General features: G+C 44.7%; 1 protein-coding gene across 1 annotated transcript; it reads left to right on the top strand.

Annotated features, from left to right (window-relative positions):
* Nucleotides 1-17,114: 17,114 nt before the first annotated feature.
* Nucleotides 17,115-60,056, top strand: FAM117A (family with sequence similarity 117 member A). The gene is made up of 8 exons (XM_063112763.1): nucleotides 17,115-17,310; nucleotides 42,047-42,216; nucleotides 50,665-50,760; nucleotides 52,457-52,567; nucleotides 53,000-53,134; nucleotides 54,285-54,486; nucleotides 55,849-55,996; nucleotides 58,904-60,056. The coding sequence occupies exons 1-8, from the start codon at nucleotides 17,115-17,117 to the stop codon at nucleotides 59,202-59,204; spliced, it is 1,359 nt and encodes a 452-aa protein (XP_062968833.1). The 3' UTR covers nucleotides 59,205-60,056.
* The last annotated feature ends 225 nt before the right edge of the window (nucleotides 60,057-60,281 follow it).

Here is a 60,281-nt window from a genome sequence, read left to right as displayed (position 1 = left end):
CGCTGGAGGCGGCAAAACCAATCTCCAGAGCTGTAGCTCCAAAGAATTCCCAGTTTAGCTCTGTGGTGAGCGCCCACCTCCTTCCCCGACTATGTTTGGGTTTGAGAGCACTAGGTGGCCAGGGGTGAAAGATGTGCCTTGAATATGGGGGGTACCGTACCAGAATCGGAGAAGCGCTGAACCCATTTAGCCCAAATGACCTCTGGAATCCAGATGCATAAGCCAAGAGTTGGGGGAGGGAGGAAGAGGAAGGAATATTTTTAGTGAAGCTGGAGTCAAAAAAAAAAAAAAAAGGATATTTAAGTAATAATGAGAGGGCCTAGGAAGAAGTTGAACAAGGATATTAGGCTAGAAGAAAAGGCTGGACAGTGGAGGACAGGCTTTGAAAATTTAACCTTCCTTGAGGAAGTCTTGAGAGGGCCAATTACTTGGCAAAGAGCGACTGGGCGGAATCCTGGCAAATTTGGTCATTAAGTTAGGATCCTGGACCCCAGTTTCAAGGAGAGGCAGCTAAGATGGAGATTTCCCCCAGGAGCAGGGCTAAAGAACAAAGCAGCAGAAGGCAAACTTTTGATTGATATGCTAAATAGAGGACTCTAGAGTTAAAAGTTCCAGACCCTTAGCCAGCAGCCAGCATTCTCCTTGGGGATATCCTGGGACAGTGTTAACATAGGCAGTTTTTGGTATTTGGTATTTAGGTTTTAGTGGTTAGTAGAAATACCTTTGAATAACCTACTTAGGTGAACTGCACATAAGAACTTATAGAAAATGGCTCACATTTCTTCTTGCTTTGTATCCCCTCAGCACTTAAGCGTTTAATTTCACACTATTTTATTTTGTACATACTGGTGTGTTCCTGAGGTCACTCTTGGATATTCTGGCTATCCGACTAATGGTAAGGACCTCTTATACTCGCATTAAGAGCATATCTCAATTCTTTCATACCATCCTTTCTAATAGTTCCCAGACCAAGTTCTGCCCATAGTAAATGCTTGTTAGTCAACCAGGATATCATTAAGATTTTACAGTCTTTGAATGTACAGCAGTCAGAGATCATAAAATATCTCTCTCTGGAAATTAGTATTTTAGAATAAGATCTTAACCTGATTTAACCACACATCGTGCAAATACTTACCAGCAATACAGATGTCCAATTTAGGTAATTTCTTACACTGGATTCTCTAACACTGCAGCTGATACTGAAGAGTTTTACATTTTCATTAAGATATGGTTCTTGTCCTTGGAAAGTGTATGTACATTCTGGCAGAAAGATGAAAAAACTAATGCCAGGATAGAAATATCATAAGGAAAAAAATGTGTTCTTGAGTGTAGACCAGCTAGGTATATTTAGAACAGGGAAGAGGAAATCTTAAAAACTTTTTGTTATTATTCCTTTCTTTTCTTTAACCAAATATAATCTTTACTTTGAGGGTCATTTTCATCATGACACAATTAGTAAATTTATCTGTGCCTCAGTTTTCTCATCTATGAAATGGGGACACTAATGGCCACCTCTCAAGGTGTTGTAAGGTATAAAGGAAATAAGCACTTAGAGCAGTTCCTGACATTAAGTCCTCAATAAATGGCTGTTGTTTATATTTCCAGTCACCCTAGTCATGGCTATAACCTCCTAATGTTTGTGTATATATTTTCACATGGTCTCAATGGTTGTTTGCTTTTGTCTGTTCAACCTCACTTTAGGTCAAGGAGTGATTACCCTGGCATTATATACAAGGCATTAAGTCACAACAAGGTGGACAAAACATCATCTTTCCCCTAAAGGAGCTTAGAGTACAGTGGAGAAGACAGGCCAGTAAGCTTTTAAGTCTCAAAACACCATAGAGTATTACATGGGAAAGAAGAAGGATGAGCAAGGTTCAGAAGTGGTTCAGAGGAGGAAGTGGAGTGTTTTATCCAGAAGGTTTAGGAAAGGATTCATAGAAGAGGTGAAAAAAAATTGGAGTTTCATAGGATCAATCTTTGCCAGTGGGCAAGGAAATATCAGGGCTTTCCATGCAAAGGGAGCAGCATGTGCAGAAGTACAGAGGTACAGAGCAGCATTGTCTGTGGGCAGTGGAATATGTCCTTGTGTATTTTCTTACTTGTATCTGTGTCTTGTCTCCTCAGTTACATTTGTTAGCTCTCTAAAAGATCTCTCAATTTCCTTTAAAATGTTCCCTTGCCAATAAAATAAGTACCATATTTCAAATACAAAGTGTAGTTGTTCATTGGTTCAAAGGCCTGAGAGCTCCTAGAGGTTGGGAGCCCTGCCTGGCTGGTCATCTGTCTCCAGCTTCTCTCTGGCTACCTGACACGTAAAAGGGCTCAGTAAATGGGGTGGCACTGAATTGAATGTTCCTAACCCCACTGTCAGGTGTTGATTCAGGAAATACTTGCACAGAACCAGCTATCCTCTCTCTTCTAAGTCTCTTTCTGACCAGTGATGTGCCCAAGAGGACTTAGGGACAGGCATTCCCTCTGTGTGCAGACAGATAACTGTCTTGTAAGGTGGGGGAAGCATGCCTTGACCTTTTAAAGACAATGCTAGTGTAGCCAAGCCAATCTCATAACTTCTGAGTAGAAGTTTTGGCCTGGTCTCAGTCCCTTTGGGAGAATCCCAAAGGTTGCTGGTGTGACCATAATTCATATTAAAATCTTTTCATTTACAGCAGGTTTAAAAATAGTCAGCATGGTCACTAATGGACCCCTCTTCCTTACTCTTGCTGGAAATGGCCTGGAGCTTCTATTACCTTCTTGCCACTTGTTAATTTGGTTCTTATATCACCCTTGGCCCCCACCCCCAAGCCCCACCCTGGGGAAGTTTTTGGACATATCCCAGCAGGCTCAAGCACAACTCCCCGCCTCTGCAGCTGGGGTTATAAATAACCACCAAAGCTAAACAGTCAAATAACCACATTTTGAAAGTTGCTAAAAAAAAAAAAAATCACTCTGATCCTGATTCAGTAGCTGTTCTCCCATCCCTGCCCTTCATCTCCCTCCTCCCTCCACTTATCTATCTCCCTTTCCTGATCCAAGCTCCGTGGGGAAGTTAATGCAAGCACAAAGCTGGCTTATGATGAAGACATCGTTTTCCGTATTTGACGGGCCAAAGCCCTCCAGGGCTGTAGTTATAGTTACATGATGTTGTTATGGCAGCAGAGGCCTCAGGGCAGCATATGTTCCTCAATGATAATTGGGTTTTCTTTGAAAGACTGTCTCTCCCTGGGTCCTCCATGCCCAAATTCACTTACCAAGAAGACCAGGGAATTGCCGTTATGGATGGGCCTTCATTTTTTATTCCAGAAAAACTAAATTTCTCTTTATTCTCCAGGATAGAAAGTACCCAGTAACCATGGGTTTAAACTTTTTAGACTGCAGGCATTTTCATTTATTCATTCAACAAATATTTATTGAGCATCTGATACATGCTAGGTATTGGGCTGGGAGCTAGGTGTACAACTGAATAAACAGACATGGTCCTTCCCCTCTGTCAATGAAGGACAAGTGTTTATAGGAGGAGGCTGGAGGAGCATGACTTTCACCTGCCCTCAACCCCCTCCACCTTTTTAAAATGATGAACCCAGTGTAATAACACAATATAAATTTTTGAGGAAAATAAAAGACATACTTAATCACTGCTGCCACAAAGCTGTTTTTTATTTTTGTATAGTGCCTTCCAATTTTTTTCCACATGCATACATTTTATTATATGTGCACATTTTTATATAAATGCACTCATTATTTACATGAGGTTTTATATTTTTTACATAGTTTCAACATTTCTATGTTTCTCTGTAGTCTTCCAATTGTAACTATAATTGCTGTGTGATTTTGCACTGTGGTATTGTGACATAATGTGCTGTCATTCCCCTCTTGGGTTATTGAAGGTCTTTTATGTCAGATAATGCTGCAGTGAGTGTCTGCATGCATCTATAACTCTCTCCTATTCTTATTTCTGCCTCTAATATATTACTTTATTTCTTTCACCCAAAGACTTAAGCAAATTTACAGTGCCACCATCAGTGCAAGGGTGCCAATTTAAGACGTTGTTCCCAGAACTAAGTGTTACTACTTTTTTACATCTTGCAATTTTAATAAAAATGAAAATTGTACTACAAATGTGCTTTTGATTTTATTTCTACTGGGCATATACTTCAGTCTTCCATGTGTTTATTTACTAGTTCTGTTTCCTCTTCTGTGAAATCCTATTCATTACTAATTTCTCTACTGGGTCTCGGTGATCTTCTTTTAAGTTTGAATGAGATAGATAGATAGATACTTTGAGCCACATTCAGTTATGCAGTCGGTGTTATTAAGAAGGCAGAACATTTGCTTCATAATTATTTTTCTAGTATTTTCTTTTCTTTCTTTTTTTTTTTTTTTTTTTTTTTTTTGTGACCGGCACTCAGCCAGTGAGTGCACCGGTCATTCCTATATAGGATCCGAACCCGCAGCGGGAGCGTTGCTGCGCTCCCAGCGCCGCACTCTCCCGAGTGCGCCACAGGCTCAGCCCTCTAGTATTTTCTTTTCATTCTTTCCTTCTGGTATCCCAGTTACAGCTCTGTCAAGTACATATGCTATTGAGAAAGTGAGACTGGGAACAGAATGGGGAGGTGACATGGATGGAGTCAGTGAGGAAGCAGGTTATGTCTTACCCCAGCAGTGTTAAGGGGCCACTTTAAAAGGTGCAGTCACTCTTGCCCACTATAAGAACCATGAAGATGGTTCTATAGACACTATTTTCCTGGTGACATGGGAGGAATTAAAAAGTTTCCCAACCAATCAGCCTCAGGAAGATGAAAAGTGACCCTGCATTCTGCCATTTGAAAAACGTGGGTCTTTTTATTTGTTAGGAGACGCTTTCCCAGGAATGGGGGCTAGGAGTGGGTCCCTCTGAGTCATTTGCACATTCTTACCCAATGTCCCGTATAACTAACTGTACCCAAATGTGAATCAACTGTCCAATGTGAAGGATGCAAGCTACAACTAGGAGAAACATTTTCTCTATTTAAGGCAGATCAGCCCATACTTGGTTCAAACCCACAACCTTGGACTTCTTAGCCTTGCTCTAACCAGCTGAGGTTACTGACCCCAACCCAATCTCAGGAGTTGAGGATGATTTTATTGGTAGCCTGGAAATTACATGAAGATAAGTGGGCATCTGGTCATTTTATTACCTGCCTAGCCTTGCCAGCAGATGTCACTACACCAAACCACATTCTCCAAAGACACGAAGGAGAGGCTGAGTCTGACCATTACAACCCTCCTCTCCCATGGCTTCCACTAATGCCTCTGGAAAACTATCAAGGATATGTATATATGCATGGTTTCCAACAGTACTGAGACCTAAACTAAGCAGGTCAAGACCTAAGGCTCTGGGCAGAGTCAGTTCTTATCCAGGGACTTTCACCAGGTTGGGTGGGGAGCACAGCTGCTATAGGAAGGGTGGCAGGGCAAGTGGACCATTTAAATGGGGGGTGCACAAGATATAGTTATCTAGGAACAAGAGCCATACTCCTGGGGCTGTTCCAAATGTCACTGTGGAGCTGATACCTCAGGCAAAGCACTCCACCCACCCTCACCCTGCCTCTCTGTCCACGCTAGCAGGGGCTATCCTTTGCCTGAGAACTATAGCCTGGGGCTTGTCTATGAGTTTTGGGGGCCTCCCCAGTGCCTGCCAGGCATAGCCACACCATTCCTGGACACTGGGAGAGTCCCTAGTAGTTTAGACCATCATTACTGTTCTTCTTCAAGACAAGTATAAACAGCATTAGTAATCTAAGGAAAAGAGCCATTTTTGGCCCTTTTGTAAAGACTTTCATTCTGTGTGCCTATCCATGGTGGGATAAAGACTGAAATTTTCACCTGGCCTGCATTCTCCTGCATGGTCTATCCTCTGTCTAACTGTCCAGGCCCATCCCACACAACTCTCTGCCTCATTCTCTGTGCTGCAGCCTCATTGACCTTCCTGCAATTCCTTACGAGTGCCCTGGTTCCTTCTACCTCAGGGCCTTTGCACATACTCTTTGCTCTGCCTGGAATGTTCTTCCCCCATACTCTTATTTCTAGTAATCCTTCAGAGCTCAGCTCAAATGTCATTTCCTCAGGAGACCCTTCCCTGAGGCTTCTGGACTAGATGAGGTCCCACTTCCACACTCTTATAGCACTCTGTACTTTTCTTCATAGCACTTGTCTCAGTTATACAGGTGTTTGTGATTATTTGTGATTATCTGGAATCTTTAAGTTTTATCTCCCCAACATATACCCCTGATTATAGGTTCCATGAAGGTAATAGCCACGTACTTACCATTGCATTCTCAGTACCTAGCAGAATGCATGACACTTAGCAGGCATTCAGTAACTATTGGATGTATGAATCAATGGCAAGGGATAAATTAAGAAAGTCAAAAAGTATAGTGTTAGTCTTGTACACACATTCATACAGTATCCACGTATGAAATATAGTGCCTAATTCTGTTCATTCTACCCACTAAAGACGAGATATCAGAGTCCAGAGGAATTCATCTAAATTGATCTAAGTGGAGATTACCATAAGAGGCAAAATTTAAAAGACTGTGGAAAGATGGAGGCTGAGATTATGATCCATGCATATGAAAATATAAAGGGGATAAATGCAGATTTGTTTATCAAATCCCAAAGGTCTCACTAAGAAAAATTTTTTGAAAATTAGACTATGGACCCCCAGAGAAGAGACTGTGTGTTATTGATGTGTATATCCCCAAGAACTAGCATGAGGCCCGGCACATAGTAGGGGCTCAAGAAATGTGTGTTGAACTATTTTGTTTTTGAAGCGTAAAGGAGATAGACGGGTCTAGAGGGAAAAGGTAGTATGCAATTATTCACTTGGGAAACCACAGAGGCAAAAAAAGAGAAAAGTATGAATAGGGTCAAGAAGGGTTCCTTTACATGTATAGACAATAGCTACACAATGGACTGTTTCAGGGACATTAGGGCTATTCAAGGCCCATCCCTTGACCTTTTGAGATCATCCTTAATGAAGGGCAATTACCATGCGCTCTCACAAAATGCATCTTCTTTCCACCAGCCGGGACCAAATACTAAACTGTATAAATCACTGGTCTCGCCCTACCCCAGTGCCTCAGTGTTATCTCCTTCAGTGCCCTCCAGACTCCTGGGCACGGGCCCTCTTGGTCCCCTGGGTATATTCTACTCTGTTTCCCACCAGAGAAGAGAAAATCCCAGAAGGTGGTGCCCTTCAATCAGAAGTAAAAATGGCTGCATCTCTCAGGGCAACCAGTTCCTGGGCCTGGTATTCCTGAGTCCACAGCAGGGAGGCCATTAGCCCCAGTCCCAAGAATCCCTGCAACCAGTATCCCTGGCATTTAGCCTTCCATCCCTGGCACTTAACCCCCTGGCCCCATAAGAAGGAACATTTCAAACAGTTGGGTTTTTTTCTTAAGCCATGGAGGATTCAAAAGAATTCTTGAACATTAAAAAAATAAATCCTCCAAAAACAGCTTTTGAGCTGCTCAACCTCACTTACTCCTTCCCTCCCCCAGCAGTGTGGAGCTTAAAGAAAAGGTCGAGGATTTGGAAATATGTCCATTAGCCTATTCCAGCCAGCTCCACTGATTGCATACAAGATGGTACTAGAGTTTTAGGCTCCAGGAGGGGAGAAGTCTGCATTTTGTCCTCAAAGCTGGGTCTGAAGACACATACATCAAGAAAATAGATATCTTGATTCTTTTCCGTGGTATGCTGATGCTTCGTGGAAACCAATCTCGGGGCTTCCCCTCTTTGGCTTCCCACCCCTCCCCTTCCAGTAGCCTATAAATCACTGAGTATTAAATATTGTCTGGAGGACCTTGCTCCGCCACCCCTATTCTGAGGCTCCCTGCCAGGCAGAAGCCTCAAGCTAAGCAGGGAGAAAAGATAGAATGGGCAGCAAGCCGGGGTGCCCATCATTTATCAACCAAATGCAGCGGTCAGTCCCTCTTTCTAGCAGCATTCTGGCAGTCTGAGTAGGCGATGCAACCAGTGTCTTCTGGCAAAGGAACGCAGTCCAGCAAGAGTTCCCCTTATGTGGCTGCCCCACCCCAGAGGTGGGGAGACAGAGTCAAGAGGAGAGTCCTTTTCTCTTTGGATTTTTGGTGGTCTCAGAATTAAAACACACTTCTGGTCCTGGATAGATTCTTACCTTTTTCCTACACTCTTCTGCCAAGTCTCCCCTAGGGCCTCCGCTTTAGCTTTTCTTTTGACCCCACAAAGAGCTTTCTCACTTTCCCTGGCACACTGCTGAAGTTTCTTAGGAATCTCGACTCCCTGGCTGGGGCAGGCTTACTGAAAGGGCAACACCACCCTTTTCCACTTTAATCTTTCTCTGGTTTCTTCTTCATGGAAATCCCCCAGATTCCTCCAGCTTTCTCTCCTCCCCCAAGGTAGGAAGCTTGGAGAAAGGGAATGGATTTGGTCCTAGGCTAGTCCACTGAAGGCAGAGATGTAATAGTAATGCTTTCATGGAGGTGAATTTCAACTCCGACACCAGGAGTAGCTAGAAACTGCCAGACTTATCTGCATAATTTCTGAGCAATATAAACAAAATCAGAGGTCTAGAGAGTTTAGGGCTGGGGGAGGTAACAAGGAGGCAGGTGAATAGGTTATGGCATGACTGGTTTGGCCTGTATTCTAAACTCAGACCTTCAGTCTATGGGTCAGGAGTGGACCTCTAGGTCTGGGTCCCTCTGACCTAGTCCATCCAGACTGGTTATACACACAGCCTTTGAAAGCAGGTGAGGAAAAAGAAGGAAAGAAAGCAGGTGGACCTGTCACTTGTAGCTATATAAACTTCAACATCTTTCCTAACCTGAGACTCAGTTTCCTTCCCTGTAAAGTGTGGATAATTATACCTACTGGATGGGATAGTCAGGATTAAATGAGATGATGTATGCAAGTTGCTAAGCCTATAGTAAGTGCCCAACAAGTGGAAGCTTTCTTCTGTGCTGTGTAGCAGGGGCACATGGCCTGTAGCATCCTGATTGCATTACTTCCTCCTGGAGCCCTGATGTTACTGTCTCCACTGGTGGTGGGGATTTCTTGAGCATTCTGAGGAATGCAGAGCCACCACTGGTTCAGGAATCCCAAGGTTTCTAATCCATTTAGGGAAGAATTCAGAATTGGGTGTTTAGGGACAAGAAATTGACAGGATTGGTATCTATGCCCTGACTGACATTCTGGGAAAATACCCAGAAGTTCAGAATATTGGATGAGTTTTGGGTGGGACTTCCAGGGAAGGTGCCAACTTGTGTATATCATCAGAGTGGCATGGAAGACACAAGGCCAAGCTGTTTCCTACCCCAGCAGAATCCAGGCTACTTTGTAGACTACCAGGCCCTTGCTAAAGTTGAATGGAAGCAGGGTCACAGAGGCCACTGGTGGAATGCACTGGGACATTCCAGGCCTTTCCAGTGCACAAAACTCCTGGAGGCATTGAACTTCCAGAATTGGGTACAAGGTCCTCACCCTCCACCATGCACAGCAGGAGAAACCACCTGCTCTGAGAGGAGCACTGTTCTAAGTGCCACCAAGTTACTAAGTGAAAGGAGTGTCAATACAGCCCTTTGGGAGTTTTTCATTAGATGGAGAAACTTGGCTGCCAAGGCCACATCGTTGAGCCAGATCCATCTTGTGGAATAGTGTTGGGTATGGGAAATCCACAAGAAAAATCAGGAACAGACACCTAATTCAGTCAGGGCCAAAGAGTTGGACAGGATGTAACCGGGCTTACTCTTTCAGTCAGAAACAGATTCACAGTGACACTAATTAACTTCAAGAGTAAGAGCTGCTCACTTGCACAGACCCCTTCCAAGGCCCTATACCTAATTCTATGTTTATAATTTTTTTACTCTTTTACTTAAGAGAAACCACAAAATGACTTTAAGAAAAAAGAAGCATTGAGCATCACACAACCAGGAGTCTTCTCTACTTTGTCTGCAGGGCTTTTAGCCTTAACTTTCAGGAGTGATCAGAAATATTAGTTGGAGAAACAATCAAATACTTAAATAACCAACATGGACAAAACACTGCTGAATGCAGTGGCTTGCACCAGTTGCTCACAGGAAATACTAACTAATGGGTCCCTTTGCTCAGAGTTGGGGAGAAAGGACAAATATATATAAAATGACTTAGGAGAAGTTATAAAGCTACCTTTAAGCTAGTACAAAATAATGGGCTACAAGCTGAACACCTAAGTCCTGAGGGACTCATTAGTGCCTGACAAGGTCAGTTGAGGAAGAGCTGGAGGAAGCAAGGTCTAATTGGAAGCTGAAGCAAATGGTGAAAAAGATGGAGTTGCAGGGAGGGAAGATATCTCATCTACCAAGGCACAAAAAATAAAATGGAATAAGAATCTGCGGTGATATTTTGCAGTTATCTATTACAAAAGCCCTTTATATATAATATTTCTGGCTATGAAAATAAGCTCTGGAGGTTACGAATCTATAGGAAATCAGACTACAAACCAAATTTCAAATCACTCATCCTTTCTGTTATATTTATAATATCTTTGAACTGGGTTTTCACGATACTTGATGCCTGATTTGGTGCATCGTATGAGAAGAAGGGAGAGGGACTGGATGTGGAATCAGATGGAGAATGTCAAAGGTATTGTAGCTTATTTGCCCCAGAGGCAATTGTAGTTTTGAGGCAGACTTGAAGAAGGTAAGTGGGAACAACAGTGGAGAAGAGAGAAATTTAAAGGGGGTATGAAACAAATAGGTCTTTTGGTTAATACATAGTCTACTGGGAATGTATTTAGCCAACATCTCCTCTCCAAAGATTTTCATCTCTGGGGGTGGGGACTGGGAGAGTCCAGTGTAGGGGAAGCAAAGGCGCTGCTCTAGAAAACAGCTGGTTCCCTAAGGTTCCCATCATCACATGACACAGTGGAACTAGAATGTATTTGAATTCATTTTCTGTGAAGCATGCTGGTCACAGTGATAAGTGCTGTTGAGTAATGTGCCAAAGACACCTATTTTCCTTAGGAAGTTCATATATTTTAGTGTGGGAGGACATTCTTAGACAGTAAGAAATGCCAGCCTGGGTATTTATCAGTCTGAAGAGCCACATCTTCTGTCTCTCACAGTGACGATTTAGGGATATCATTGGGACAGGTATGTTTGTTTCCTGTGACATTTCCCTAAAAAGATAAGCACAGTCTCCCACACATCACAGATCTCTCATCCATAAGCTATATCTTTTTTTTTTTTAGAAACAGCTTGATTGAGGTATAATTTACATACCATAAAATTGATCCTTTATACAAATATGAGTATAATTCTTTTAGTTTTTCATAAATTTATAGAATTGTGCAACCAGTTTAGGAACATTTCCATCTCCCCAAAAAGTTCCATTGCGCCTGTTTGCAGGTAATTCCTGCTCCCACCCCCAGTCCTAGGCAACCACTGATCTGCTTTCTGTCTCTATAAATTTGCCTTTTCTGCACTTTTCATATGCATGGAATAGTACAATATGTGGTCTTTTGCTCTGGCTTCTTTCACTGAGTATAATGTTTTCAAGGTCTATCCACATTGCAGCGTGTATCAGTAGTTTGTTTCTATTTATTGCTGAATAGTATTCCATCTACATTCTTTTAGAAGTTATTTATATTTTGAGGTAACACTGAACCAGATGCAGAAGGCCAGGTACCTGCCCTGTCTCTGATTTACTGAGTGGCCTCTGGCCAATCTTTCCCTTGTCTAGGTATCATTTCTCCATCTGTAAAATGAGGGGGCTGAATCATACATAGTGTATTGTTTCTTCCAATTCCTTTTTTTTAATCTACTTTGAATTTTTCATGGAGTGCCACTAGGTCCAATATTCTAGAATTTCAATGTCTCTGATCCCACATTTACCCTTCACCTGTTTGAAAACTTCCCCATATCCTTTATTGTTAAGGATAAGGAATCTTCACTTTTAAAAGGCTGCAGTTTAGCAAGGAAATTAGATTCCCACTGATAGCAAAAGGAGAGTTAAGGAGCAAATGTCATCCAGTCTGAATGAAGAAGGAGAAAAAAGTGAGAAAACTAAGAAATGACAGAATGTGGTGGGCCACAGGAAGAGACAAAATGTGTCAGAGAACGTACCCAAGGTCAAAATCCAGGTCATTGGTTACCCTGGGAGTAAGAAGGAAGGGATACAGGAAGAGGGGAGGCTACCAGAGTGGGAAGAAGTGCTAAGGAATAGGACCCCTCCTCCCTACTCTGTTCCCATAACCTCATTCATTCCCTCAACCCTCCTTCCCAGTCCCTCTCAGCCTGCTCTGCTCCTTCAGTTCTGACCCCATTTCCTCAGGATCTCATTCCCGGAGGAGCCAGGCCTGACATTTCAGACAGAGGCTGAGTAAAGGAGGTAGGTCAGAAAAAGACACTGTTTGCGTCATCTAATTTTCTGTTTTATTATTTTGGAACTTGGGAGCCAAAGACATAAGCACTTAGACATTTACCAGGAAGTTCAGAGATAGTCCCCCAGGTACCAAGGAATATCAAAACTTCTCTAGTTTCCTCAATAATTGCCACTGGGTGTTATATTTTGGGGGGTAAAAACAGTGATTTGGAACTCCCATTCTTGTTGGTTATTGTGGCATAAATGCACAGGGTTGGTTATATGTGGCACTTTGGCCCTGGATGTAGGGCCAAAGAGTGCCTTCAGAACTGGAAAGTTCCTCTTGGCCATGACAACTCCAGCCTTCTCTTGATTCAGCAGCAAAAGGCCTCTCTGCTGATCCTCTGATCTGCCAGAATTCCCCACAGTCTTTTGTCTTTGGTAGTCCACAGTCTCCTGCAGCTTTTAAGACCCTGAGGCTTATAGGGACTGTTAGGGGAGTGGCTGGTTATACCTCTGACTCATACTGGTAGGAAAAATAACTCCAATTCCTTCAGTCCTCATTAATTTGTGACAGGTATGGACATCCCAAGAGCAGGGTGGAATCAAGGGCTTAAGGATGTGCTCTTGGAACCCTGTAAAGCAAATAAATCCCCTGTAGATGAAAAACTATTGATATACTCGATGTATGTAATCCTCCATTTTTGATGGTTTTGAGTGCCTTACTCTGCCCCAAAGTCCCCAAAAGCAAGAACCAGGTCATGTCTCTCAATCAGAATACTATCTAGCCTGGTGCCACTTCTGCATGTAGGCTTCAAAGCCTGCCAGGTTGTGTACTTCAGGGTAGAGACCATGTCTCTGAACATTATTGTCATTCCATAGTGCCTTGCTCCATGTCTGGCACAGTGTTCATTTCAATAAATTTGTGATGAGTGCATTAATTAGTAGCAATTATGCTGGCCTCGAGCACACTCCACCCCTCCTTCCTCTTCTTCCCACCCTATTTCCCTCCCCATTTCCTTCTCTCCCTACTCCTACCTGCTCCACAACATCTTAGAATTAAAAAAAGAATATTCCTTAACAACCACAATTACTTGAAGTTGATACGACAGGCAAACAGAGAGGACATTGGTGGGGGGGAGGGAGGAGGGAGGGGGGTTTTGGTGAGGGGCAACAATAATCAGCCACAATGTATATCGACAAAATAAAATTTAAAAAATAAATAAATAAATAAATTTTTTTAAAAAAAAGAATATTCCTAATAAGTAAATAAAATTTTAAAAATAGCAATGATGTTGATAAGGAGGGCAGTGAGGACAGTGACAAAGGTTTTCTTTCAAGCTAGAAGATCCTTCGTAATGCAAAGCATCTCTCCTTGGCAGCACACAGCTTCCCCAAAGCCATGGCTTCTTCCATTGGAGGAAACAGACAGGGGTTGAACTTCAGTTGAGGTCCCTATCCTCCCATCAGGCCCATGCCAGGAGAAGCTATCAGTGATAGAGAAGGGAATAAGAGACAGCTGGTTGGACTTGATACCTAGTAAGGAAATGACCAAGTTCTCATATGCACACCTGCCTTCTCACTCCTCCAGCTAGAGTCAACTTTAGTGTCTTTTGCCAGCAACTTATCAGAGAAGACCATGACTTTCTGGACTCAGAAGAGCCAATTCGTCAGCTGTGGCACCTCCACTGACTCTTTTCCCACTGTCCAGGTCCTCAATTTCTGGTACCTTGGCTTTGGAATAAAGTTTAAACCCCATGTCCTTGGAACGAGTCGCATTATTCCTCTCTGCAAAAGAAGAGTGCATCTGTACAATAAGGAGTCATTTTATCTTTAGAACAAGTCTATGAGGTTAATGGAGCAGGGGTGATTTGGGCACAGAGAGAGAAAGCCACTTGCCCAAAGTGTTTCAAGATGCCTCATCCCAGGGCTTTTACCTCTAACACACACTATGTGGCTCAACCAATAAAAACCACTCATCATCTCCTAAGACTGTCTGAGAATTTACATGTTCAGCGTCCTAAAATGGTATAAGTTGCCAGGTAAGAACAGATTTCAAGAGACCGACTAGTTTACCCTTTTGCTTTTAGGCAGGGACAATGATCTAGAAGTTGAGTGTTGGCTGGGAAAATACTTGAATCTGGAGTAAAAAGACTTAAGATGTAAGTCCTGGGTCTGCCATTTATTAACTGGATGGTCATGGGAAAGTCATCTAGCTACTGTGACTTAACCTTCTGTAAAATGAGGACAATACTACCCACATTTTTATACCTTGCATGTCTATTGTGAGAATTAAATGAGATGATATATGTGAAAGCTATAAAGCACTAGACAAATGTTAATTTTAACTTCTCGGCCAGATTTACATCTTTAGGGACTTGTTTATGTATGATATAAATAGTAATCATTCTGTTTTCTTAAGAAAGTTTTACAAGCATAGAGATTAGGAGTTTGGCTCTGGAGTCAGGCTTCCTGGGTAAACTTGCATGTTACTTCTCTCTGAATCCTCAATGAAGAGGAGGTAATACCCATCTCACAGACGTTGTCATGAGATTAAATGAGATAATGTATGAACAGTGCTTAACATGTACCTGGCATGGAGAATGGAATCCAGTGAATGTTAGTTGCTTTCATTACTGATTTTATTATTGAAAATGTGAGGCAGCGTGGTCCAATAAGATGTGATAAAGATCTGAGCTAGGAATCAAAAGGACTCACCTCTTTGGACCTCAGTATCCCTACTTGCTCCACGGTAAGAATCCAAGTTTTTCCTTTTCCAGATTGTCATGAGGATTTTTTTTTTCTTTTCGCAGCTGGCTGGTACAGGGATCCAAACCCTTGACCTTGGTGTTATCAGCACCACACTCTAACCAAATGATGTCATGAGGATCTTGAAAAAGTATATGAAGACTTTGAAGTATTTGAAATTGAGGAACAATATAAATACAAGATTCTTTTTAACCAAGTTAAGTTTATAAAGACTGAATTTTTATAAGTTCATGGGTTTTTGTTTATTCCTGTTTACCTTTGATATGATTGTTCTCTTCATAGAAAAGAAGTGTTGCATTTCTCCAATCAATTAAAAAGGAGTTATTTTTTTGTGGTGGCTGGTACAGGGATCTGAACCCTTGATCTTTGCCTATTTAACACCATACTCTAACCAACTAAGCTAACCAGCCAGGCCTTAAAAAAGAAGAGTTTGAATGTCAGATCTTGAAGTAAATCCTTCAAACCTGAAAGAATACACTCTTTGCAAAGAACACCTTTCTTCAGGATGTTCCATTGCCTCATTTCATTCTGTGTATGTAGGCTGATTTTAATATTCAGCCAACTCTTGAATTTCCACTTTGGGTATTATCTGCTTTCAATATTTAATCCCAGAATGACCTCTCCTTGCCAGGCAGCATGCTCCCAGATTACCTCCTTTTCTCTGATTACTTAGTATTGCTTCAGGGAATACTTTTCATTTAACATTAAACTGGGCAAAAACAGAAATAGAAAGATAAATCTGTAGCAAGATCAAAAATAGAGTTCATAGCTAAATATAAATCTGGAGGGAATTATCCAATTATTAGGATGGTCCCTTACCGCAGACAATCCAGGGCTGATTGACTTTTGCTTTTTCCATATATAGAACAAAATGGTTACCAAATACGGAGAATAATTTTTGGGGGGGAGGATAATAATTTTTAATCATACCTTAAATGTTGTTTTCTTTCCCAAAGGCCTTCATATACATTATAGCATGTGATTTTCACAACTGCCGGCATTTTCTTTGGGAACCATCCAGTCTCATTTTGACTTGTAGGTCAGAGAGCATTGAATTGGGAAGACCAGGATTTGCTAATGGAAACACTGTGCAAACTTGGGTGAGTTTCTCAGTCACTTTGTTCCGTTCATTCTGCTGAGCTAGACTTGGAATGGACGACCCTGAAGGGAAAATCCCTGTTCCTTTTCAGAATCCCAATTTAATTTACAGGCTAGCAGCTGTTTTTTTAAGGTTGGACCAACACCAAGTAGGGACTTGGAAACGTGGGGAAAGACAAACGTGGATATCACATGAGGCAATGTAGCCATTAAGTGCCCGAATAAATGCAAATCGCATGCAAATGATATACAAACTTTGCATTAATTTGTAGAATCTTAGTTTGGAACTTGTAAGGACCACTGAGATCCTATGAGGACTTAAAACTGATGTTTTTAGGTTAAACTAAATGTAATGCTTTTTAAAGTTATTTCTTTCTCCGTACTGCCGGGACTCAATTGCTTACAGCTTGACACTCTTCCCTGTTCCCCAGTCCCCCCATAATGATTTCACTACTGTTTAATTCCAACCGACACCCGGCCCCGCCCCCCGCTCAGCCTGACGTCACGTGACATCATATTTGCATACTACCTGGGACTGGGTGTGACGCTCCCCCTTTCTGCGTCTTCTCATTGGCGGGGCTGGAGAACCAGCCCTCTCCCAGACGGACCAATCAGTGGCCCCTCAGACGCAAGACAGCCGGCCGGGGTGGGATGGGGGTGGGGTGTTGGCTTGGATCGCTAGGCATATTGACCAATCATTCTCCTTAAAGGGAAGAGCAAGTTGAAGATTGGTTGGGAGGAGGGGTCTGGGTCCCCGTAAGCCAATGAGAGCTCTGGGCTGAGGGTGCTGGTCCCGCCCCGTAGGGCAGATAAGCAGCGGTAGCGGGGGTTGGGGGGCTGTGTGTGGCTCGCTGTGGGTCCGGGGCAGGCGGGCGGTCGGGCGGGCGATGGCGGGGGCCGCAGCGGGCGGCAGAGGCGGAGGTCCCTGGGGGCCGGGGCGTGGAGGGGCCGGGGGTCTCCGGCGGGGCTGTTCTCCCCCAGCCCCCGCCGGCTCCCCTCGGGCTGGACTGCAGCCGCTCAGGGCCACGGTCCCCTTCCAGCTGCAGCAGCCGCACCAGCGCCGTGACGGGGGTGGCCGCGCAGGTGAGCAGGGCCCGGAGCGGGTGCCGGGGGAGGAGCCGTTGGGGGAGGGGGGGGCGCGTGACGGGGGGAGGGGGTTGGGGAGAAGTGTGAGGGGGAAGTGAATGGGGGCTAGGGGAGAGAAAGAGGGGGCGCTCAAGTTCTGCGAGGGCAGAGGGATCGAGAGCGAGGAGCCGTGAACGTGGAGCGCACCGCCGGGCAGAGTGTGCAGGGAGTCGGGCCGGGAGCTGAGGGGAGGGACCTGGCAGATGGAGGCTGGCTTTGGGGGCGTAACCGAAAAGTGGGCAGAGGTGTGGTGTGGGAGTGAGTGGAAGATGCAGGGGGTAAGAGCGAGGCGTGAGAAGGAGTGGTGCGTGATGGGGGCGCCCTGTGCGCAGCGCTGGCCTGGGAGCCAGGAGCCGGTGGGCGCTGGACGCCTGCACCGGGGGGGAGGGGCATGGAGGAGAGCCCGGTGGAGCCATGTGTTACTTCTCCTGCTTGAGTTTGGCCCCAGCATCCCTCTTTACAGCTCAGGAGTTCCTTTCTCAACCACTTCACGTGCGCTTCCCTTTTTGCCACCTCCTGGAGATGATTTCATCTCAGCCCGTTGGAATGAGTTAGTTTAACGGCTTTTACTGCCGTGCAAACGCTCCGCTCCCGATTCCGTGCATTCCTCTCGGTGTGGCCCAGAAGTTGTATGTTCCCAGATCATTGACCTGCTTAATATGGCTGTCTCATTCCAACCTCCATCCAACCATCGTGTGTGTGTGTGTGTGTGTGTGTAGGACCTGGGCAGTTTGCCCCCTGCCTTTCCCTTCTCCCCACACCAAAGCTGTTTTGTCCTGGGCATTGCCAGCCAACGTGGCAGTGGGGTGAGGGCTACAATCAAGTACGCTGCGGCAAACACCCCACTTTCTGAAAAGCACTGAAATGGTTTCTTAATGGCAGCGTGATGTGGTGAGAGTGGGGAAACTAGGGAGGGGCAAGCTTAACCTTGCTTTCACGCTCAGAACTGTGGCGGGTCCCACAAATGCAAGCACTTAGGAACGGGAAAGGGAAAGGGAACCTACTTGCATGAGGAGGTTGGCAATAAGTTGAAAGTGAGGCTTGCATTTGATTCACACCAGATGTGAAAAGATCATTGCACACTTCCAAAGCCTGAGTCTGTACCAAATGTTCAAAAGCCATGGTCCTGCCATCTTAACAGTTAATGTCATTCTCTAAACCAGAGTCTCTTGAGCTTTCGGTGATTACTAAGCTTGGTTGCTGAACATCTCCCTTCTGAAAGTATAGCGGCTCCAGTACCTTGCTAGGTAGGAATGGGATTAAGTAGGTCTCTGAGGTAGAAAGTCCCCAAGCCTATCTAGACCTCACTGTGTGTGTTAGCATCACGTCTTGGAACGCAGAGACTTGGTAAAATCTGATAGCAAAATGGTGACCGAGTAGTAAAAGTATGTGTAGAATCCGGAGGTGTAGAGCACGGCAATGCCCAGACAAACTCATGCCTATCATGAGCTATAAAGCAAACCACAAGTCTACAAACCTGTTGGTTTTGTTTGGGCTTCCTTGAAACCCAGGGAAGTTAGAAGAACAACAAGCACTAGAACTTTAGTCACTTTTAATAGAAATCAGCAGAAAGCCTGCCTGTGTGGAAGATCTAAGTCGATTAGTAATCATATCTTAAGAGCCGTTATTTTCTGCCTACTAGAGAATTAGTATTAAAAGGACAAACACTGATGGATGCTGTGGAAGCAGGGGAAATGTAGGTTTGGGTGCCTGGGTTCTTTACATGGCCGGCTCCTTTTGTAGGGCCAGGGGCCCTAAGGTATGAGGGTACCTCGGAAAGTTCATAGATTTGTATTATCTTTTAATTCTGTTTTCCCACAAACTTTTTGAAGTACCTTCATACTGGTAAAAACTTGGTAAGCTAGATCTCTGCATAACTTGTCAAGTGATTTAGGGCAAGTTGGGTGGGCTCTTGGTTAGGGAATGATTGATCATTTCTTCACCAGTTAGTATCCCAGAGGTGTTAATAAGGCATTTGCCCAGTGGGTAATGGGATTATCTGTAGATTTTCAATAAGGCAAGAGAGAGAAAAAAGTAGAAGGAAAGAGTAGCTTGAGCCTGTGGACTTTTTTGTGGCCAGAAATTAGGGGAATTTAACTGGCTTTTGGTGTGAGGACACATCAAGTCTTCTAAATGTTAACTTCAACCTTCATATATGTTCAGATTGTTTTCATTCCTTGGCCTTCGGAAACTGCTGAGGTGGTTTCCTCTAAGTCAGTAGGGTATATGTGATAGAGGGAAACCCCTTGCAGTCATAAACCCTTAAGAGAATGGCCCCGGGAGCCAGAATGCCTGGGTTTCAAATCCAGGTTCTGCCATTTACTACTAGCTTGTGTGTGTCTTTCAGGAATTACTTTTTTTTTTTTTGGCAGCTAGCCAGTATGGGGATTCAAAGCCCTGGCCTTGGTGTTCTAAAGCCGCGCTCTAACCAACTGAGCTAACTGGCTAGCCCTCGAGGAAGTACTGCTGTGCCTCAGTTTCCTTATTTGTGAATAATAATATCTATAGCATAAGAATCAATGACTTAAGGGATAAAAAATGCTTAGAACAGTGCCTGGCACACAGAAGGTGCTGTAAAGTGTTTCCTGCTGCTTATATTGTTGTTATTCCCTCTGCCTAACCAAGGTAAGAGCACTGTTGGCCGGAGCCCATTGCCTTTTCAGGCTTCAAAGAGCAAACCCAGATTGATCTGAAACCAGTACTGCAAGTTTCAGAATTTCAGGGCCTCCTCTTGCATTTTTATTCCCTCATCTTTTAAAATGAGCTTTCTAAAAGAGCTCTGAAACCCAACTGTTTACAAAGGCATGTGAGCTGGGACTGGGTTTCAGGAACAATTAAGTGTCGTCACTGTTTGTGCTGCCCATCTCAAAGTGATGTGACGCTCAGGGCCGTGCAGTTATCTCCCCACCGCACACCCTGCAGTGTTCTTGACAAGATATATGAGACCTTGTGAAAAGGGGTATGATATAAAGAGCAGGATTTACCTTCTGCAACCATTCATAGGGATGTCTTCATAAAGTGAAGAATGGTGTCATTTTTATGAGCCTGAGAAAAGAGCGGAGAAAAGAATGAAGATCAACTCTAAGAAAGCTAAGAGCCACTGGTGGATAATAGAAACCCCGGATAAATTAATTACTGCAGTTCCCCCTTAAACTAAATTCTCTTTTGGGTCTTATGTCAGTTAGAGGCTGCTAACTTTTGTGTTCTTCCAGGACCACTGATGATGGACAAAACAGGGTTAGGAGGTGGATTGTTCTGGGTTCTAGTCTTACCTATCCTGTTTAGTGTTTCTATCGCCATATCCCAAGAATGAAGATAATGTTTAATCAAGCTTTGCAGATTTTTTCTCCAGTGGGCCAGACCTACTGGGGCCTGCTGGGTGCTGGGAAGCCAAATGCTGCCTTGGAACTTCCTCTACCCACCGAAACCTTCTTAAACCAGGGGTTCATAATTACGGCCTGAAGGCCATGTCTGGTCTCTGCCTGTTTTCGTAAATAAAGTTTTATTGTAACACAGCCATACTCCTTCACTTAGGTATTGTCAATGGCTGCTTTTGTGCTGTCAGCAGCAGAGTTGAGTAGTTGTGATAGGGACCGTATGGCCCACAGAGCTCAAAATATTTACTGTATGGCACTTTACAGAAAAGTTCACCTATCCTTGTCTTAAACAGTGTACCTGACCATTATTCCTATGTAAAGATCAGTTGGAATGTGTGTAATATATACCTCCTCAGAAAATCCTAAGGGGTTAAGGAAAACTGACAAGCTTTTACCCCCACTCACATTACAGGGGAAAAGAAAAAGGGTCATCTGCTTCCAGGCAGTTCTCAATCTTTGTGGAAGATCAGCACATGTGAATCCAGACTCCCCACCCCCACCATTGTCAGATGATGTGTGTTCAGTAGACATAAGCTAGTTTGAATTTACATAAAAGCTTAACTGTTAGGCAAATTTGCTCCTCCTCCTCTCATATCGCCCTTTCCCCCAACCTAACAACCCATAACTGCAATGAACACATTTCAAAATTAGATGGAAATTACTTTAGGCTTATCTCCTGTTTTGAATTTTTCTCGTTACCTTTTATTTTTCTGGACAGATCATTGAGAGGTGGCAGTAGTGATGGTTGTCCTAAAATACTAGCTTCCTCACAGAGACATAGGAAGAGTAGTCTATATCAAATGTCAATTAGGTTCCCCAGATGACTGTTTCATGAATATAAGGTGTCATTGTTATTAGCAATGCTATTGGTAATTATTAAACTCCTTTCCTTGCAGTTCTTTGAAAACTTAGTCCTTGAGGGATGGGTGTTTAGATAGGTATGGAGCCACATAAAAGAGGTTGTATATTAGAAACACTGAGAGAAAGCCCTCATCAAAGTATGGTTCCTGTGGCCTCTGATGCCAGAAACAGCCTGGAGATTAGAATAAGGTTCAACCTTTCTATGCCAAGGAACCATCTTGCTATAACGAAGCTTGGGGGTGCAGTTAAAAATCCTTCAAGAGTTGCAACTGCTCTTCTAAAACCTGTGATTGAGGCAGCTTCTGTGTGGGCAGCGTTAAAACACCAGGCACTTCCTAGCCCGACACTGCTAACTGTTGCTTTTGACAGCTTTGCCAGCACCAGGAACATGGTCAGCAAAATGCACTGCTGAAGCATCTGACTCTTAAATGTTATTCCCAGGGCCGGCCCGTGGCTCACTTGGGAGAGTGTGGTGCTGATAACACCAAGGCCATGGGTTCGGATCCGTATATAGGGATGGCCGGTTAGCTCACTTCGGAGAGCATGGTGCTGACAACACCAAGTCAAGGGTTAAGATCCCCTTACCGGTCATCTTTAAAAAAAAAAAAAAAAAAGTTATTTCCAGCGATGACATCCTTGAAATTGGGGGATGTGTTGCTGAACTGCTTTGTCTCATTGGTACCCAAAGCAGTGTGTGTCCATGTGTTCTTCAGTATTTTGGGTAGGAAAGGATTTATATAGTACAGGAAGTTCTTCACTTATGTAACATAAAGCTAAGAGATCTTAAACCACTCAAGGTCCACGGAGGAAGGATGAGAACAACAGTGGGCTGTGGTGGCAAAGGTACATTGTTCTCTCTAGTTCCAGACATAGACAGACCTCTAGAAAATTTGCAAAACTTTCATAGTGATGGTGCTAACTTGAGTGTTGCCAAAGTGGTTAATGGCCAAGAGATCACTATACCTGCACTTTCTGCTGAATAAATTTCAGTATAAACTGACTGGTGTGATGAGCACCAGGGCCGCATTATTCCTTGTTCTTACTAGAACTGTTAGAGTGTCTGCCTCTAGATTCTTATAAGCCTCACGTATACCCTTTCTGCCAAAGGATTCAGACTTCAGGGTGTGACATATTCTGGGGGCAGGTCTGGTTTTGGAGTTTTTATTGACACTGTCACGTATATCAATGCTTGACACTAGCTTAAGTGAACTGACTGGACTTAACCTGGGCTTATTCTTATTCCAGGTCTCTTTGGAGCACTTTTAAGGGGCTGGAAGGGAAAACCTTGTGTTTCCTTCCCAGTTCAGAGCAAAGGTGGATGCCCAACAGCAAGTTAGTTTAGTGAGAGTAGACAGTCTCTTCGTGGGTGAATAACTTCTGTCCTCTGAGATGGATGATGCCTTCCCTGTCATGGAAGAGGGAACAGGAAAGAATGGAAGCAAAGAAAGGCTGGGCAAGAAATCTGGTCAACTTTCTCCCTGTGCCTGAGTTGAATCTTCACAGAGAGCTCCATTATTTGGTTTGCAGAATATGAATTAACTAAAGATTAGCCAAATCTGTTCACATTGCTAGGTCAAAAACAAATCCTGATCTCAAAGAGGAAAGAGTTTGGATGGTATTTGAAGTTTATAAATTATCTGTGCTCCAGTTCCTCTCCAGTCGTGTGGAGCTTGTGAAGAGGCCGTTGTTCTTGGGAACAGCTGTATGGTGGGAGGTTCTCTTACAGCTGGCTGCTAACACTCAGGCCTCTAGCTCATGCTTCCCACTGAACCGCCTGGTTTTGAAAACTCTTCCTGGCACTTTGCTTTCCCCTCAGAATCACTACATAACTGAATGCACAGCTTTGGAATCATTTAAATGCTTATTCTCAGGCCCGAATAAGACTCAATTGACTTTTATTATGTGGGAACATCATAGCCAACCAATGGTGGCTTTAATGAACTTAAAAGAATGCTATCGAAGTATTTCACAATAGGAAAACTTCAAGTTCAGCCCCTAGGGGGCCTGGAACTGAAGTCTGGCCATGTACAGACATTTACCCTGCTCTGCTCAGGCACACAGATTTGTGGGTTTGTTCATGAGCCCCAGACAGCTGACACGGGGGGTGGATGGAGTGCCTTCGGCTCAGCCCAGCTGTGCATTTGCAGTTCATACTTCCAGCTCCTTAATAAGAAGGGTGAAGGTTGAGGGAGGCCTGGGAAGACTCTTTTTCCAAGGGCTTTGATTGCTCTGAAGGAGCTGGCCTATGATCAGGGGTTGAGGAGTCTTCTCTCAGAGGCTGCCTGAATGTGACTTCTTAGAGGACAGAGAGTATTTGGCAGAGCAAAGTTGTAAGTCTGGGGTGCCTCCTCTCTGACCCTGAAATCCCTATCCTGCAAACGGCAGGCGACTCTTCCTGGGGAACCAAGTTTGTTAGGGGGCAGCCTAGGCAACCACCAGCTCTGCCATTTGAATGCTTTATCATCTGATCCTAAATGAAGACATGCAGAAGAGCAATGAGGTATTACCTCTTCAAGGGTCAAAGGTAGGATTAAATGTACAACTTGAAAAGCAGATCACTAACATACCCACAAATGAATAAAATATAAATTTGAGTTGGAGGAGGCATAGGATAAAGGAATATTCAGTGTTTGGTGAGGTTAAGTAGAGAACTACTGGGATGTTTTGAGCAGACATTATTTTTTTAATTAATGTATTATTCTCCCTAAGGTTAAATTAAGTTTTTACTTTTTCCTTTCCCTTCCCTTTCAAAAGTGACATTGTTTCATCCTTGCCTGGTCAGCTATGTTCCTTAATTTTCTTAAACCTCATTAGTCCCTTCTGCCTCATTCTGGAAATTGTGTGCCTGCCTTTTTAAGAAGTAGGCACCTCATGTTTCAAGTTCAAGTGCAATGGAACTTACCCTGCAGCTTGAACAGATTTGAGTGTTTTTGCAGAGGGAGGGCCAGGGCAGATGGGGAGTGTCATGCTAAATAAATACTTGTTGGATTGAGTTGCTGGAAAGGCAACAGAGTAGGGAAAGTGAGCCACACCTCCCCCAGGCTCACTGGTAATTGTCTTTCCCTCTCTGGTCCCTACACAGTGTTCCCCTTCTCTAATATAATACTTCTCTTTAGCTACTTACAAGGCAAAACCCCCCAAAGTGCTAGTGTTCTCTCTTTCTTTAAATCACTAGCCTCCTATTCATCCTGGTCATTGGGCTTAAAGCCCAGCTGGTGGCAAAGACGTGGCATTTCCATGGATGTCATTGCTAGGCCTGTAGGTTCTCTTCCCAACACACTTAAAGCCAGAGGGTGAGCTTGGGCAGTTACCAGGTTGATCCATGGAAACAGCCAGTGTGTAGGATTTTGTTATGATTCTGTTAAATAGCCAGACTACCTGGCTTTAAGCTTAGAAATGGATATGGGTGAGAGGCCAAGGAGACTGAGATGAATGCTGGATGTCTCTTCACTCCAGGTAGATTTGTACCAACTTGCTAGTAGTGCTATACAGTATAGCAGGGAAAAGCAAGAAAATGAAATCCGAGTCAGTGACTTTTCTAGGCCGGGGAGCAAAATTATCTGCTGGCCCTAGGGTGGCTTTGGAAGTGTGATCCCCCCTCTCCCAATCCAGGCACCATCCTGTGACACCGGGCACTGCTGTTTCTTCTCTCCTCCCCCCCACCAAATGGGGAAATGCAGGAAAGACATGCTCATTATCACTCCCCGAGCCAAGGACACTTATACTATCATCCACAGAGTCTGTGGCTTAGTGAACCACAGGTCTGGTGGCTTAGTGAGAATGGCTTTATAAACCTAGCCAGCTGGATATAATTCTGAACAGAGTGAAAATGTGATTAGGGGGATAGGCAGATTCTTTTACCTCTTTCTCCCTCTTCCCCTTCCCTACCCCACACTCCCTTCCCTTTCAGAGTTTTCTGTGCATGTTTGATCGCCCACACAGCTTTGAGAGAACCACTGCTGATAACACGTGCGCTCCCTGCCCCACAGCTGCAGGCTGGCAGAAAACCTGCCACACAGCCCCCATTTGGGGATTGTCTTTTTAACTCGTGCCCATCAGATATGACATACAAGCTGAGGGTGGGGGTGGGGGAGGAGAGCATTTTGCATGATAGAGGGGATGCAGCCAGAGGGCTTTCACATATAGTCTGGCTTTAGAGACTGGGGAGAGGAGGGTATAAGCACCGCCACGGGGGGTGTGCATCTTAATGCTGAGAACAGCACCAGGGACTCTCTCATTGGAACTGTAATGCTGGGTAGTTCTGTGTTCACAGGAGAAGACTAACACAGCTGCTTCTAGAGAAAGAGTCTGTGAATCCCATCTCTGGAAGGCCCCAAATTCACCTGTATTGTTAGGGATATTGAGAATATAGATAGCTTTAGTTTTGACAATGTGTTCCATTTGTTTGACTCTTTGGTGCTTGTAATTGGTACTCTCAAATGTTTCTCATTCATACTCACAGCAGTCTTGCAGGTGCAAGTGGCATTTCCTTGCTTTTGCAGATAAGGACACTAAAGCCTAGAAAAGAAGTAACATGCCCAAGACCATGTAACTAATAAAGCAAAGGGCTCTTCCCACATAAGTACAGAGAGTATGTTGTGAATTTCATCCCAGGTTGGCATCCCCTGCTGCCTGCCCAGTACACCTCCAGCCTTTGTGTCCCTTCTATTTGTATATCCATATTCCAAGAGCAAAGATTCCTTTGTTAAACTGACTGAAAGAGAATTGGAAAATAGGTTGCAAAGAAGTCTGCTGCTTTCTTCAGCACCCCAAAGTGACTATCCACATCATAGGTACTCACTTGGTGTGGATAATTGGAAGATAATGGCTATTACATTAATATATGTGTGATATGGTAGTAGCTTTTCAGTGTTTCCAGCTGTTTGAGATATGTAGTTTCCATGTGGAATGAGCTAACCATGGACAGATAGGGCACAGGAACTAGATGGAGTATTCCTTCCTCTGTGGGGTCATGGTCATGGGTACTGAGCTCAGGATCATGTTAGGAAGACATGTGAAGATGGAGCTTATAGCACAGGGTGTCTTCCTTACGTGTGACTATGTGAAACCCAAAAAAGCACCCAGGAATAAATGTGAGTGGTTCATACCTATGGAGGGTGTAGGTGTAAGTGGCATTCATTTTGCCATGATGGCAACTTAGTCCTCCATGTAGAGGACCCCTGGTGCAACCTATCTCCTCTGACTACTGATGGGAAAGAAGCCTGGGGCACATGCCATCTGCCTGAGCATGTCTTCCTAGCTTGAGGTCAACTGGGGTTGGAGTCATTGTGATATATGACAATGCTCTTCAGAGATGGGCATGTGCCCAGTAAGTGGAATCGCAGGGACTTGAACTCTAGGAAAAAGCTCCACCTAGGGACTTTGTTTTTATGTTTGTTTGTTATTTTTTTAAAGATGTCCAGTAAGGGGATCTTAACCCTTGATTTGGTGTTGTCAGTACCACACTCTCCCGAGTGAGCCACAGGCCGGCCCCACCTAGGGACTTTGTATGGAGAATTTCCTGGCCTGCTTCTTAAAGGTTATCTAACTCTCCCAAGAGGGTTATGAGCAGTGTTAACTCCAAACCAGATTTTCTATAGAATTCTTTAATGTTCTAATAATATATGCTTGTGTAGAACCTTTCTTTCCCAGTTACTTCCCAACCTCATAAGGTAAAATCCCATTACAACAAATATTAAGAAAACTCTTCGGTATAATAAAGCTATTTCCATGGTTCATATAAATGCTTTGTTGTTGTTTTTTTTGGGGGGGGGTTGTTAAAAAAAAAAAAACAATAACCAACAATCTTATGTAACAAGTACTTTTTCTGGTCCATGTAATAGTTCATCTCTAAAACAGAACAATTGAGTGCTTCCTGTTTGCATTGTAGGCAGAGAGAAGGGAGCAGAGCTGGGGAACTATCACAAGTAGCAATCACTCCTTTGCTTTCTCTTCGTCTTGAAACTCTCACCCTCCGATAGTTCCCTGTTCTTTTCAAACAGAACATTACACAATGAAGGACTCGTGTGTGTGTGTGTGTGTGTGTGTGTATCTGAATGTGTGTGAGTGTATGTCTTGAGTGAATGTCTGAGTGTCAGAAGTGTAAATGTGAGGGCCGGCCAGTGGCTCACTTGGGAGAGTGTGGTGCTGATAACTCCAAGTCAAGGGTTAAGATCCCCTTACCAGTCATCTTTTAAAAAAAAAGAAAGTGTAAATGTGGAAGAGTGTGTGTGTGAGCGTGTGTAAGAAAAAGTACACATGAAAGAAAGCTAAGGATAAAGCAAATGGGGCAAATGTTAATAGGCGAACCCAGGGAAAGATTGTATGGGTGTTCTGTGTACTGTTCTTATTCCATTTTTTTTTTTTTTTTTTTAAAGATGACCGGTAAGGGGATCTCAACCCTTGACTTGGTGTTGTCAGCACCACGCTCAGCCAGTGAGTGAACCGGCCATCCATATATAGGATCTGAACCCGTGGCTTTGGTGTTATCAGCACCACACTCTCCCAAGTGAGCCACAGGCCAGCCCATACTGTTCTTATTCTTGCCTCTATAAATTTGAAATTACTTCCAAATAAAATATTTAACAAATGAATGTATGCTAGACTAATTTGACTGTACCAGAAGTTCTTTAGAATGGAAGTTTTCCTTTATATCCTTATAACATCTCTAATTCTCCCCCATTTAACAGATGCAACAACTGACACCCAGAGAAGTTAAGTGATTCATGTGAGTTCACGTAGAACATTGGGTGGAGGCAGGATTTGGGCCTAGGTATTGACCGTTATAGTAGGTCACCTCTCAGGAGACTGCAGCTTGTCCTTACTGCTCAAGCTGAACAAGGTTGGCATCAGATTCTGAGGACTGATTGGGTCCCTACTGTTTTGTGTCTGAGTCCAGTCCATGCACCACATTGACCCAGCAACAGAGGCAGCAAGATTGCAGCAGCCTGCTGAAACACACTGAGCGTTTCAGGACATGCAGGTACCTTCTAGGGAGAACTGCTTCCTTACTCTGAGAAACACTCTCACTGTGCTCTTCACACAACCCTCTTCATTTCTGAAAATACATGTAGTTGGAAGACTCTTCTGCCCCAGAGCTGTGCAATAATACTACTTCATATTTACATAGTAGAGATCTGAGGGGAAAAGGAGTGAATTTGGTTTAGAAAGTAATGCCAGGTATGGGCCTAGGACAGACAGCTTTCCTCTGCTGTGTACCAGTTGGTTGGTTGTACCCACCACCTCGTGAATGTATGGGAGCCTCAGGGGAGGGTGTTTGTATGGTATAGTGTAGCACATCCTACCAAGTAGGTCAGGAGTTACAGTTGCATACCCAAAGGGAAAGCTCGCTTTTAGTCAGTGATAACCTTCCATTAACCACAGGGCCCAAGGGGTAGATCTGGTAATCATCTGCTAAGCAGACAGAGTTAGAAGTTCTGACACTGCCATTTGTGTCCCAGCCCCTTCTTTTCACACCAAACCATGTGTTACGCATCTGCCTCTGCTTCTTGAAGGCCTCTGAGTTATTCTTGTCATTTTTGCTTATTGATATTTCCCCCCTAGTTGCCAGAGTTGGGGTCAGTGAATGAGTCCCACTCTACTTCTTAACACAGAAAAAACAGTTTTCTGAAAATCTTTCATTTTAATGTGAAAATGCTTCCTTTATCTGAAACGCCTACTGTACCTATCCCAGACTTAATTAATCCTGATGTGGTTAAATTGTCATTAAAGGATTTTTTCCATGGGCCCAGCCAGTTTTATGAAATAGATCCATAAGCACTTACTACATTATTACCCCAGCTTATATACTTAAATTATTTGTCCTTAGGCAGTTATCAGGTTATATATAGACTATCCTCACTGTTTTCTGATTCTTTGAGCTCTGTCCTACCCCAGAGTAAGTGCCAGGTGGATGACAACCAGAATCAGAGCAAGATGCAGGAGAATGAGAAAAGCCTCCTCCCAAATTCTATTGGGTTGTCCCAAGCTTAGACTTCTGTGTTGGAGCTGCTGTGCAAATGGCAATGCTATCTGCTTAGAGGGGACTGTGACAACTGAGTCTTTGCCTTCCAGTTCTTAGAGGCTTGGATAAGACATATTGCTAATTAGTGTCCCAAACTGTTTTTCTGCATCAAATTCTCCTTTTGCCTCAGGAGGATAAGCCTTTTCTTTACTTGACTTATAAAAGAAGGTGACATCACTGATAAGCAGCTCCTGATTTCAGAGCAGATCCAAAGCCCATTGCACACAGGGGAAGGTGGTGCAACTCACCTCTCAGCAACATGTGTTGTCATGCCCTTGCGTGCCCCTGCTTTGCCTCTGGAAGCACCTGCAGAGAGGTGACCTGACAAGCATCCTTCTGCTATGAGGCCATCAATAGTCTTGGACATATATTGAGGGTAAGAAAAGTCTTTCCAATGTGTTACCTTCAAGGCACTTTCTGGAGGGGCCATCCCATCTTGCTTTTCAGACTAGGTTTACCCTGGAGGCATTACATAACTTTTGAGCCTCCCTTAGGAAATAAGAGCAACTGACAAGACCAGGGGCTGCCCTGGAATGTTGCCCAGCACACTTTGGAGTTTTTCCGTAGCTAAGGCACAACATGGGAATTTGCCACTGATTTGAGGTCAGTTCCAGAAAGTCAGGGCCTGGGTAGGGGGGAACCACTAAATGGGATGTAGTGGTCTCTTAGGTATCTCCCCTTTGTAGCTGGGGACACAGAATAGAGCCGGAGTAAGGAGATGGACATAATCAGAGAAGACATTCTGCAAGTAGGACTTGACTCACACAGGTTTTCAAGGATATGGGGGTTGAGGAGAGTAACCCTAATAGGATCTTAGGCCCCGAAGGCAGAGCAAATTCTGGGACTGTGACCTTCTTGCCCTGAGGAACCTAACTGAGCAATTGTTCCCCTCTAGCCCAGAGCAGAATGAATAAGAGTCAGGGTTAAGAGCAGAGGGTCTTGACAGAGTCCAACCTACTGATGTGTAGCAAGTGAGCAAACCTGCTTCTCAGCTCTAATATCTACTTGGTGGTTCCTCCCAGTTTGCCCAGCCATGTGACCAGACCTTCTGCTTGTGGCTAGCCACAGGTAAATTGAGTGCTATTTATATCCTTCATGGCAAGGAGGTGGGAGAGATCATCTGGGAGCCCACAACACAGCTGTTCAATCAGTCTAGGTAAGGCAAATCTCCCTTTGACATTGTACCTTTTATTTTTCCTCCTTAACTTATCTTGCCCCAAATAATAGCATGGGCTCTGAGCTTTCAGTTTAGCTGAATTGATCAGTAGCCATCTCTTATTTACCCTTTAATAGTTGGGGAACTCTAGAACTAGAGTAGGCTCAGACTCATCTGGTGCAACCTCCTGCCCTCAGGGTGTGAATATTGAGACAGCTGGGGACATGTAATTATCTCTTCCAGGAGCTGTTCAGGGACAGATTCTGCAATCTTCCTCATTCAATTCTGATAAGCAAGTTCTTCCATTTATCTAGCTAGACTCTCTCCTATTCTAACTAAAGCCTTTTTACTCTTTCATCTTTGCACTCACACAGAGGACTACTGATACATTCTCATTCATTTTACCTTCCTCCTGAGATCTAGCTACCATCCTTCTAGCCATTTTTACCCCTCTTCCCTGGGATCTCACTCTATCTCGCTGATTTTTGCGTTCTTTTTGAAGAGCAATAATGACAAATGGATGCCCAGGGGTCACTTGGCCAGGTATATCTGAGGTTATATCGAACTCCAGCCATGTTTCTGGACTTACAGGAACCCCTTAATTCTGCCTGCAGTCTTGGTCTTGCTTCTGGGATGACATAGCACTTAATTTAGTTTAATATCTCCTTTACTTAGTATCTAGTCTACCTTGCATTGACTTACATATTCTTGCAAGTTTCAATTCTCTGCCTCAGATTAAACCTCATTCACAGTTTCATTTTCTTCTTGCCCACCTTCTCTTCCCCCAAGTTAGAAGTCCAGAGCAGTGACCCAATTGAATTTGGCTGCAACCTGCCAAGGTTGAAAGACTAAAGGGTTTAGGTCCTTGCTGAGGAATGAATTGAATTTAGTTTTCCCAAATTAAGCCAGTTTTTTTTTTTCTCCTCACAACTTTATTTTGTAAAATTTTCAAACCTACAGAAAAGTTGTCAGCACAATGCAGACTCATTTATCCTTGACCTAGACTCATTGATAACTTTTTACCACAATTGTCTTATCTCTCTCTTCCTTTTTTTAAATAGATTTATTTTTTTAAATTGACATATAAAATAGTATGTATGTTTTGAAGTATATATACATTGTGAAATAGTCAAATCTAGCTAATTAACAAATGCATTACTTCACATAGTTATAATTTTTGTGGTGAGAACACAGTACTCACTCTCAGCATTTTTCAAGAATACAATATATTGTCATTAACTATAGTCACCATGCTGTACAATAGATCTCTTGAACTTATTCCTTCTATCTACTATAATTATGTAATTACGTATAGGTGTGTTTAGACATGCCCACATGTGCATCCATATGCACTTTTTGGGTGAACTGTTTGAAAATAAGTTGCAAATATCCTGACACTTTGCCCTTTACTTTGGTGGCATCTCTTGAGAATAAAGATATCCGTCTACATAATCATGACATCATTATTATACCTAAGGAGATTAACTATAATTCCATTATCATCTAATATCCAGTCCATTTTCAAATTTCCCCTTTGATGGTTCCTTTTGTTTTGGGTTTTTTGTTTTTAGTTTTTTTGTTTTTGGTTTTGGTTTTTTGGTTTTTTTTTGGTTGCTGGCCAGTTCAGGGATCCAAGCCCTTGACCTTGTTGTTACAACATTACACTCTAACCTAGTGAGCTAACCATCTTCCTTTGTTTTTGATCCAAGACCCAGTCAAGGTTTTCATTTGGTTTTGTCTTTTTATTTTTTATTTTTTATTTATTTTTTTTTATTTATTTATTTTTTAAAGATGACCGGTAAGGGGATCTTAACCCTTGACTTGGTGTTGTCAGCACCACGCTCACCCAGTGAGCAAACCGGCCATCCCTATATGGGATCCGAACCCGTGGCCTTGGTGTTATCAGCACCACACTCTCCCGAGTGAGCCACAGGCCGGCCCTGGTTTTGTCTTTTTAAAAGTCTCTCAATCTAGCATTACTCTCCACCCCCATTTCTTTTACTTTGTTTGTTTTTTATGACTGACATTTTGAAAAGTGAACACCAGTTGTCTTCTAGCTGTCCCACAGTCCAGATTTTTCTGACTGTTTTCCTCATGGTTGCTTTTAACTTGTTCCTCTATCCCCAGTACTTCCTGTAAGTGGGAAGTTAGGTCTGGGGAGTGATTAGATTCAGCTTAAACATTTCTGACAAAAACATTTCATGGATAAAGTTGTGTACTTCATGTCTCAATTTAGCAGACACGTAATGCCAGAATACCCATCTCAAGTCATACTAAGTTTGATCGCTTGATGTGGTGACCACCAGATTTCCCACTGTAAAGGTGCATTCTCTTAGTAAGTAGTTTATGGGGTGATACTTTGCCAGTATTTAAGTATTTCATTCCCCACAACCTTTGGCCCAGTGGTTTTGGCATCTATTGATGACTCTTCCTGAATGAGATATTACTTTGGAAGTTGCATAAAGCCAGTTTTAAATTAATGTGAATGAACATGAGTATTGATATGAGCAATTTGAAAGAACAACAAATTTTCTTCTGGCTTTTGAAGTCATTGGGGGGAAGGCAACTAATTGGAGCCATCAAATTCTGTCAAAATTTGTAGGTTTTTTTAAAAAAGATGACCGGTAAGGGGATCTTAACCCTAGGCTTGGTGTTGTCAGCACCACACTCAGCCAGTGAGCAAACCGGCCATCCCTATATAGGATCCGAACCCATGGCCTTGGTGTTATCAGCACCACACTCTCTGGAGTGAGCCATGGGCCGGCCCAAAATTTGTAGGTATTTTGTGTTACTTGGGTTGATATTGAGTATTAGTTGCTTAAACAGATATCGCTGTCTGGCAGTTTGTGTGAAGTCAGGGAGAAGGCAGGCTGGATGGAGCTAAAAACAAGTCCTGGTTTGTTCACAAAACAGAAATTCTTTTGGTTATTTGAAAGTTATCTGTAATCCTATTCTTTTCTTTTTTCACTTGCTTTCTATCTTCCTCATTAGAAAAGGGATCCCTCAGTTTTTAACTGTCTTCTTCCTCTCTTGGTCCAGTTGACATGCCCAATGGGTAAAACAGTGTTCTAAGACCCAGGTGTAATCATCCTGGTTCCTAGCAAGGGCAGGGAATAGAAGCTTTCCAACCCATGGAGTAGTTCCTGAACCACGGCAGCCAGGAGGTCATGATGCAATTGAATCTGACAATGAAACACAAGGGTGGGAAATGTACTTTCAGAAGTCTTCTGTTTGGGAACTAAATGGCCTCAATTTGCTCTGTGACCTTAGAGAAATCCATTCACCATTCTCATGGGGGTGTGTCATGGGCCCCCATCTGTGACACCCTGGAAGCTCTGCCCCCTTTTTTATAGGAGAGTGTGTGATGTGCATACATTCAGAACAGAAGTCAGGGTATGGTTTCAGTCACAGTTGTCCTCTCACAAGATTTATTGTAGATGAACCTCCCTAATCTCTGGTTCTTCCTTCAACTCACTTATCTTGAAAGACTACTTAAGGGCTGACTGCATGTCATGATTTCTTTCCTACTTTTTAGGTAACGGACTGCTGTGAGAAGTGAGGATATGAAGGGCTTATGCCTGTCCTTTGAGTTTATAGGCCACCCAGAAATCCATCACTCCCAAATAACCATGGGTGAGGATTTTTTTAGGGAGGGGGCTAGGCTATGTGCTATTTATGCTGTTCTTGCAAAGGCCACACAGATCTCAGAGGAAAGCATGCTCCAGTCAGTAACTGCTAGTGTTCTGTTTTGTTTTAAGAATGTTGAAATCCTCGGGGCTGGCCAGTTAGCTCAGTTGGTTAGAGTTTGGTGCTGATAAACACCAGAGTCCTGGGTTCGATCCCTGTACCAGGCAGCTCCTAAAAAAACAAAAAAAAAGAATGTTGAAATCCTATAGAACGCCTCTTCAGAGAATTCAGATAAAAGGTGAAAAGTTCATACCACTTCCTTTTCTTCTAACTGCAGCTTCTTGAGAATTTAACAAATGTTTAAGTAACTGCTGTCTATTCTTTTTATACACACGTGCGTACACTTTGGGATCACCCTTTTTCTCCTTGTTGATGCAAAGAGTTAGCATATTCCTTATTTTTTCCCACAATGACATCTCCAAAAGGGTTTCTCTTGGCCAGCCTCTCCAGCTGCCTACAGATGTGGTCTGCATCTTGGGAAGTCAGACATGCAGCCAGAAATGCTTTCATTGGCTCTCACTTGAGCTGTACACTTAAATATGGAGTCAGTAATTAATCGAGGGCCTGGCTGAGAAGTTTTTCATATGTATACAAATACCATTGCTCTTTTTTCTCTTTGAATGATAAGCCTTCTTGGTAGGGGAAACATGATGTTACTCTTTTATCTTCTTTATTTTTTTTCAGTCTAGTTTCTTTAGTTTCTTCTCTCTGTTGATGTTGAAATTAGCTATTACTTGGGGTTGAAAAAAGTGATCAAAGCTCCAGGTTTAACTTTCCCAGCTGGGATGGATGGGCTCTCCTTGGGCTTCCCAAGGAGGGCTTCTTACTCTTGTACAGTCATATTGAGGTTTTCAGTTTCACCACAACTTCCCTCCAAAACCCATGCGTCTCTGAGTTAAGCAGTTAAGTGGCACTGGACCACAGGGAACTCAGAGGACTGCTTGTACCGTTTAATGCCAACACATGTACTGAAATAGGAAAATAATCCCTGGGAAGCTGCTAGGAGGAACTACTCTACTTACTGCAAATCTGTTATTGGGGAAATGTTTAGAAATTCTGGATCCCTGTTTTACTTTGTTCTTCTCCAGATTAACATTTTCCTCCAATAAAAATGCATCACAGCTAGGGAGCAAGACAGGGAACACTGAGGGAAGCAGCTCCCTCAGTGTCCAGCTATACTCAGCCTCCTGGGCTACCTTGGATCTGTCTGCTTCTCTTCCTTAAGTGAAGATCATTGACTTAAAACAAAACAAAACAAAACAAAACAAAACACAAAACAGTTGTAGAAAGGCATGTAAAATATGACTTCATTTTATTAAAAATATATATGCCTATGTATGTGCACAGAGATCAGGATGGATGTGCAGAGTGGTTATCTCTGAGAGGGGCATGCACAGTTTCTGTTTTTTAGTTTTTGCTCATCTGCATTTTCTTATTTCCTCTAACATATGTGCCACTTCTGTTATAATAATAGTTATTTTCTCTTTTAGAAGGGAGGTGAGAAAACTAGTGCTAATAATGCTTCAAAGCCCAACGACATGAGAAAATGACTCATAACTTGTTTGTTGAACCAGCTAGTTGTTGAGTTTTTGCCATGCGTAAGATCTCATTGGCTGTCATTCTCTTCTTTCTGCAGTCCCTGGATATTTTGGGATGACTAGGCCTCATGCAAATGGAGGATGGGTAGAGAGTAGCTGTGTCTTTACTTCCCCAAGCTTTTCTCTCCTGCACTGCCCCAAAGATAGTGAGATAAGTTGTAGAGCACCTTAAGTGCCCAGCCAGAATCCATTGGTCAGGGGCTGGTTTCTCCTTGTAAATTACTAAGCCTCCACCCCACAGTATATTTCTGGTCAGGCTGAGAAGAGCAGCCACAAGGACCTCACTTCCTGCGTCATCTGCTGCCTTCCTCCTTCCCCTGTCCCCATTCCTGCCCTTCTTCTAAGAGCTGTCACCCTTCTTGAGGTCCTTGTGGTAGGTAGGTTGCTGGTGCAGTCAGGCCTGAGCTGAGTTCCAGCAAGGGATATTGGGAGCAGCAGAGATTAATCGGTGGTCCTTCTGAAGAGTCGTTTGCTAGGGGGTAGCCCCTAGGGGTTGTGCCTGGTGGCCTGGCACTTATGTATCACTCACATCAGCCTTCCCCACTTCAACTTCATCCACAGCTTCTTGTCTTACTCCTCCTGTAGCACCAGTGTTTATCCCAGAGCTAGCACATAGTGGGCACTCAAAATCTGCTTACCGAAGGAATCAGTCTGCTGTGATGTGCCGAGCCCTTCTCGCACTGTTGGTCCAGTATCTTCCCTGTTGTTTGTGTGCCTTTTGCCCTGTAGACTGTCCCCCAATAGGCAGACACTTGACTGCTGCCCCTCTCCACTCATACTTTCTCTCTCCAAAGCCATACAAGTGTAGCAGTTGGGAGACAGGGCCAAGTGGCTCTGGAAGATAGCACCTAGGGCTCCTTATCTCCGGTGTGTGCTGTTTTGTTTTGTTTTTTCCATTTGCCGTTGCCCAAGAACCAAAGCATCCGCCACTGCTCAGCTGCATGGTGAAATGGCCTGGCCTGGTGCCAGGGTGCTTCGCCAGGTGGTTGGGCTGTGGAGGCTGCTGCTTGCGATGGGCCGATAATACCCCATGGTGCTGTAAACAGGACACTCCACCCTCCAGCAGCCACCCAGCCGGTGCCCCAGCAGCTTGCTGCTTTGTCATCGCCTGTCATGATATGGGCTTCTCCTCTCTGATAGGGGAGCCTATTGTCCTATTTCCCTCCCCCTGTTTCCCAAATCTGAGAGCGGTACTTTCCAGAAATGAAACCAGTTCATCTTCCAACCACAAGCAACCGTTGTGACTTCTCAACGCTTCTTCTTTAACCATAATCACACAAATGCAGGGCAGAACCCAATATCCAGATCCTTCCGGTGTGCCCAGGAGGGATAAGCCATGAGCCCCCTATTTCAACTATACTCACTTGTGAGATTTTTTTAGGGGATGTTCTCAACTGAGAGGGAGAACAGGCCCAGTGTGGATGCTTGGCATTGGCTGCAGTCAGACCTACACTCCTCACATTTAGCCCCCACCAGATTTCCAGAGGACCACACTATGCCAGCCTGCAGCCCCTTCAAGGATGGCACAAAACATGTCAATTTCTGATTTTGGCTTTGGTTTGTGTTGCATTTGGGGGAAATTGACACCTTGGTTAGCCTTTGATCAGTTTTGATGTCCAAAGAACCATTTGGGGGATGTTTATGAAATAAGAAGCAGATTTTTTTTCCTATCAAAATCTAATCTTTTTTTTTTTTTTTTTTTTTTAAGTATCTCTTCCCTTATTTCCTAGGCATAAAGGAAACGTGGCATTTTAGTCTCCTCAAAGGGGCTGGGACATGCCAAGAATTTGATTTGAGAGGGGAAACGTAGCCTTGCTGAGGGCTCTGAGACAGAACGTAATCCTGTCATCTTATGGTTAGCTAGGAGCTGGCACCCTGTGCCAGGATGTCGCCACTGTGGAAGTAAGGCTGAGGCCCAGCTGTTCCTTCATATAAGGGAGAGAAACCGAGGCAAGTCCCCCAGGCCTGTTAGCGGAGAGGGAGTCAGAGGCTGCAGATTCTGGATTGGGGTTACCTGGTCTCTCCTGATTCTTGTCTCTCCCTCCCTCACTTCCTATCTTTCTTCCAGCCTACCTACCCTTCCTTGCTTTTTGTGTTATTTTTTTGTATATGGAGGATCAAGTCAGGACCCATGAAGTCTGCAGAGTCTTTGTGAATAACTTTGGTCAGAGGTGGCCAGAAAGAATGTAGAATTGACCAAAATGAGTGGTTGGATTCTCACACCAAATTCCAGGATTCTGGGTGCTTCCTAGCCCTGTGAGTGAGTACTGAGAGCGAAGTACCATGTATGATTATGCCCTTGGGATTGGATTCCTACTGTAGCTCATTGAATAGGGTGGGATATGATGGGTGATGGGAACTGACATAAAATGGGCGTGGTTAAAATTGTTCCTAGGAGATAGTAGAATCCTTTACCCCAGGTTTCAAAGACTTCTTCCAGAAACAAACAAAACTAGTTATTGAGGACACCAGGGTCAGGTCTGCCATCTCCTTTACTCTCCATCCCTGAAAAGGAGCTAAAACAGCAAAACACCCTCTAGGTGTCTAGGCCAGCGTCCCAGCAACCTCAGAGGGTGTTCCTGGTGCAAGAAGACTATGAGCCTCAGTGAACAGAAGAATGATTTAGGACAAGGAGGCTTTAATTTAGGTCTAGGACTGCTGCTGACTTACTGGATAATGGAGTCTAATCAGAGACTAAACTTCTTTGTGTCTTAGTTTTCCTTATCAGTCTTTCCCTATCCCCTATTAGAGCTGATGGATTAATGAAAGATTACAAAACACAAAAGTACTATAAAAACACAAGATGGCACTTACTGATTGGAGTAAGGAAAAAAAATCTAAAGGAGATTTTGCAGTGACTTCAACTGAGAGAATGGAGAGGTGGCTCTGGGGCATCTTCTCCCTGTTGCTTTTTTCTCAGCCCTGGAGTCACAGTCTTCTTCCTTCAAAACAATGATGAAGTGGCCTTTAGGATGAAGACATTCCAGCCTTTATGCCAATCACGTGCTCATCTATTTCCCCCTGCCTCTGGTTATCTGTCATGTAACTCTGGAAATCTGCTTCCCAGAATCCCTGCCTCATCATTGGGCTCTAAAAGACAGTTTGGAGGCCCATAGGACAGCATTCTGGTGTCCAAGCTGGCTGATGACATAGGCCAGAAGCTCAATTGCCAGCCCTGTGCTCTAGGAAGTGTGGGGGAAACAAAGACAAATCAGAGCCAGTACGTGGTCTCAGGTTGTTTATTATCTAGGAGTTACAAATATCTGGAAGCCGAGAGAGAGGGTGGTAAGTACCAAAAGAGTTCAAAGTCCTGAAGAAGCTGAGAAAACTCTGAGGCATTCCTTCCAGGAGATACCAAGGGTTCCAGAAGGCTGAGTGGAGGTGGAGGCAGTTAGGCTGACCCTGATAGGAGGTCAGAACTCAACCCTGGGCACATGTGCAAAGTCTCAGGGAAGAGAAGGCTTGAGACATGGGTGGGAAATGGTGTGTAGTATGGTTTGTCCAGGATCTAGAGACCTTAAGGAGTGAGGTGTAAAGGAAAGGTAAATGGGACCAGAGCATGAAGCCTTTGACTCTCATCTTTGAAAGTCTTTGAAGAGTTTTAACATAAAAATGTTAAGATAATTTAAAATGATATGTTGTAGGTCAATATATATTGATTTGGAAAGATGTTTATGATATAAGGTGAAAATACAATATGTATAGTAGGGCCCTATTTTTATTTTAAACGTGTATATGTACATACATACCGAAGGGAAGGTATACAAGGATATATATCTCATAGTAGGTATACAAGGATATATATCTCATAGTATTGACAGTAGTTATCTCTAGGTGTTGATTTTCTTTTTGTTTATATTTATATGTTTCCTAATTTTTCTACAATTCACACTTACTACTTTTGTAATTATGAGTCATTTTGAACTTGTTTTAAATGAGCATATATTATATGGCTGGGGAAGATCACCTAGAAATATGTCAGGGATTGGATAAAAACTAAGAGTAAAAGTTGTCCATGCCATAACATTTATGATATCCAAATTGGAGGGAACCCTTCAAGTGTTCAATAATGTGGGAATGACTAGGCAAGCTACTATATATCAACCTGGTGGAATACCATACAGCCTTTAAAAATGATGAATATGTAAATTGTTAATTGTTGGAAATGAGCATATGAAATGAGTAGAATGAGGCAGAATGTAATGTAGTACATTTCATATTGATCAAAATGTATGCAAGAGCCGGCCCCGTGGCTCACTCGGGAGAGTGTGGCGCTGGTAGCGCCAAGGCCGTGGGTTCGGATCCTATACAGGGATGGCCGGTTCGCTCACTGGCTGAGCGTGGTGCAGACCACACCGTGCCGAGGATTGCGATCCCCTTACTGGTCCAAAAAAAAAAAAATTATGTAAATTCCTAAATGAATTTGGAGAATGTAGGTAATATTGTTAGTGTCTTTTTATATTATTATTCTGGTAAAATGTAAATAATGTAAAATTTACCATTTTAAACATTTTAAGTTTACAATTCAGTGGCATTAAGTACATTCACAATGTTATGCAGCCATAACCACTATCCGTTTCCAGAACTATTTCATCATTCCAAACAGAAACTCTGTACCCATTAAACAGTAATTGCCATTCCCCCCTTCTCCTAAGCCCCTGGTAACATCTATTCTTCTTTCTCTCCCTATTAATTTGCCTATTCTAGGTACCTCATATAAGTGAAATCATACAATATTTGTCTTTTTGTATCTGGCATATTTCACTTAGCATCATCTGTATTGTAGCATGTGTCAGAATTCCCTTCCTTTTTGACTGAATAATATTCCATTGTATAGATATATCACATTTTGTTTATCCATTTATCTGTCAATGGAACTTGGGTTGCTCCTACTGTTTGGCTATTGTGACTAATGCTGCCTTGAACATGGGTGTGCAAATATCTCTCCAAGTCCCTCCTTTCAGTTCTTTGGGGGTATATACCTAACATGGAGTGCTGGATCATATGGTAGTTTCTATTTTTAACTTTTTAAGGAACTGTCAACCTTTTAGTGTCTTTTTAATGTAAAGCTCTTCAAGTTTATTTATACCTATAGTCCTCAGTTCTTCTTGCTGTGCTTAATGTGCATATGAATTATCATGGGATTACTACCAATGTGAAAACATTTTGTTCTGTTTTAAAAAAAGAGCCTTTATAGATCTTAAGATAGTAGAGTATTTTGGATATGGCCATGGAAAACAGGATCAATCCAGATGATTCCAGAACGCTTACATTTTATCAACAGTTTCAACTTTTACCTTCTCCTAGAAAGCTTTAACCAAAGTAAAAATAAAATGAATTGATATATAATTGCTTTATTTTTAATCTCATTTAGATAGAAGTCAGAGACAGAGGAGAGAACAAAAAGACTTGGATATTTTCCTAAACTGGATTCCTCAATCCTGCATAGTTGAAAATAATTACATTGTTTTCTTCATCTCAGTCACCTAGATTCCCTGGAGCTAACCAGTCCTGAAGGAAGTATGAAGAGTCCTTCAGTTAACTGGGTTGAATTTGTGCTGTGCATAAGAGCCCTGCAATGGGTGCTGGAGGGAGGAAGAAGGGCAGGAGATCAAAGATGTAAGAAAATTTGGGTTTTGTCCACTTACAATTCCCTCTTTAGTGATGGGCAACAGTGCTGCTCTCAGGAAACTCATTGTGGAGACCTAGGAGCTCCCAGTTCACAGTCCATTAGGAACAGGAAAAAGGTGAGGACATTTATAAAGTGACCCCTAAGTCCAAAGTAAAGTGGTATATACTGTTTCCAGTGATAAAGCCTAGCTGGTAAGTCAGGAAAACTCTTGTCAGAATGCATGTGCTTTTGCAGGCTGCTACAAATTCTTTCAGGAGCAAGGTGGATGTAAGTGAAGATGTGGCAATCAGAAGAGAATTGGTTGCCGTATCTCCTTCCTCCATGCTGATGTCAAGGTATATGGGCTGTGCTCTCTTCCAGCCAGCGTCCCATGTTCAGTGGCCCCAGAAAAGTCAGTGTGTAGGCCTCAGCCACCCCAGGTCCGACGTACGTTCTCCCTGGACACCATCCTCAGCTCCTACCTTCTGGGCCAGTGGCCACGAGATGCTGATGGGGCCTTCACCTGCTGTACCAATGACAAGGCCACCCAGGTAATGAAGCTCTCTCCTAATGGGATAAGGGATAAGGATGGGGCAGGAGGTTGGCTGAGGAGGCTTTGGTCTACTTATCTACTCTCAGTCATTGAAATGATTTGTCCTGGGTTTGGGTTGTGCATATTCACCACGTAGCTTTTCATCTCATAATATTTACCAGCTTGTTGTTGTTGTTGTTTTGGTAAACTTACATGAAAATGAGTTTGCATTCCACCTGTCTGGTGGAAGAGAGAGGTCAATCTGGATTTTTCAGTTTGGCTTTGAGTATTCGTGTGTAGGTAATCAACAGCTGGCTTTGGAATTTGTCCTAGGTTTTAAAAAATGAGATTTACCTTGCTAAAATTAAACCGGGGCCAACATTCAATTGAGTTTGCAATCCCAAGACAACCGGAAGAAGGGGCCAAAAAGTGTGCTGAGCCAAAATAGATCCCATTGGAGTAATAGGAGTGGAGAGTTCTCAGATAATGGAGAGTTATTCCTTGGCAGCAACCCAGCCTAGGATTTCAGTGGACCCATTTGAGTCCTGTGGAGCCCAGGTTCCTCTCCATCAGTATTTTTCTTTCAGACAGTCTTTTCATTAAGAATCTAAGCTTGGAAGGAATTTTCACAGATCCTCCGGTCCATTTATCAGTTTTTGGGTAAGATAGTATTAGCCTGAGCAAAAAGTCATCTCACACATGATATGATACAAAGTTATTTCTTAATCTGATTCAGGACTTCAACGTTCTTAGCAGTTAAACTGATGGGCAAATCTCCTTTTGATGCAGCTTTAACCCATTCCTGTTTAACTTCAGAACAAATGAGTTGTTCTTAGATAAAGAGAAACAATGTAGAAAACACAGTAGGCTGAGAGTCAGCCCTTCATTCTGGGTAATTTGGGGTGAGTCAGCTCTTCCTTTGCAAGCAGGGTGGAGTGTGCCTGCTTTGCCTACTTGTAGGTGACTTGATGGCCAAGTGATGTGTGAAAGTGCTCTGTGCAGGTCACTTTACTCTTCTGAGCATATCATATCAATTCCTTATTTTTTATTTATTTTATTTGAGATCTGTTTTTCATATGTTACTAGTGAATGTTTGAATGCTCCGTACTGTTCTTGGCATGTTGGAATGGAGAATAAGGAAATGAGGACAAGATTTGGCTTCTAGGAGTCTGGATTCCAGTTCCATGAAGGCCAACAAGTAGACAGCCAAGGGATAAGAGGGGGCCAAATGTCTGGCAAAGGTTAGAGGAGGGGAATTCTCATGGGAATACCCCATCTTGAACCAAGAAGAATTTGCTGTAGTTAAAATTGATGGTCCTCTTTATATCTATGAATAGAATGAGAAGGGAGGATACACTCCAAGTAGCAGACAGAGTGGGCCTACTTCCTGGGAGCCTGGGGCACTGATGTTCCCTCTATCCTTTGAACAGGGCAAGTAGGATAGATTATGCTTTCCCCTTACAGGCCTGAGAACACACACCCCTTTTTCTTTTGAGGGGAGTGCTCAGTCCAAATAATGTGTCTAGTCAAGGAGGGCTTCCTGGAGGAGCAGGTCTTGAGATTGCTTTGAGTATGTAAGCTCATGATTGCATCCACTTTTGTCAGAGGTCAGGCTTCTGTGTAGCCCACCTATCCCCATCCCTGTCATTTCCTGCTGCTGTCCTTCTAGGAAGGCACCGTCCCACTCTTGAAATAGCTTTCTCTTTGTCAATTCAAGGCAGGGTTGGCCTTAGATGTTCCCTTGCCGGGTTGAGAGACATGAGCTCTAGGCTGTGTGTTTTTGCTCAGGCTCCAGCTGCAGGCCAGATCTTTTATATAACAAGTCTGGGCTTCTTGCCACAGCAAGACAGAGGTCAGCGATGTGCCTCCGTGGGTCTGGCAAGGCCGAGCCATGCAGCTTTCCTCTTTTCCCTGGGATGGGCTCCAGCCCTCGAGGAACTCTTAGCAACCTGTCAATATTGTGGCTGCAGTCAGGAGGTGGGAGAATTCTGATCAACATCGGCATCCAAACAAAAATATGCACTCTATCCAACTTTCATTCCTGGTCTTCTGGGAATTTTCTGCTTCTAGGTTTTGGGCTCTATTTAAATTCCTGCTTGAGCCCCCAGGCCTGGCACAAGCCACCTTCTTCAACACTGGTATTACACTGTGAGGGCCAGAGGCTCTCCTGACATCTCCCTAAGTAATTGGATTTCCTTCCCTACTAGCACTGGGATGTCACCCGGAGAGGACTGGAGATGAAGGAGAGGTTTTATTGGGGAGATACAAGGGAGTGTGGGAAAAGGTAGAAGGAAGGGAAGGAGGCAGGATCTACCAAGTCCTTGAAAACTTGTAACCTGTTAAAAATGTATTGATACCAGAACCTTTCCCCAGTTTCTTTGAGCTAGAAGGGGGCTATTCCCACCCCTACCCCCACCTTCTGCCCTTTCTCTTCTAGCCACCCTAGTGTAGTAGTTTATTTTCCGGTACCTCCACCATAACTGGCAGGCACTCATTACTGCTCTCTTACTTGCCTAACCGAGCCCCTCAACCCCCACCCCAAACCAGCAGCCAGATTATGTGTTTGGAGACCACATCAGCCTGGCACTCCGAAGGGCATGCCTCACAGTGAGTCATAGTTATGGTTTAGGCTAAGCAGCTTCTTCCTCTGAAACCCCTACAGGAGGCAAGGGTTCTGCCCACTCCAAGAAAGTTTCAGACTTGGGCAGCAAGCACAGAACACCTGCCATTTAGAGAGCTGGGCATGCTGTGTACTTGAGGCTTCTCCATAGGGCAGAAGATAGAGTTAATAGCTGTCAGTTTTTGAACATATCCCAGTACTGTCAACAATCCCAGTGTTCCCTTCCTGGCCATGTCTTTTTTTTTTTTTTTTTTCTTAGGATCCGAACCCGGGGCCTTGGTGTTATCAGCACTGCACTCTCCCGAGTGAGCCACGGGCCGGCCCCCTGGCCGTGTCTTAAGCTCTTAGGCAGGTACAAAGGATAAAGGACAATCTTCAGGCAATTTGCAGTCTGACATGGAGAAATGGTTACCCAAATAATTGGGGCAAAGGAAGAAGAGGAGTGTGGATGGATCCTATTTGGCAAACTGGATGTTCTAGGAAGGAGGAGGAGTGGTGAATGTAGTAGTTGGGGAAGAAGTGCTGCATGTGAGCCAGGAGGAACAATGGGAGAGGGATGGCCAGGTCTCCCAGAGACTAGCCTGTTACCTACAAGGAAGAGTTTAGAGCTGGATGCAGAGTGGCTTCCAGGAAAGGCTGGGAAGGCTCCAGTGCAGATCACCATCATCTGCAGGTTTCTTTGTGCCTTGCAGGACTTTATCAGGATTCCTTAGGTCTATCTGAATATGTTTTCCCCTTTCTGGACCACCCTCCCCTAAGTCAGTTGGTAAACCAGAGCTGGCCACCAAGTGCTTTGGGCTGGCCCCTCCTAGTGGCTGGGCCCGGGCTGGGGCCAGTGATGGCAGCACATACTGGTGGCTGTGGTCTCCCCTCTCTCTTTTTGCTGTGCAAAGCATTCGAGTCTTCTCATACTCTTCTGGAGGGAGGAAGTGGCCTCACCACAGCTGCAGTGACTGTTTGAGCAAAGTTCCCCTGCTTATATCTTGTCGACAGATGGGAACCTGGTACCTGCCCTGTGCAGCCCAACCCCATTCTACTCATCCCCAGCCCTGATTCCTCTGCATTCTCCAGGTGAGGTGGGGAAGCCTGTTAGGCAATTTTTATTTTTCTTTAGCCTTGACTTACTTTTTGGAAAAAATAAAACATAGCTTAGGTCCTTGACAAACCTCATGGAGTGTCATGAAGGCCAGAGGCAGAGATGGGCATGCTGGTTGGGAAGACTTCCCTTTCTGTGTCTTTTCCCTACCTGTGTGCTGTCCTCCCCCTTTTCCCAAGCCAGTGCCTCCACATTCAGTGATGACACACAATTGAGTCTGGCCATCGTGGGCCTTTTTAAAATGTTTTCCTCTGTGGGTTTGGGGGCCTGGGCACATTGCCTATTTTCCAAACTGGCAATCAGAACCAGTTGCTCAGCATATGGTTTGACAGCAGCACTGAATATTTGAAAACGGGACCATGATGGAAAATCTGAGGGTTGCATAGTCACTGTAGGGCCAGAGATGGTAGCCTTGGCCACCTGCAGCCAGAGTTCTCGGTGCTGGCCAGCGGACCACCCTCAGAGCCTTTTCATTCCTTTTGGTTTGGCCAGAGCCCTAAGGGACTGATTCCCTGCTGAATTTTAGTTCAACATGTAGTTACTGACCATCTACACCAGGCCAGGCACCATGCTGCTCTTTGCTTCTGCACAAGTATAGTGGGTTATGTTCTCAGAGCCCAGTCTAGCTCTGCATTTGGAGCTTGCTCAGGTGCCAAGGTCACTGGACACAGCGAAGGCCAGGACTCTTCCTGCTTCTGGTCATGGAGTGCAGGTAGAAACGTAGTTGGGTGGGGGGGCTGAGAAAAAGATTCCTGTGTGGAGGGTTTTAGCTCCATCCTGCTCCTCCTCGTTATATTAGGTGGCTCTTTGGGAAGCTGTCGCCCACCCCCATACCCAGTTACCCTTCTACATGTTGCTCTGGGATCTCAGAATCCCAGGTAAGACCTTCTTGGTCTAACCATGTCCAGTTGTGCACAACCTAAGTGTCATCTGCACAGCTGGCTGTTGCCACTCATAGTCCAGTCCTGCTTCTCCCTTACCTATTCCCCCAGGCTGGGGTGTTAAATGAGTCTGTTCCAGTACAGAAGTCCCTATGACAAACATGACATTTTTAGCCTGCTGAGCTCCAGTGCTACCCTGCTTCCAAAGGGTCACCTAGAATGACTATGTACAGTGCTGCCACACAGCATGGCTTGACACCTATTGTGGCCAAAAGGGTAGTTCTATGCAGGGTAGCCCTCCTCAGCTGTGACTTTTCTGTGCTCCCAAGGGACCTTGGTCCAGACCTCCGTGATGAGACACAAAGAGGAGAGTCCTGTCCATCCAGGGGCACTGAAAATAAGGGGGGCATGGTCCCCGCTCCTGACACTCCCATCTCATACCTACATACACTCCTGCCTGAAGAATACTCAATGCCAGCATGTAAACAGCTTCAGACACAGGATAACCTACCATATGAGGTTCCTGAGGCTGCTTTAACAAATTACCTCAAGCTTAGTGGATTAAAACAAGAGAAATTTATTCTCTCACAGTTCTAGAGACCAGAAGTCCAAGTTCACTTTCACTGGATTGAGATCACAGTGTTGGCAGGGCCACACTCTTCATTTTCCAGCTTCTAGTGGCTGCTGGCATTCCTTGGCCTATAGCCACCTCACTCCAATTTCTGCCTCTGTGGTCATATTACCTTATTCTCTTCTGTGTATGTCTAATCTCCCTCTGCCTACCTCTCACTTACAAGGACACTTGTAATGGCATTTAGGGCCCACTGTGATGATCCAGGATAATCTTCCCATTTTAAGATTCTTAATCAAATCTGCAAAAACTTTACCATGTAAGGTCACATTTATAGGTTCCAGGTAACATTTATAGGTTACTGATATCTTTGGGGGGCAATTTTTCAACCTGTCACACGTACTGACCTCATCTTCTGTACTCTGCCCTGGTTCACTCTGCTCCAGCCACACTGGTCTCCTTATCATCCTCAAACACACCAGGCTCACTCCTGCCTCAGGGCTTTTGCACTTGCTGTTCCCTCTGTCTGGATCGTTCTCATCTCAGATTTCACTCACCTTCTTCATTATTTTTTTAAAGATGACTGGTAAGGGGATCTTAACCCTTGACTTGGTGTTGTCAGCACCACACTCTCCAAAGTGAGCCAACCGGCCATCCCTATATAGGGATCCGAACCCGCGGCCTTGTTGTTATCAGCACCACACTCTCCCAAGTGAGCCACGGGCTGGCCCACCTTCTCCATGTTTTTATTCAGATGTCGCTTTCTCATTTAGGACCTCTCTTAACATTTCAAGTTGTGTCCCCCATGCCCAGCATTCCTATCCCCTCTCTTTGCTGTATTTTTCTCTTTAGCACTTGTCACTGTTTAAACTGTGTCCCCAATTAGAACATAAACTCAGAGGAGACAAGGATTTTTATTTTGTGCACTGTTGTGTCCCCAATACCTGGAACAGTCCCTGGCACACAGTATACATTCATAGCTATTTTTGAATGTGTGAGTGATGTATACCCTGAGCCCATCTGCACAGAGGAGACACAGAGCTAAGGAGCCATCAGCATGAGGTGAACAAGTTGGGAAAGGCTCCCTGATGAGAAGACTGGGAATGGTAGGGCGAGCCATCTTAGATGGGGAGACCAGGCTTAGAGGTTAGGCAGTAAGGTAAGAAAAAGGAGATGGAGAAGGGTTTGCCTGGGTAGGACAGAGAGCCAAGTATGGAGAGACAGCCTGTGGGATAAAGGGTCAGATGGTGATATGTATTGCCAGGGGGTGAGTGTTGAGACAAAGCAATGGCCTTGGTAGTTTACACAGAGTAGGCAATGGTTGAGGATGTTGCTAAGCAGAGAGAGCTGGGGTGAAATGGATAGAGAGGAGATGATCCTAGCTCCCATGATCTTCACGTCCTTTCTAAACTCTATGCTAGCCTACATATCTCCTTCCACCCCCTCACATGTCCCAGAAGAAAGAAGGTAGAGTTTGTAAGAGATGGCAGCCTGCATGTGTGGCTGTCTTTCCTACTACTTGCCATCCACCTGTGAGTTCAGTATCTTCTGGTAGGAGGGAAAATAGGCATCGTCACCTTAGCTTCTGTCATCCCTCCTCTATAGCCTCTGCCACATTTCCAGGGACAGCAGACTTCTGTGGGATGCAGTGGTTTGATCAGCAGCGCTAGTAATCTATAGGGTTGACTGTGGAGCCCTGGCAAGGGAGAACTGTTCATGTGTCTGCTGGGCTGAAGGAGCTGTGGGAGAAATGGGCTTCCTCACTCACTTTTCAGTATGTCCAGAAGCCTTTTTTGAGGTGCTCTCTGATAACACCTTGCTTTAGAGAGACACGAGCGTGTGGAAGTAGACCAGCTGCTTGGTCTTCATATACTGTCAGAGCTTCACCTCTAGGGCTTTGGGGTTTGTGCCCAAGATATGGTCCTGAAGGATGTGCTACCTGTCCTTTTCCAAAAGGAGGGAACTGTGGGAGAATGGCTCTCTGGATGTCCTCTTTGTGATGCTAACATCAGGACAAGGAAGTTAGGGCATTGTCTCACCCTGGCTATGTCGCACAGCTCAGTACATACATGTCCTGATCAGTGGGCAGCTGAGAGAAGGAAGAGTCAGGGAGACTTAGTCCCCAGTGGCCTCTCTCTGCTGCAGCTGTCACACATGGCAGTCCACTCTTATAGTCCTGTTCATGCTGCCCCCGCCCAGCTCCTCTTAGCAGCTGTTGGGTGGTGAGTAGTTGTTTTTCCTCCCTTATCCTCCGCCTTTTCTGTTTGCAGCAGCCTCTTGGGGGAGGTCAGCAGATCTCTTGGAGAAGATGGTTCCCAGGCCCTTGTGTCTTTGGCAGCTTGTGCACAGAAGTTAGAGAGGAACGGGTTCCACTGGAGCATTCCCCCCAGACCCCCCCCTTGGAATGGAAGTAGGGATATTCGTGGTGGGAAGGGATCTGGGCCTCTTCGGCTTCATGCTTAGAGCCAACAACTTCCTCCCTTGGATGGGGGCTCAGGAAGTGGTTCTACAGCTCTCCCTGCCTCCATTCTGGGCCTTCAGTCTTCCATGCAGGCAGGAGGGAGGGTGGCAGACTGAGAGCCCTGTTCTCCCAAGGGGCAGGACAGGGCCCAGGAGGAGTAGTGATAAGGCCATGAGGGGTCAAAAATCAGGGCTAGGTTCGAAATTCTGGCTTCTTCCTTTCTGAAAATGTGTCCTCCCTACTTGGTTCAGGAGGACTTTAGGGCCCCCAAAACCTATTCTGTGTTCGGGGAAAAATTAAGGAACAAGTTTGAGGCATTGTACTATATATACAGGAGTCTCCTGCTTTGCTGAGGGGACCTATGTTGACCTTTCTCCAGTTTTACCACTTAATAATTCCTTAATGGAGTCCTGTCCATCACCTTGTTTTCATTGGGCTCCTAGGAGCTTGGGCCTGTGCTAGCCACACACAGGGTGAAAGAATAAAGAATGCCAGTGATTCCTTGAGGCCAGGCTCTTTTGGAGCTGGTTGGGATAGGAAGGGCAATACTTGTTGTCACCATTCGGGAGCATCTGGAATACATGCATAAAAGTCATAAAAAAGTAAAGAGAGGTTGGCTCTATCGAGTCATCAGGGAAGGTTTCCTGGAGGATGTGAGTTGGTAAGGAGGCAGTGCAGGTTGAGAAGCCTGAGGAACAAAACAGGCTGGGAGTTTTCAGGAGGTTGATGAACAGGTGAGAGAACCTTGAAAGGGCCACCACCTCTACCAGGAAACTGTCTGCTTCCCCAGTGCCTGCCTGAGAAGCTGCCTTAACTCACTGTGTTTCTCTCCCTGCAGACCCCCCTGTCCTGGCAAGAGCTAGAAGGTGAGCAGGCCAACTCCTGCGCACATAAGCGCTCAGCATCCTGGGGCAGCACAGACCACCGGAAAGAGGTAACTGCCCTTTCTAACTACCCAGCTAGGCAAGCTGCCTCTTCATCCCCCAGCACCAGGTGATGCATCTGCTCCAAAGTGGAATCATGCTCCCAGTCTCACTTGCCTCCTCCTAGCCTTTTCCTGATGAGATGGCTCCTTCAATGCGACTCCCCCGACTCCTTGTGGTCAGTTCTTAGGGGAGCCCAGACCTTCCTGTTAGGCAAGGGCTTGGCCAGTGACTGCTGGCACAGGGTTGGAACCACTGTTATTCTCACTTTACTTTGAGGTTGGATCCAGATAAGCAGCTCAGAGGCTGGGGGAAGACAGGGAGTGAGTTCCTGGGATTTGGGAGCCCTCAACTTCATTTACTACTTAACTATTCATCCAGCCTGATTTTTAAAAGAGAAAAATAATGATGTGTTCCCAACACATTTTCCTGGCCCTCCCTCTCCTTCAGGAGGGCTAAAGTCATTGAGGCTGAGTAGAGAAAGCCAGGCTGGAATTCCAGGGCTCCCAAACCAGCTCCTCCTGAGAGGAACAACTTGCTAGGACTCACCCTCTACCTCTTTACAAGAGGAAGTTGCTTCTGCCCTCCTTGTTACGGAAAACAATGAGAAAATATGAAGGGGATGCACTGTGAGTGTAAGACTAGGGAAATAAAAAATATTTCATTGATGAGAGTAAGCAAGTTACTCACACTAAGGATGCGGAATCACAGTGTGAGCGTCCACAACAGCAAATCTGACAGCACTTTCTTCTCGGCTACATTCATAGATTGCAAGGCTGAGAGCAGCAGATCTACTCTCTGAATTCCATTTCATTTAGGCTCATATTTAACTAGCTCTGCATCCCCTGAGCATTTGCCAGATGAGGGCAAGAAGGTCCAGAATTACAAATGTGACAGGGATAATATTCAAAATTATTGATGATAACTGTAATTGTTCCAGGATATGGAAGTCAAGATGAAATCTGATATTCCTCCTTGAAAGCCTATCCTTATTTGGTGTAGTCTCCTTTAAAATGGGTGAGAATAGGGCCGGCCCATGGCTCACTTGGAATAGTGTGGTGCTGATAACACCATGGCCACAGGTTCAAATCCTATATAGGGATGGCCAGTTAGCTCACTTGGGAGAACGTGGTGCTGACAACACCAAATCAAGGGTTGAGATCCCCTTACTGGTCATCTTTTAAAACAAACAAACAAACAAACAAACAAATAAATAAATCCGGTCATCTTTTAAAACAAACAAACAAACAAACAAATAAATAAATAAAATGGGGGAGAATATTTTCAACCTTCCTGATCTCGGGGCTCTTGAGATAGTTGCGCATGTACTTAGAGGAGTGAACTGCCATCAGCAATGAGAAACATCATCTTCCATAGCTATTAATAGAGTAGTATTCCATGCCTTTGGAATCTCTGAAAGACAAAATGGTTTCATTGTTGCGTATTTTTAATTTTTTGGAAACTGTTCCATCTAAAGAAGGCATGGTAATTCAAAAAATCAAATGGTCTAGTTAGGAAGGTATCCACCTTATTTGAGGAACCTATCATCACATTGTTTACCACTGAACTATTTCGAGATGGAAGATTAACTTCCATCTCCCTTTCATGTATCTTTACGGGCCTCTGGCAGGGGCCACACCTGGGAGGAGGGGCCTGGAGCACTTTTGCTTGGCGTCACAGCCTCTCCTCCTGTCTCTGGGCTGCTAGATCACCAAGTTGAAGCAACAACTGCAGAGGACGAAGCTGAGCCGTAGCAGCAAAGAGAAGGAGCGGGGTTCCCCACTCCAAGGGGACCACGCGGTGCGGGGAGCACTGAGGGTATGTTTTCTCCCCTGACCCTCTCCCCGTTGTCTTCCTCCATGGTAGACTCCCCTGTGTGGGCAGAGCTGTCTTGGGTCCTGCAGCTCCTGAGCCTTACTACATTGCACACTTTGTGAAGCTTTAGTCCAAACTTGGACTTGAGGAGTGACATTGGAAGGGCTTCTTGCTGTTCTGAATTTTTCTCTCCTCTACCCTTACCCCTGTACAATTGAGGCAATGACTCTGAAAGTACACGCTAGACCTCTCAGAGCTGCAACTTCTGGAGAAAACCCTGCTGAATGGGCCGATGGCAATTTGTGACTATCTCCAAATCATCCTTTATTCATTTGGTTCTGCTGTGTAGACATGACCATTGCCTCTGGTCAGAACTGACAACTGCACGGGGCTTGGTGGGGTTGCACGTGACTGCTTCATTTGCCTCCTCCTCAGGCGTCCCCTCCCAGCTTCCCCTCAGAGTCCTCTGTCCTGCGACTCAGCCCCTGCCTACACAGAAGCCTGGAAGGACTCAATCAAGAGCTGGAGGAGGTGTTTGTGAAGGAGCAGGGTGAAGAGGAACTGCTGAGGGTGAGTGGCAGCCACGCCCTGAGTGTCCTGACCCCGCCTCTCACTGAACCTGCACGAGGGGATGTGGGATGCTTGCTCTCCAGAGCCTCAGGGGCTGTGGCTGCATAAACGGTAATATACAAACTCGAGCCTGCAAAAGGAACACAAATGGAGTTTATTAGTCTCCAATGGACTTAACCACAGGGACAGCAGAGATGACTGGGTGTAACTGGAGAAAGCTTTTAGGTGGTGATTAGAAAAAGGAGCGAGGATTGGCAGAGGAGGGTCCCCAGCTGCGAGGAATGAGCTGGACATCATTCTTCAGCCAGATTACCAGCTCGCCGTTCCCTACATCCTTGGCACTAGCACCCACCAGTGCCTCGGTTCATGCCGCCTGTAATACTACTTCCATCCCTCCATCTCCACCTGGTGACACACATTCATCCCTCTGCTTGGTTGCCCCTGTGCAGCCTTCTCCCCAACCCCACTCCCAGGCAGAATTACAGCTACCTTTTCTGTACTCTCAGACACATTTTTATACTGACAAAGTATAATTGGGGAATGCCAATTGGGTGGTATTAATATAATTCTAACGGGCATACTCCCCAGTTTATGATTTACCTGCTGGTTGATTTTTAATCTGACTATACTATATGTAGGATTTTATATACACCCAAACACATGCACACAATTTGGTGAGCCATGGGTACAAGTACCACTGAATGTTTAAAAAGGGCAATCATCAAAGAAAAAAAAAGGTAATCATCTGCAGGCTTGTCCTGCAAAGGCTTACAGTACTTACTGTGTACTGGTGGTTTGTCCCTATTGTACCCCCTGCATATATTATTCATCTTTGTGTTCCCAGAGCCCAGCACACAGAAGGTCCCTGCCCCCATGAGGCTTATAGCCTGGTGGGGATGACACATCTATTAAGCCGTATAAAAGAATATGTGATTATAAACTGGACTGCAGGTGCCCTGAGGGAAAAGAACAAGTGCAGCAGGAGAAGCAGGAGGGGTTTCTCCTAGATTGAGGGGTAGTCAGGGAAATAAATGGCTTTGGGAAGTGGTGTTCTGAATAGAGGACAAGAAGAACATCAGGGGCCCTCTGGGTCACTGCAGTACCGCAGGCTTGAAAAGCCCCAGGGCTGAGAGTCTTTCTTCCTCGTCAGATCCTCGAGATCCCTGATGGGCACCGGGCCCCTGCCCCTCCCCAGAGTGGCAGCTGTGACCATCCCCTTCTCCTCCTGGAGCCTGGCAACCTTGCCAGCTCTCCCTCCATGCCCTTGGCATCCCCCCAGCCTTCTGGCCGGGCCAGCCATGAGGAACACCGGGGTGCTATCGAGGAGCTGGCATGTGTCCCCAATGACAAAGGTGAGTCGTGAGGCTGAGGCAGCAGAGTGGGCTCCATCCCTTTTCCACCTCTAACCAATTTCAAGCCCAACATTATTACCTACTAACCAACTAGAATATCTTTATGAGTCATCTTTATTCTGCATATTATACCAATAATAATATGGTTCTTTTTTTTTTTTTTTTTTAAGATGACCAGTAAGGGGATCTTAACCCTTGACTTGGTGTTGTCAGCATCACGCTCTCCCAGTGAGCCAACCGGCCATCCCTATATAGGGATCCGAACCCGTGGCATTGGTGTTATCAGCACCACACTCTCCCAAGTGAGCCACGGGCCAGCCCCTATAATATGGTTCTTGACATAATATTCGCATTTATGGTTTATAAAGTCTATGCATCTATACTTTTATTTAATCGTTACTGGAATCCAAAGAAGCAATCCCTCCTATCCCATTTTTTGGCCTGTCCAGCATGCTATAGTAGAAAGCCAGTGAATTTAGATGTCTACTGTACTCATTACCAGCAATAGATTGCAAGGTGATTGTGAATGATACAAAATAAGAGAATGTGTTTCTTGCCTAGGGTCACACAGTTTGACCCAGACTGAAACCCAAACTTTCTGACTCCAAATCTCTACTTTTGTGTTCCCTGGCTGCTTCACGAAGAGAATGAGACATGATTCCTACCTCCTAATAACGATATCTGCATTATAAGACACTGTTGTCTGTATCATCTGATTTGACTCTCACAGCAACCCTGTTAGGTCGGATGGTCAAGGGCATGATCTAACAATACACACAAGTAAATGGAGCATAGAGTAAGAAGGAATACATGTGAGATAAATACAGATAGAGTCAATATTTGCAACCTAAGCAAAGTACATTTGCTGTGTAGAAAGTGAGAGGAATTTTATCCTGCAAGTGGGGTTGAGTAAAGATTGCTTCTCTGAGTCAGTACCAGAGTTCTTTCTGGAAGAAGGGATAGATTTTAAAGACTGTGGAAAGGAAGAAGCTGTGGTATGTTGGCTGGCAAGGGGTTGAAGTCTTGGAAGAAAGCAGAGAGAGACAGCATTTAGGATTCCTTTAAGGCTGAGCTTTGGAGTTTCAGTCCCAGCCTACTTCCTGGGAATACAGAGTTGGTATGCACCTTATTTTTCCATCCATTCAGCTATGCTTTTTTATTCTTTTATATGCTATGTATTTTTGTAAGCTACCTCAAAGGTTTTTTTAAGGTAAAGTATAAACACACAAACGATTAGCATAACCATTGCCACCTACCTTACCATGTGTCTCCCAGTCTCACTCTTGCTACCCAAGGCCTGAGCTGTGGAGAGTAGAGGCCTTCCCTGCATCCCCACTAGACTCAGCTTTGCTCTGTTTGCAGTCTCCTCTCCAGGCCACCACCTCCTTGAAGATGGCAGCCCCTCTCCAGTCCTTGCGTTTGCTGCCTCCCCTCGGCCCAATCACAGCTATGTCTTCAAACGCGAGCCTCCAGAAGGCTGTGAGAGAGTGCGTGTGTTTGAAGAGGCCATGTGAGTACATCAAGTGGACAGGGCATGGGAGGGAGGCACAAGGTGGAGGGGGAGCCCTTGTTATCGCACCTGACAGGCCCTTCTTCAGTCTTTGCACTCTCTTGTCATAGAGGTGTTGTCACCTTTAGATTATCAGCATTGCAGTTTTTCCACGATCAAACTTGTTGACATTACCTACTCTGAGCACTTAAATCTTTGCTTATCATTATCTCCATAGAAACCTGCTCTCTGCCCACATGCCAGCCACAAGCGCAGCAGGAGCTGGAAAGAAAATATATCTGAAACCTAAGCCCTTTGTTTCTTCTATTTTTTTCCATCCCCGAGGAAAGTGTGAGAATTTGCTAGACTGTAATCAGAGAGAGAGAGAGAGAATGTAATAGTAGTTCTCTTCACTCAGCCATTGGAGGTGTTGCACCCCCACTGCAGTAGAATGGGGAGCCGAAACAGCTCTCCAGTTGCTTCTGAGTCAAGTCTTCACTCTGTGGCTGCAGTGGCTCCAAGTGTCATGAACTCCCAGAAATGACTGTGGAATATTCCTAAACCAGATTGGATAATACAGAAGCCTTTCTTCTGGTGATTCTTTACAATTCCCTCCCATTACCAGAGAGAATTGAGAGCCAACCTTTCCATTTGCCTGCCCTTAGCAGGCACCATAGAGCTCGTTTCATTTTCCCCTGCCAGATTAATACTTCCCCTGACAGATTCACACTGGAAGTTGTGGTTTCAGTGGCAGTCAGGAAGTTCAGTCATGGTGTGTGAATGAAGATTTAGCTGGGGCTGGGTTCTGGGTGTTGAGGGCACCATTTGTATGTGAAATGAGAGGATAACCCATGGTGGTAGTCAAAGGTAAACATATAACCCAGAGTAAGAGTGACAGAGAAAGCTGTAGTCACCAGGGGTGGTGTCACTATCATCACTGTTACCTGGTGTCCCTTCAAGACCCCTGGGTCCTTCGAGGACTTGTAGGGGGAAGAGGCCAGACCTTGTAGCTTCAGCAGACTCTGAGCTCTTGCTCCCTCTCTCAACCCACATTATAGTTGAGTAATTACAACCTGGAAATGCTGGTGGAAATTAGGCTGTTGCTTGTCTTGAGCTTGTCATGGACTTGTAGTGCCAGAAGAGGCCTAAAGGCGTACCATCTCATCCTGCCTCGCGTTAACACGTTAAGAGAGATGGTGATCCATCCACTATTTTCTAAGATATGTTGGGATTGAAATTCTGCAGCTCATTGGGGTCTCTTTATTTTATCAACTTCCCTTTTGGGAAGTTCTTGTGTTTAGCGGCTTTTTTGGCCCATTTTCCTAGCTGCTGATCCCACTAAGATCGCCTGGATTTCCCAGGCAAGGATCGAGCCGTTGAGGGTTATACTGGTTGTCTCATGTTCTTTGAGAGCTGCTTGGTCTCCTCTTGGTCACCTTCCTCACATGTACACACACACACCCAGAACATTCCCTCTCCTGCTCATTCCCCACCTCCCTATAAAGTGGGATTCTTTTAAACCCTTCTGCGTCAGGGGACACCTTGCCACTGTGGAGTCTCTGGGACCCCAGGCCTTCCTTTTCACCACCCTCGCCTTCTTCCCATTTTGTGCCAGATCTCTGCCTTCTCCTCACACCTTGCTCTTTTTCCTGGGCTTTGGAATTATTAAAATACTAGAATTAAAATGGTAGTCGATTTACCAATCTGTACACTGAGTGTATTTTTCTGTGTATATACTTCAATAAAAAGTAAAAAAGAGGGCTGGTTGGTTAGCTCAGTCAGTTAGAACACAGTGTTGACAACACCAACGTCAAGGGTTAAGATCCTTGTACCAGACAGCTGCCCCCACCCCATCCCCAAAATAAAAGAAAAAAAAGAAAGAAAGAAAGAGGGAATCGCTGGGAACCATTAGTGACAGAGTCTCACCACCATCCCACATGTTTGTCCTCTCACCCAGTCCTCACAACCAGCAGCATCTCACAATCCTCTAAGCATGGCCAGATAATCTTCTTTTTTATCATAAGGATTCCTTACTCAAGAACTCTCTGACCCAACCTCTTTTTATCCTTCCATTTTCCCTAAATGATCAGAAAGGTAGGGATGATTCTTCCCACATTAAAGATGAGACAGATGTGGCCAAGACCACATGGTGAGTTAGAACCTTGATCTTCCACTAAGGTTTAGCTGCCTTTTTCATAGTTGTTGCTATCCTTTCCTCCCAGCAAAAGTTTTGAAAATCTTGCCTTTCACATGTGCTCAAAAATTAGATTCTTTAAGCCAATGGATTTCAATGGGGGACATTTTTGCCCCCAAGGGGACATTTAGCAATGTCAAGAAACATTTTTAGTTGTCTAACAAAAAGGGTGGGGGAGGGGGTGTGGTACTACTGGCATCTAGTGGGTAGAGGCCAGGGATGCTGTTAAACATCCTACAATGCACAGGACAGCACACCCCTACCCCCACCCCACCCTACAGCAAAGAATTATCCAGCCCAAAATATCTGCAGTTCTAAGGCTGAGAAACCCTGCTTCAGGCTGTACAGAGCCTTAGAAAGTCACTTTGCCTGGATCTCTGCTTTTAGGCAAGTGGCCTGCCCCCAAAACACTGTTCACTGATGAAATCTTTCAAATGAAAAGATCCCTTGGTCTCCTCCTCCAGAGTCACATTGTCAGGAAGTTCTCCTTCCTGTTTAGCTTCAATCCCTCCTGTTTCTAGCTAAAGTGTATTTACTGTTGTTTAGTCATATTTTTAAAAAATAGAGAGCTGAGGGGCCTAAAGACTGTTTGTAGCTTTATGTTTTTTGGTCAAGTTACCATCCTGTTTGAACAGAGACCCAGCTCCCCTGCCACCCTGACACCACGATCTCTCTCACTGGCTGTTTCTCTATGCATGTACGTGTGTGTCTGTGTGTCTCTCTCCATCTTCCAGGTCTCCAGGTCCTGACCTGGCCTTCCTGACTTCCTGTCCTGACAAGAACAAAGTCCATTTCAATCCGACCGGCTCAGCCTTCTGCCCTGTCAGCTTGATGAAGCCCCTCTTCCCCAGCATGGGCTTCATCTTCCGTAACTGCCCCTCAAGCCCGGGGTCTCCCCTTCCTCCCGCCAGCCCCAGGCCACCACCTCGGAAGGATCTAGAGGCCTCCAAGACTTCCCCACTGCCATTTGAGCCATGGCAGCGCACCCCACCATCAGAAGAGCCCGTGCTTTTCCAGAGCTCCCTGGTGGTCTGAGGATCCCTCCCTTCCCCCTTCACCATGGAGACCAGTGCCTTGGTGGCAGGCCCCTCCCTAGCTCCCTTGAGACGGGGGATGGAGGAGCCCTCCCCTCTCGGCCTTCAAGCACTTTCATTTATTGTGTCAAAGCCCCAGGTCCTTTTTCTGATGGACACAAGCCCTTCTGAATATGAGGGGACCTGCCTTTTCCACTAGCAGATGGGCAGCTCACGACTCACACCTGTGTACCTGCCACTTCCCTCACTTGGTGGAAAACTCGCCCAGAAGGTTCTGAGTCACCCTCCCTGGGATGTGAGTCCAAATGACTGTATAGGAGGCCCTTGTCCTTGTCATGGAGCAAACTGGCCGTGATGGAAGGAGAGGGGACGCCACCGATTTTCTTCCCTTTCCTCCTCAACAGACACAGAAGAGGAGACCAGAAGATTGAAACCCCCATCCTCTCAGTCCCCGTCCCCATGCCTCCTCATTGGAGGAGCTGACCAAAGCAGCCCTGAAGGGCCATAACACTTGACCAATAAAGCTGCGGGCTGGGGGGGAACCAGGCATTTTCCCAAGTGGCATTTTCATCTCGCTTTCACCCTGACTAAAGATTGTCTTAAGCAGCAGCCCAGCCTGCCCAGCCCCAGGTGGGTAGTGGGGGAGCGCGACAGCTGGCATTCCTCCAGGTGGCAAATGGCAACTCTACACTCTCCACCTGCCCCAGAGCTGGGATGGATTAGAAAAATGCCTATTTTTCTTGTATCAATGTAGAAACTCTATTTTCTCCCAAAGACACTATTTTTGCAGCTGTTTGAAGTTTGTATATTTTCCGTACTGCAGAGCTTACACAAAATTGAAGAAGAATGTTAATGTTCGAGTTTTCTTGTGTTTAGAGGTTGTTTTTTGCAGATCTTGATGTTAATAGACCAAATAAATAAATAAGTATTCCCAGCAGCTTTAGGTTCTATTAAATGTGGGGTAGGACGGGTGGGGTGGAGATTGAGGATATTGTATTGATCACTTCATCTTTGTCTTCAAGAGAAGGAGCCCTTGGTTAACATTAATTAGTGGATCTGGGTGTTGTATGGATGGACA

This window comes from Cynocephalus volans, chromosome 10 (genome assembly GCF_027409185.1).
Source record: "Cynocephalus volans isolate mCynVol1 chromosome 10, mCynVol1.pri, whole genome shotgun sequence".
Classification (NCBI taxonomy): domain Eukaryota; kingdom Metazoa; phylum Chordata; class Mammalia; order Dermoptera; family Cynocephalidae; genus Cynocephalus; species Cynocephalus volans.
The sequence above is the reverse complement of the archived record's forward strand: the minus strand, read 5'-3'. Positions and strand labels throughout refer to the sequence as shown.

What these genes read in the sequence shown, in the direction of transcription:
- FAM117A (XM_063112763.1), top strand. Translation starts at nt 17,115, where the DNA reads ATGGCGGGGGCCGCAGCGGGCGGCAGAGGCGGAGGTCCCTGGGGGCCG. An exon ending in CCAATGACAAGGCCACCCAG is followed by an intron (nt 42,217 to 50,664) that starts GTAATGAAGCTC and finishes CTCTCCCTGCAG; the next exon opens with ACCCCCCTGTCCTGGCAAGA. An exon ending in GTGAAGAGGAACTGCTGAGG is followed by an intron (nt 53,135 to 54,284) that starts GTGAGTGGCAGC and finishes CTTCCTCGTCAG; the next exon opens with ATCCTCGAGATCCCTGATGG.